At 37.8% G+C, this 72,089-nt stretch overlaps 1 protein-coding gene and 3 pseudogenes across 1 annotated transcript; all 4 read left to right on the forward strand.

Annotated features, from left to right (window-relative positions):
• Positions 1–11,289: 11,289 nt before the first annotated feature.
• On the forward strand, positions 11,290–12,311 carry LOC149223722 (21 kDa protein pseudogene; annotated as a pseudogene).
• A 1,028-nt stretch (positions 12,312–13,339) lies between these two features.
• Positions 13,340–14,212, forward strand: LOC149223723 (uncharacterized). The gene is made up of 2 exons (XM_089387979.1): positions 13,340–13,774; positions 13,868–14,212. Exons 1-2 carry the CDS (start codon positions 13,340–13,342, stop codon positions 13,997–13,999), a joined length of 567 nt encoding a protein of 188 aa, XP_089244105.1. The 3' UTR covers positions 14,000–14,212.
• A 21,985-nt stretch (positions 14,213–36,197) lies between these two features.
• LOC149223724 (21 kDa protein pseudogene) lies at positions 36,198–37,192 on the forward strand (annotated as a pseudogene).
• Positions 37,193–49,862: 12,670 nt separating this feature from the next.
• Positions 49,863–50,865, forward strand: LOC149223725 (21 kDa protein pseudogene; annotated as a pseudogene).
• The last annotated feature ends 21,224 nt before the right edge of the window (positions 50,866–72,089 follow it).

Consider the following 72,089-nt stretch of genomic DNA (forward strand, 5'->3'; position numbering starts at 1 on the left):
TGTTCCTTCTTCTGTTGTTCGTTCTACTTGTTGTTCCTTGCTATTGTTCCTTCAGCCTGTTGTTCCTTCAGCATGTTGTTTCTTTTGCTGTTGTTCCTTCTATTGTTGTTCCTTTTGCTTGTTGTTCCTTCTGGCGCTGTTCCTTCCATTGTTGTTCCTTCTGGTTGTTGTTCCTTCTACCGTTGTTCCTTCATCTTCTTGTTGTTCCATCTGTTGCTGTTCCTTCGGCCTGCTGTTCCTTCGGTTGTTGTTCCTTCTGCTATTGTTCCTTTTGCTTGATGTTCCTTCTGGCGTTGTTCCTTCTGGTTGTTGTTCCTTCTACTGTTGTTCCTTCGTCTTCTTGTTGTTCCTTCTTCTGTTGTTCCTTCGGTTTGTGGGTGGCTTTGCTTTTATAATTGTCCACTGCTTCCTCTAAATGCTTTCACTTTGATTTCAGAGCCATGATCTCTTCTTGATGGACTGGCAGGAGTCATTCCTTGCTATACTTATCTCCCTGGTTCTTATTTTTTCTGTTGTAGCTTTCCTTCTGTTGCTGCTTGCTGACCCTTGAGCTTGTGTTATTTTACAGCCCGTTCCGCCTTTGCTGAGCCTGCAATTGGAGGATTCTACTTGATGGCAATCGTTCTCCCTAAATTTTCTGCCTCGATTTTCCCTAGTGCCTCTACTTTTCTCATGAAACTTATGTTCCAAGCTGCCATCACTAACATCTTTCATGTGATGTTCCTCGCTGACATGATTTTTCCTTTGACTGTCCGAGTTTTTTTGGATTTCTCGATGACTGTGGATTCCTTGTTGCATTGTACATTCTCTTCCTTGATGTTTCTCTCTACTCCTTCTACGTTGTCCTGTTGTATACCAAAACTTCATTCTTGTCATTTTTCGATGGGAGTTATGGCACGCTGAGATAGTATTCCTCCTGATTCTCTCTAATGATTCCTTCTTCCTTCTCCACAGCCTGATTTTCATGATGATCCGCTTGCTTATTATGCATCCTCAAGACATGTTTGAAGGTTGCATTTCCGGATCATGCTAAATTCCTTCTGGTTCTTTGGATGATTCGGCTCATAAACTTGTTGTTGGGGTTCCTGTTTTAAGCCATTATCTCAACTATGATGGCTGAGTCTCCTATGATGATATGATTTTGAATTCCTTTTTTTTGAATCAGCCTTGTGCCCATCAGTAAATTGTATGCTTCAGCCTAATTATTTGACATTTGTCTCAATCCCCACTGGTAAGTGGTTATTTTTTCCCCATTTGGATCATAAATTATTCCACCAGCTCCTGCTTTTCCTGGATTATTCTTTGAGGCTCCATCAAAATACATACAGTGTCTATTTTGAGTTTTCTTCCAGCTTTCCAACTCCTCTTCCTTCATTCTTAATTTCCATTTTTTTTTTGTATTTTCTTTTCTTTGACCTTTCTGCCCATTGTTGTCTATTATGGCCTTGTGAGCCAATCCCTTTCCTCTTGTTGGAGAATGATATAATCCGTTGGTGCAGTTCCTTTTGCGTTGAGAATTTCAAAAGTCATTCCCCAAGTTTTGGATAGTGTTTTCCCAATTCTTGGGCTTTGATTTTTGAAAATGCTCTTGTTTCGAGCCAACCAGACTTGCCAACATAGCACTATTGGTATACATTTCCATCTTCTTATAATTGTGGCTTTATTCTTTGTTTCATAAGGGTAAGATTTCTCAAGGGTTCTGAGAAATTCCAGCAATGGTTTTTCGAAGCTTAAGTTAATTTCCAATGGTTGTATTAGTTGTTTCCAACATTCCTTTGAGAATTCACACTCTTGGAATAGATGTTGTATGTTTTCTTTCGCTTGTTGGCATAAAGGGCATCTTGATGGCCCTTGGATGCCCCTTTTTTTTAAATTTTCTGCAGTCAAAATCTTCCCTTTTAACAAGGTCCATATGAAAATTTTTATTTTTGGCAGGCTTTCTGATTTCCAGGCTAGTTTCCAGGAGTCCCATTCCCGGTGATCAATCTGCTCTTGGAGGATATTATATCCAGATTTAACTGTGTACTGCCCATTGTTTGGATCCCATAGGTAGTTGTCTTCCTCATCATAGTGGATAGGAGCTGCCCCTTTTAAATGTTGTTTGATTTTTGTCCATTGTCCTTCTAGGTTTACTGGAATGGCTAGAATTTTCCACTCTTGCCACTCCTTCTGGTTCCATAGTGAGATTGAATGGAGAGTGTTGAATCCATTTCCTTTTAGCCATTCTTGAATGCCTTCAACTTCCGGGAGATTTTTGATTTGATCTTTCCCCATGACCCTATCCTCCCATATCGAAATGGTTTTCCCGTTACCTAGAATTTTTGAGATGTCGCTTCTCATTAATGGAATTACTTTTTTGACTAGCTTCCATACTTGAGAGCTTTTTCTGATTGGGCTGATTCCTTTTAGCAACTTTGCCTTGGATCCATCCATGTATTTGTTAATTAGGATTTTTTTCCACCGGCTCTCTTTACCTATTATGAGTCTCCACACTATTTTCATACCAAGAGCTGCATTCATTAGTCCAGGAAGTCGAATAGATAGCCCTCCTTTTTCATATGGTAACACGACTTGATCCCACTTGACCAGGTTGAACTTCTTGTTTTCCTGCTTCCCACCTTGCCATAGAAAGCATCTTATAATTAACTCCATCTATTTGTGGGCACTTTCTGGTGCCATGATTATAGCATATTGATAAATCGGTAGTGCTTCAAGAAGAGCTTTAATTAGGGTCACCCTTCCAGCCATATTTAACCACATCGTTCCCCAATTCTTTCTCTTAGCTTGCATTTTTTAGATTTGTTTTGTCCATATTTCGGCTTTCATGCTCTATTTGGAGATTGGGAGTCCTAGGTAGAGGAAATGGCTCCATCTTTCTTATGCTGGGATTTCCATGATTTGGGATATCCTTTGCATAATTCGAGGCGGAACATTCCAGCCATAAATCCTTCATTCAGTGTTGTTTAATAGCCCACCCGACACCTGTAGGAATTTATCGAATGTTTTTTTAAATATTTTGGCTATTATTGTTGATGCTCCTCCCAGTAGCAGAGTATTGTCCGCAAACAAGGTATGATTTATGGTTTTTATTCCTTTTGCTATTCTTAGCCTTGTTATAGCTCTTTCTTTCCTTTGGACTTCCAGAGCTCTGGTTAAAGTCTCTGCTATTATTATGTAAAGAAAAGGGGAAAGAGGGCAACCTTTCCTAAGACCTCTTGCGCTTTGGAAGAAATCACTGGGTCTTCCATTTATGAGAGGGGCTATCCATGGAGTGGAGATGGATGCCTGAATCATACTTGTTATTTCTTCTGAGAATCCATGTTTCTGGAGGACAGCCATGAGATAAGGGTGGTTGACCCTATCAAAGGCATTTGCCATGTCTAGTTTGACTATCATGCCTTTCTCTTGCGTCTGGATACTAGAATGGACAGCTTCCTGGACAATTATGACATTATCAATGATTTCCCGGTTTGGCACAAACCCTCCTTGCTTTTCAGATATGATTTGAGGCAGCACTTTCTTGATTCTGTTTGCCACTAATTTGGTTATTATCTTATAAGAGGAATTACATAGAGAAATGGGCCTGAATCTATTGAAAGTAATGGGATTTACCTCTTTTGGGACAAGTGCCAGATAGGAGGATTTTGTATTGCCTCCCATCTTTTTTTTTGAAGATGTTTTTCACCATTCTTATGAAGTCCTTTCTAATTGTATATCAGTGATTTTTGAAGAAAGCTATGGTGAAACCGTCTGGCCTTGGTGCTTTGTCCAGATGTAGACTCCATATGGCCTCCACTATCTCTTCCTCTGTTGGATCATTGCACAAATCTGTGTTTTTTTCTCTCTTTATTTTCTTTTTTTGTGTGTTGCAAATTTCTTCATAGTTAGCCATTTCTTCTGTGGCTGTCAATAGATCTTTGAAATGCATGTGGGCTGCTTTTTTTATTTCTTCTACTCCTTTAATTTCTTGATTTTCCACTTGGATCTTTTCTATCTGGTTTTTGACTCTTCTAATCTTCATAGAATTATGGAAAAAGGATGTGTTCCTGTCACCTGCCTTGAGCCATAAACTCCTAGACTTCAATCTGGCCTCTTCTTCGTCTTTCATGTTTTCCCTATAGATTTCCCAAAAGATTTCTCTCTCTTTTAAATAGTCCTGCCTGCTTTCCTCTTTGCCCTCTTTCTCCATTTGCATGTTGTCCATTTTCTGTTGGAGCTCTTTTTTCTTTTCTTTTCTTTTTTGTTCCTCTGTTCTTGCCCATTCTTTTAACTTGGCTCTTAAATTTTTAATTTTTGTCTCCCATATGTAGTGAGGTGAACCTACTACTCTTGGTTCCCATACGATTTTTACTAACTTTCTAATTTCTATGTTGTTGTCACAGGTTGAGCTGTATCTGAAGGGGAGCGGGCCTTGGTTCTCCAGCGTACCCAAAGCTATTAAAACTGGTTTATGATCTGAAGCAGTGGGGTGGATGATTTTTGATTTTGTAGAGTTGTATTCTGCTACTATACTTTCTTGAATTAATATCCTGTCCGGCCTTTCTTTGATATTACTTTTACCTACTCTTTTGTTGTTCCAAGTGTATTTCCCGTTATTTGGGGGGATATCCAGAAGGCTATGTTGCTCCATAATTTCTTCTAGAGAGTTCCTAGAGGGGTCTATTTGATAATTTCCTCCAAATTTTTCCTCAATACTTCTTACCAGATTTAAATCTCCTCCTAAAATCACCTTCCCTGCTTGATTTTCCTGTAAAATTTCCTTCAAAGAAGCCCAACACTATTCTTTATCCTTATAGTGATTGGGGGCATAGATGTTTATGACCCTGTACCTCTCTCTTGTACTGATTTTCTTGAGGTCCGTTATTATCCAATGCTGATCTGTTTTCTTTTGAATCAATTCCCATATTCCTTTTTTCCATATTGTGCATATACCTCCGGATGCTCCTATTGCCTGCATGGCTTCCCCTTCATACTTTCTAAACTTTCTTTTTGAGATTTTTGGTGTCTTGATTGCCTGCCTTTGTCTCCTGGATCATTAGAATATCTAGGTTTTCATTTATTAATATATCTCTTGCTGCATTTTCCTTAATAGTTGACCCCATTCCTCTGCAATTCCAGGAGACTATTATCATTATTTACCTACTTGGTGGTATACGGTGTCCTTCCCCTTGGGTTAGCTTCTCTCATTGTTCCCTGTGCTCTTCCCTAGGAAAGTATCCATAGGTTGTTGCGTTCCTAGAGCCATTTCTTTTGTTGCTGCTTCGTCCCTTAGTTCCTTGTTTGTCTTCCTTCCCACTTTTTCTTTTATTTTCAGTATTTGGGAATGCTTCCTTTGCTTGCTTTCTGGTTAAGATTATGTCTTTTGAGGGGGGTGGAGAGAGGTGGGGGTTTGAGATTCTAGGGGAGTGGGGAGAAGGGTTAGGGGAATGAGGGGATCTAGATCTAGATTTGGGTCGCGGTGATGGGGGAGCAGAGAAATCCATTGGATCGAATGGGTTTGCAGTGGAAAGGTCTGCATTCGACGAGATAGGCTAGGCTTCGGTGGATGTTGAGGGCTGCGAAGAAGATTGTTTTGGTTGCTTGTTTGCAGTTTTTTTCCTCTTGACCTGTTCCCATTTATTTTCCAGATCCTTCGTTTTTTCACTTTCATTTTCTTTTTTTTTGTACATCTATTTGCAAAATGACCGTATTCATGACATACCTTGCATTTGAAGGGAATCTACTTGTAATCTAGTTGTTGTATGTGCGTCCACTGGTCCACTTTGATTTTGATAGCTTTCGGGAGTCCTCTCTCTAGATCCACTTCGACACATATTCGGGTGCATGCATGCATATTTTCCTTTGGCTCGCATCGATTGATGTACTTCCACATTGCATTTCCTATGGCTTTAACTGATTCGTCTCCCCAACAATGGAGAGGAAGGTGCGACAATCTAACCCAGACAGGTACAACACTTGGGACATCCATTTCTGGATCAAAGTCCGGGGTCCATCTATTTATATACAGCCCCCTTGTATCGATGAAATATGGACCATTCCTGAAAATCAAGTCTTGATCCTCCTTGGTCTTGAAATGAAAGGTATAATATCCTCTGCCGCAAAACCTAATCGAGATCTTCCCATTTATTGAAGTCAACCAATTTCTTTCTAACCATTTTCGGACAATCCCCGGTGATGGCCATAGCCCCGTGAATTGCCCTACTAATCCTCGTTCTACCAGGGAAAGAGCTGTTGTTCGTGGGAGGGTCAAAGGAAGAGATATCTCTGGTATTTCTTCCATTCTTTTAACAAACTTTGAGTCCGCTGGTCTGTTCTTAGCCGGTCCCATTACCGAAATGAGGGAGGCGAATGCTTTGGCTATTTCTTCTAATTCTTGATGGTGGACTGAATGATGATCTTCGTTTGTAGGTGGATTCATTTTTCTCGAGCCTCAGCAGCAGGAGGCCGCTGAGGGCAGCTGCGAATTGCTTGCTGGAGGGAGGTACGTGATCTCTCTAATCTGGAAGAAGTCGATCCTTAGCAGCTGGACGCCACTGAGGAGAAGCAGGCCTGTGTCTCTGAGAGCTGCAGCAGCAGCTAGGGCTACGCATGAGCGGCCTCAGGAGCTCTCATCATGTTCTCAAAATAACTTATTCGAAAGGATGTTAGTGCCTTAAATAATAGAGATTATGGGTTGAGGAAAGGAACAACTTGGAGAGAGTAATGCCTAGTGCACATTAATTAGTGCTTAACACTCGACGACAAAAATGTAACCAACAGAAAGAGAGCAGAGGTGTGTAAAGATCAACACAAGGTTCTAGAGGATGGAACATCATCTAGGAGTACAACAAAAGAGATGTTAATTTAATTGGTCGTCCCCAACAAGTGCAGAACACCCCTTCCTTGCTTACATCATAGGGGATTCCCTGCCACAAGCTGTTGATTTCCTACTTAAGTCTTCATCTTCAGTTAAGAGAGTGCAACGTCCACTCAGAACAAAGAGTTTAGATACACCATCCTCTTTCTACTAACGTCACAAGGGGAGAGCCCCACAATATAAATCCACCATTGGTTTGTTTTGGTTAATGATGGTTGTTAAATGTGAAGGCTTGCACTAGCAGAAGCACCAATTCCAAGCTCGTGGTCATGTGAGTCAAGTTTTTGTGAAGGGGGCTAGAGAAATCGAGTGATGGGGCCATAGTGGAAGTGAGTAGAAAATTCTAACGTGACAATTTTGCACAAAGGCTCCAACAAACCAAAGCCCTCAAGTTTGTAAATGTGAGGTGTGAGTAGAAGGGAGACAAGGGTTCACCTGAAGGTGTTGGTGCATATCAAGATTTAGTTTTACAAGGATAGAAGAGTGGTAAGATAGGGGACATTAATAGTTCCAATAAAGGGTAGAAAAGCCAAGTGGTATCAAAGACAATGATTATATTCATTGGGGAATGAGAGAAAATAAAATTGTTATAATATTTTCACTTAGTTAGGAAGATTAAAAGAGTGCTCATGAAGGAGAAGGGTGATTCAAGCATCGAGGATAGTTGGGGGCCAAGAACAACAAAGAGTTAGTGGCATAGAAGCCTGAGAAGAATTTCATGCAAGGAAACTTCAACAAGAAATCAAGGAGAGATGAAGACACTAAGTCTTAGAACAAAGCCAAAGGATTTGGTTCCAAAATGAAGAAATACCAACCATGAAGTAGAGTTGGAATACTTGAGGAATGCAATATATTTTAAACTCTCATTATTAATTGAGACTTGGTAGAGAACAAGTGATGTTCTTAAGGATCGTGGCAAAAAAATCATGTTGTAGAGAGGTTATAGAAAGAGAGAGAAGTTGTTCTAATTGAGGTTGGAGGAGACCAAAGGATAGAGGAAGTCCTCAAGAGAAGTGAAGAGAACAAATGAAGTTCTCAAGCGAGGAGTAGAGTGAAACAACCAGAGCAGAAAAGGAGGCTCGAGAGGTTCTAAAGGAGGTAAACCTGTGATATCAAAAGGCCAAGAACATAGGAGGTATGCTTGGTTAGGTGTTGGGTGGAGGTTTGTTTACAACTCAGAGTGAGAATGAAGCAACTTGGAGAGAAGGAGAAAGATATCGTCATTGATGGTCATGTTAATTGTTCAGGTGAAATCCACAAGAGAATGGAGAAATATGTCAATGTAGATGGCATTGGGAGAAGAAATACAAGTTAAGAGGATTTTGACAGAGGGATGGATAAGTTAAAATAGATATTGAGTGTCATAAACATGTTTCTACATGAGACGAAGAAGCAAGACTAGAGATATGGATGGGATCCAAAGAAAAGTTCCAATGGTATGTTAGACAAATATATTCTAGAAATTTGAGGCACCTATTGAGTTCTTAATTGAGAAATGGAGAACTCAAACGAGCTAAGTATGGAGAGGAGGAATTTCGCTATTGTGAAACTGAGAAAGGACCACTCCTTGGAGAAGAGGATGACGAAGATGTTGAAGGCAGATTGACTAAGAGTGCCATTGCCTACTTGAAGAGTCCAAACCAACACAAGTAATTGTTAATAAAAGGTGTGGTAGTGGAAGCACCAAATGGGGTTAGAGAGCCTCGCGATTTTAATACGAATGTTTTGTGTATGGTTTCAAGTCACAAGAATGATAAGGAAGGGAAATAATATATAGTTGTCATGAAGATAGAGGGGGATGAAGGAATGATTTTTCAAAGCATTGGAGAAAGAAAGAATTCAAATTGTATCATAAAAGAAGATGAGACAACATTGTCTCATTAAGAAAAAAAGAAGGACCATACACAATGGGAGGAATTGATGTTGAAGACAACAAAAGAGGCTAGAAAATCTCATGTTCTTAAAATTAATGAATTGCATGTGAATGTAGGTTTTGTATCTCAACAAATTCGACAGTTTGTTCAAAGAAAAGAAGAAGGTTCAGGAATTGCTCATCAGAAGTAGAGGCAAGTAGACATAAGTTTGAGCAATCAACCCTCCAAACAATGGACCAAGATTTTTGTCACAAAAATGAGACCAAGTTAGCTTGTAGCCATGGTAAAGACGAAGGGTGGCCATTAAACGTTGTTATAAGGAAAATAAGATAAGGAAGAATTGTCTCTAAGAGAAAAAGACAAGGATAATTCAGCAAATGATAGAAAGGGAAGTAAACCTGTGATGGAAAAAGGGAATACTATGGATCCTCATAAACATGCAAGGAAGGAAGATGCAAATGTAAAGGTAATGAATTTTCCTTTAAAAGATGAAATTTTGTTGAATGGCCGTGAAGATGTGTTGATAGGTCAGGAGCATGGACATATTGTCCAAAAAGGAAAGGAGAAGGCGGAATTTCACTAAGGAGATCAGGGGAAAAGGAATTTAGCAGAGGAGAGACCATTCTTATAGATTATATAGAAGGAAGGAGAAAGAATAAGAATTTCTTCTCAAAACAAGAAGCAAAGAGAAATAAGCTTGTTTCCTAAGAGAAATCAAAGGAAGCCCCAAAGATAATAAGGGAAGCCATGACAATAGACAAAAGAAGCCATGTTGAAGGTGGAGAGTAGCTCTAAAAATATGAAATAAAAGGGAGTGAATATGATGTGGAAAACCTCATAAAAGGCAAGGTACAACATTCTAATACAATGCTATTAAATTTATGAGAGATTGTTTAGACATTCCACAGTTTGAAGGAGCTTGCACGAGGAGTGAAAGAAAGAATCAAGAAGACGTCAAGATGCTTCAAGCATCTGATTATTTTGCTAGTAAACGACATGATGTAAATAGTATTGGGATTATGGAAGAAGGACAAAAATTGTTGTCATAAGAAGGAAAAAGGAGGTGCATGAGACAAGTTTGTCTAAAAAAAATGAAATTTTACTATATTTTCAGCCAAGAGATGTGGAACAGGCATCTTTCTTGACAAAATTTGTGATGGGCAGCAATGGAGGTAAACATGAAAATAATCTCTTGTTCGAGGGTAAAGAAACTTGTTGCTATAATAAATTCATTCCATGTGTAAAGGATGGAATCCCATCTTCCATAAACCAACTATGGGAGAGGTTGTCACATTTCCTTAATCAATAACTGGAAATTAAAGCACGTGAAACTTTTGAAAGCACTGCTACAAATAAATAGTTCGGTTGAAGAATGGGATGAGATGGGCATGAGATTAAGGAATTGAGGAAGCTGATGAAGAAGGTACCTAAGAAATGGCATAGTGGAGAAGACGAAGTAGTCAACTACAGAACATGGTTTATTCCAAGAGACCACATCAACAAAGCAATAAGGAGAGAAATAATATTGCAAACCTTTGAGTATGGCAGACACCAAGGAGAGAAAGAAAGCAATCAAATGTGGCTAGCTAAGAAGGACCACATCATCCAGGTAAAGCATCAACAATCTAAGACATGGGATCTTAGACAGACGAAGATAATTGTAGGACAAACAAGCAAGCAATCTAGTGACAAGCAACATCACAAAGTCTAGGATCCTTGAGGGCGCAACAAATCAAAATCACATGATTAAAAGGTCATGAAAATAATTTCAACCTAGGGAGTTTGATGCGAAATAATCAACACTAGGCAATCCATTTTGATTAGATGTGCAAGGGGGTCATGAAATTTCTAAAGGGAAACACAATGTTGAAAATATTTTCAACATTTTTTTGATTATTTAAAATTTTAAAGTTTAGAGATAATTGAAATTTCATAAATTTTTTATCAACAAAAATTATACAAAAATTTCTAATATTTTCGAATTGGCTAGCTTAGTTAGAAATTCATTTTGATAGTTATTTTTTCAGAATTGTTTTTCAAATATTTTTTGTTTAATTTTAATCGCTTGAAATTTAACCACTATAACTAAAATTTCCTAAAACTTTTATCAAATTTAAACAAAAATTTCCACGATTTTCAAATCAAATGTATGGCCTTCTTAAAAAATACTCTCCCAATAAATCCTTTATACTAACGACTAAATGATTATATAACGTTACTTTAAAGTAAATGAATATAGAAAATCAGAGTGATAATCATGTTATGACTTTTAACTAGTTCGTAATTGACAAGTGACTTAGGATATATTTTACCCCATTTCATCCAATAGTATATATTTTATACAAATAGAAAAATATTTTACCCATTCATCAACGAACAACAGACAAGATGTCGATAAGAGCACCGAAAATGTTGACATTTCGACAGCCGCCAGTCTTATCACTAAATAAAAAATGAGAGCACCGAAAATGTTGACATTTCGACAGCCGCCACGCTATCACTAAATAAAAAATGAGAGCACCGAAATACAGCGCCATCGGCGGAACCGATAACGTGGAGCAGTGGACGAATATTGAACAACTCCCAGCAGCGGTGCCGACTTCCTATTTATAAGATAGCAGAGCAGAGCAGAGCAGAAACCCTTCCAAGTATACGTCTCCGGGTCGAATCGCCATGGCTTTCTCAGCCACTATTTTATCTGTTCTTGTAATTGCCGCGTGCCTGGGCTCAGCGGCAGCAACGAAGGTCCTGAATCCTGTGCACAGCAACACACACATTGTGGAATTTATCAGAACTTCGTGCAATGTGACTCTGTATCCGCAGGTCTGCGTTTCGTCGCTCTCTTCCTACGCGGGGTCTCTGAAGGCCACGCCGAGCAATCTGGTGAATGCGGCCCTGCAGGTGAGCCTCGTTAATGCCCACAACGTGTCCCTCTGGGCCACGGGTTTGAAACGCAGAGGGGCTACGATGAGTAAAAGGGAAAGAGCGGCGCTCGGGGATTGTATTGAAAATTTCGGCGACACCACGGACCAGATTCGCCAATCTCTGGCGGAGCTAAAAAACCTGCGGCGGAACACGTTCAAGTTTCAGATGAGCAACGTGGAGACGTGGATGAGCGCCGCCCTCACCAACGACGACTCCTGCCTCGACGGCTTTCAAGTTGCCAGAGGGATGGTGAAGGCCATGGTCACGGGCCGCGTGCAGAATGTGTGCAAATTGATCAGCAATGCCCTCGCTCTCCTCAACAAATTCGCTGCCACCGAAGGAGGACATTAGATCGGTGTCTGTCACTAAAAGCCTGCAAGATATTTTGATATGTTTTGAATATTCAATGTATTCTGTATATGATAACTCCTGAATATTCAATATATTCTGTATATGATAACTCCTCTTTTGCTTTCTATGGCTCTGGCATTAAAGCCAAATCTAGGAATTTCTTGGGCTGTACACTTTGTAACACGGCGTGTAGAGTATTCAGGAGGTTTCTTTAAGGAAAAAGATGGGAGATTCAGAGTCCGCTGGAGTATTGAGGAAGGTTTGTAATTGTAAAACAATAATACTCGACTTTTCTAAAGTTCTAACCTTTGTCTGCCTATTGATTTTGATGGTCTAACCTCAAATTTTGTTATTTGCATTGTTATCCTCTGCAAAATTGGGGATCAATAGAGATGTTGTCTCGTTTGGGTTGAACTACTTATTGAATAAGATTGCTTGCTTAATATGTGGCCAATCAGCAATTGATATCAAAGTTCAGGGAATGAATAAATATCATGGAGTCTATAAAAACCAACCGTTTGAATAACTTATACGTCAAATATTTCTATTGTTATTAGTGGCAATAAAACCGTATATTAAAATTCAATTTGTTTAACGAGGCAATAGTCTTACTTCCTTACTTATATTTAAATTTTAATAATAATATTTTTTTTATTTATAGGATATTTAAAAAATATTTTTTTTTATTAATATGATATTTAAAAAATAATAAAATGGATAGAATTAATATATAATAAATTTTTAAAATCATTAAATATATAATTAAATTTGAAGATTTTATTGTCTTACTTTAACCAAATTGTATTTTTGTCTTGAAAATCATGGAAATTTCAGTAAGATTTTAATAAAATCCGGTATTGATTTTTATAAATCCAGAGGTTATAGTCCAACTTAAATATTTTGGATGCCCCAAAGGTAATAAAGGCAAGATTTTGATAAAATCTGGGAGGGATTTTTGTAAATCCGGGTTACAATTGTCAAACTTAAATATTTTGAATGACCCAAACGTTTTTGATGGTGCTGAATCCATTTCCACCACTAAAACATGACTCAAATTTTGATAAAATCTGGTAGGAATTTTTGTAAATCCAGTGTCACACCATCGCTCACATACATAAAAAATTTTTTTTACTGTACGCTATATTCTAACATTTCTTATATATAAATCATACGCTTTCCAAACTTTATGTCTGCATATACGGTAAATAAATCCTTGCTCATGCCACGTATGGAAAGTTAATAATATTGCACTGGTTACTATTGCAACTTGGAGTTTTATGAACTACGTGGCTTCCACGCCATGCCATGCTAGTTCATGTACTTACTGACTTTAATGTTAGCCAGCGCTCGTTCACCAGTTTTTTCTCAGGGAAAGTTAATGTGGCTCGGGCTTCGGCGGTCCTGCCGCAGCCCTTGCAGGTGCCAGCTCATGCCTGGCTTTAAGACCGCAGTCCTTTCCACGACAGGTGGCAAATCCTGGCTCCTTAGGCCATGTGACGCTTCGGTCACCGGGATCTTGATCTCTACGCCTGGGGTTCCCGCCCTGCACAGACGGCCAGGATCGAGCCATAGGATCAGACGGCTGAGGTTAGCACAAGGTTTTATGTCCTTACTTAACTTCATCCCAACGATTTCGGAGGTTGTTCATTTGCTCGGCCCCTCTGGCTCTTTCTCGGCGCTCCTCCTCTGGCTCAGCTCTAACAGTGTTAATCTCTCCACCGATGGTTGCTCTGCAAACTATAATGTGACTGAAACAATTCCGTCTCAGGTATTTAACCTTCAACCCTTCAGTTCATTGTAAACATTTACGAGATTGATTAGGTGTAACAACTTCTAATGGATGTTTTCCTCTTGTCTACAGGGTATGCCACCGAGCTATCGGTTCCCTTCGAGTGGTGCCAAGGCGTTCACCCAGGGAGAACCCACCTTCTCGGCGGCCACAGGTATGTGTTCGGTTCTTACCTATATTACTTCTGCTCACAAGCGCTCGTAGCCATCGATTGAGGGTTTGCATTACGTTTGTGCAGCCTGCTGCCCGAGGAAGGTCTCGACGTTTTGCTTGCCGAGGTATTCTTAATGAGGAACCTCGCCATCTGTGTTAAGTCTTCTTTCGTGTTTCTGGTTATATTCATGACCTGATTTAAAAGAATGTTATCCACAGTGGATTTCTCCCGGAGTTCGATTGTATATATATTATAGTCTTATTCTCAATGAGATACAGCCTATCGCGCCGTGCTCATTTGTTTTTGGTTTGCCCTGACTATTTCTGGACATGTATCTACAGATCCGGTCCTAACCCACAGACTTGGTTAGAAGGTTTCAGTTCATTATTGATGTTCTCCTTTGTAAATATATGTACAATATGGTGCTATCACAGTTTAGCCATTCGGCATTTGTCATTTGAGCGCTATATGTATATTGATAGTTTATACATAGATTATGATACAGTTTAAGCCCTTAGGGCCGTTTTCCATTTCTTCATCATGAATGGGTTTAGTCCGTATGTTTAACCATGCTAAGTTGGAACAGGGGGTTCATATTTTATTACTATTCTTTCTTTGTGTTTACAATGGCGGACTTACGTATCATCTCAGCTATAATGTTTGCTTGTTCCGTATTTCCTTGCTACTGTTGTTTTGTTAAGTCTACTCAGTATTTATATAGACATTTGAACAGCTGTCCGAGTTGATATGATAGTTTTCCTTTTGCTAGGGTAATATCGCACTGTATATATATATACATGCCTGAGTTTGATTGTAAACGAATACACAGATTTCTCATATCCATGCATATATGCTATTTTCGTAGCTGCATGAATCGGATTTTGTATACATGTATCTGTATAACTTCTTTCTATTCGCATGCACAGGATTATGTATATACCTATGTGTCTCCTTTCTGTTTACATGCATAGGGTTTGTATACCCGAATACATTTTTCATTTCAATTTCCATGTACAGGGTTTGGAGGCGTAAATATATTTCTCTCTCTATTTGTATGCACAGGGTTTCATAAACATGGATATATTCTCTTCCAGTTCATCGCTCCACGGAGCGGTTTTTCGTGTTACCGTGTTTGCTAACACTGTATTTTGGAAACACGGGTTGATAAAATGTTATGATAAGCTCATCTCCTGTTTGCACAGTTATCAAATCAACGCTATTTGTATAAGTATTCTTTCTGTGCATTTTCGTTTTCGTTAGTCATTTGTATTAAACGACTGATAGTTTATAATTATCCCTCCGTCGGCATGGTAGCATCTGACTACCGTCAGTGCTCGCCTACTTCGACTCGGAGCTTCTAACCTCATTCCGTCGACACACTCGGGTATATATACTTGATCATTTATCAAGATTTTCAATGCTATTCTGTCAATGTTAGTCCACTCACTGTTATACAGTGACTCGGTCTTCTGCAGAGGTTATATTCTAACAGTCATTCGATAACCAGTTCTTGGTTACCTTTCCTAGTTCCTATCACCAGTTTTTAACTACACCTTTCTATGTAGTTTATCCACAGTCAGTCCAGGTTTATGACAGTCTGTCCTTAAACCCTAATCATATCTATACAGTTTCTTATCATTATGACAGTAACTAGGAAAAGAAACTTGCTTCCTGTTTGACTACTGTACATTCACCGTATATTCATATTCAAACAGAGTCTCTGCAGTTGAAACCGTACCTGGTTCGCCAGTAACAAGAATGGTTTCTCAAGCAGGTCACCTGTGCTTGTTTATGCTCTTCCACCCAGCCATGAGACCCATCTTTCAGACGGAATTCTCCCCCCGAGCCATCCTGCAGGCCTCCAGCCCTCAACAGGATTTGTGCACTCTCTGTGCCTGGTTATCTGGTCCTAACCAGACTTAACCAATTTTATATCTGTTCTTTTCTTTTTCCTGTTCTTGGAAAAGAATTTCTTCTGTCTGTCCTCACAGCACAGAACCTCCTCCCTCAGTCAGGACTTTTCCTGTTTTGGAGGGTAGTTTCCATCAGTTATCACAACTGATCTCTTTCTTTAAGATTCACCTCTTAGAGGCTGCCAGCATTTCAAGAAATATTTAAATTACTTTAATTAAAAGAAATAGTTTGTCACAGTTTTGTTTAAAACATAACAACAACTGTATTACTGTCTTTTACCACAGTAAACTTTCACAATTACATATCCTGGGGTCATTACATCTCCCCCTCCTGTGATTGGACATCGTCCCGATGTCTGTCACCCTTAAACAAATTCGGGTAAGCTTCTCTAAGGAGTTCTTCATCCTCCCAAGTGGCCTCTTCAAGCCCATAATGTTGCCACTGCACCTTAGCCTGGAAAATAACCCGTTTCCGCAGCTGCACTTCTCTCCTGGTCGAGAATGGTCAGTGGTTCGACCAGAACCTCACCTTCCGGCTCGACCTGCAAACAACAATAGATTAAGTTATTTTCTGGTGCAGGAACAAAGCTTATCTAAAGTTACCAGATTAATTCTTACCCGAACATTCTGCCATTGAATTACATGTTTAGGATCGTATACGTATTGTTTCAATACGGAAACGTGAAAGACATTATGGATCCTAATATGGCCTGGTAGAGCGAGTTGATAAGCTACCGGCCCCACCCTTGCCAGGATTTGAAAAGGTCCAAAATAGCGGGGTGCAAGTTTGGCACATCCGCTCCACTGCAAGGTACTTCTTCTGGGTTGGATTCTAACAAACACATGATCCCCAACTTGGAATTCTTTGAACCTTCTTTTTCGATCAGCAAAACTTTTCTGTCTATCCTGAGCGGCTTTTAAGTTGGTACGCACCCTTTTTACCGTTTCTTCCATTTCCTTGAGCATTTCAGGACCAATTCGTAACCTGTCCTCAGGTCCACCCCAACTTGAGGGTGTGCGGCACTTCCGCCCATACATGACCTCAAAAGGACTCAACTGTGTTGAGGAGTGATACCCATTGTTATATGCAAATTCGACCAGGTGGAGATATTCTTCCCATTGGGTTGGCTTCATCATAACGCATGCTCTCAGCATGTCCTCCACAACCTGATTCACTCGCTCCGTTTGGCCATCTGTTTGGGGATGATAGGCTGTGCTAAAGTTCAGCTGTGTTCCCAGTTCAGCAAATAGTGTCCGCCAAAAGGCTGATGTAAACTTAACATCACGATCGGAGATGATTACCTTCGGAAGTCCATGCAATTTGAATATATTTTGCATGAAAATATGAGCAATTTGCACAGCCTTATATGTTGATTGCACAGGTATGAAGTGTGCTGCCTTACTCAATTTATCCACTACCACCATAATGGAATCATTATTCTTCTTCGTCCGAGGCAATCCAGTTATAAAATCCATGGAGATAGTCTCCCATTTCCATTCTGGAATGGGTAAGGGTTGTAGCAGCCCTGCTGGATGCAAATGCTCCGCCTTGATCTGCTGACATTCTAGACATCGTGCTAGATACTCAGCTACCTCCTTCTTCATTTTTGGCCAGTAATATTCTTTTCGAAGAGCGGTAACCATTTTCTGGTATCCTGGATGCCCGGTGTAATGGCTGATGTGGAATTCGTCCAGAATCAACTTCTTAAGACTGTCCTCATTGGGTATGTACAGCTTTTTATTAAAGCACAACATTCCGGCATCATCTAGTTCATACCCTTGTTGTATTTCCTTACCAGGTAGTTGCTGTAGTTGCTGTTTTATTTGCTGATAAACAACATCTTGTTCAGCCGCTGATTTTATCTTTTCAAACAGAGTACTTTGCCATTTACTGACCGAAATCTTGCACATGCACTGTACCTTCCGACTTAATGCATCCGCTACTCGGTTCTCCTTCCCTTTTAGATGCTTAATTTCAAAGTCGAACCCGCTTAAGAAGTCGGCCCAACGAGCTTGTCTCGTATTTAAGGTGGGTTGGCTGAAATAGTTTGTTAGGCTGTGGTGGTCTGTTAGCAACAGAAATTTTCTGCCCAAGAGATAGTGTCGCCACATTTTCAGGGCATGGATGACAGCTGCCAGCTCCAAGTCGTAAGCAGAGTATTTCTGCTCATGCTCTTTCAGCTTCCTAGATTCATAAGCAATGACTCTTCCTTCTTGCATCAGCACTCCTCCCACACCTTCTTTACTTGCGTCCGTGCAGACCACGTAATCCTTATTAGGATCAGCTATACTCAATACAAGTGCGGTGGTGAGTAAGTGCTTGAGCTGTTCAAAGCTCTTCTGGCATTCTGAGGTCCACTTAAATACTTTTCCCTTCTTCTGTAGGGAGGTGATAGGGTATGCTACCCTCGAAAAGCCCTCAACAAATCTTCTATAATAACCCGCTAGCCCCATAAAGGATCTAATATCTGCCATGTCCTTTGGTATGGGCCACTCCATTATAGTTCTGACTTTCTCAGGATCTACTGCGATTCCTTCCTTTGTGATTACATGACCCAAGTATTGTATCTCCTCCTTGAAGAAATCACACTTACTAAACTTTGCATACAATTGATGTTCTCGCAAAGTTTGCAACACCAATCTAAGGTGTTCCTCATGCTCCTTTCTTGATCTGCTGTAAATCAGAATGTCATCTATGAATATTAGCACGAACTTGTCTAAGAACCGGTGAAACACACTTTTCATCAAACACATGAAGGTAGCAGGTGCATTGGTCAGACCAAAAGGTAGCACCACGAATTCATAATGCCCATACCGCGTTCTGAAAGCGGTCTTAGCGATATCCTCCTCTTTAATTCTGATCTGATGGTAACCAGATCGCAGATCGATTTTAGAGAATACCGTCGCTCCCTTCACCTGATCAAAAAGTTCGTCAATCCTAGGCAAAGGATATTTATTTTTGATCGTGAGCTTATTCAGCTGACGATAATCAATGCACATCCGAAAGGTTCCATCTTTCTTTTTGACGAACAGCACTGGGGCTCCCCAGGGTGATACACTGGGACGGATGTAATTTTTATCTAACAGTTCTTGCAGTTGCATTTTTAATTCTGTTAGTTCTGGTACACTCATACGGTAGGGTGCCCGTGATACAGGTGTTGCCCCCGGAATCAGTTCAATGGTGAAATCCATGTCTCTTTTAGGTGGTAATCCCGGTACCTCCTCGGGAAAAACATCTACAAATTCCTGCACCACCGGAATGTTACCCAACATGGCGGTTTTATCCTTCTGATTAGCGTAACCCACCTGAATAGCATAGATTTGACATTTCTTTCTGATGCATTTAGCTAACTGAGTTGCTGTAATGGGTCGAATTTGTACAGGACGTTTGATTCCTTGTAACTCCTGCTGCTCCCCACACTCGTCCTTATAGTAAATAGTTTTTGTCTTGCAATTCACTAAGGACCAGTGTTTCTCCAGCCAATCGATCCCAATCAGGATATCATAGGAACCCAACGGTAGTACATTCAAATCTGCCACTATTGGCTGTCCTGCTATGGTTAAGGAGCAATTATTTACTTTGGCCAAGACTCATCTCTTGGCTCCTGTAGCTAGTTGGACCAGCCACGGATTCCTGAACTTTTCAGCTTGCAGTTTACACTGTTCTACTATTTTTGGGCTAACATAACTTAAAGTAGCCCCTGGGTCAATAAGAACAGCTATGGAAAGGTTTGAAATTTTACCTTCAAATTCAACCATAGATGGCTGGTACTCCGCTTGGCGGTCCTCCAACGCTGCTTTGATTCTGGGTACACTACGTGCCACGTCCCCAACGGTCGATGCTTCATGAATTTGGGATATCTGGTCTGTCCCCTTTCGCTGTGGGCAGTTTTTAACATAGTGAGGCCCTCCACAGCCCCATCATTGAACTGGAGGTCTGGTCATTCCCTCACCTTCTGGTCTAGCAGGCTGCTCACTCACTCTGTTTTCACTTCCTGGCCTAGTTCGGGGCGCACTTCTTGTTACAGATCTGTTGTTTAATCCTTTACCAGCTCCCTTATTTCCATTGCTGCGACCTCCCTTGCCGCTTCCAACCATCCGACTGCTCCTTTTTTCATTCCATCTTTTGTTCGAAGTATCCCCCTTCTGCTTACTCTGCTGATAGCAGATCCTTGCTTTACGAATAGCCTCATCCATGGTCCTAGGATTGTCAAACTCAATCCTCTCCCTTATATACGCAGGTAAGCTGCTCACAAATCTTTGGACCCTAGCTTTCTCCTCCTTGATGTAAGGTACATAACGTAGTAGGGAGGTAAAACGATTAATGAACTCGTCCATGGTCTGTTGGCCTAGTCTTAAGTCATGAAATTCCCTTGCCTTCTCATCATAGAAGCGCTCAGTCAGGTACCTTTCTTTGAAGTATTTCTGGAACTTTTCCCATGTAATGGTTCGTTCGCTAACCCCCTTGACAATCTTGATTTCCTCCCACCACAAGGTTGCCTTACCTTGTAACTAGAAGATTGCTAGTCTCGCTTTCAAGTTATGGTCATACTCATACAACTGAAAATATTTATTCATATTTATTAACCAGGCTTCAGCAGCTTCCTCCTGTTCGCCATCGAAATGTGGGGGTTTAATCTTCCAGAATTCTCCCTGCAGTTCCATCCTCTGACGTTTTGAAGTTTGCTGCTCTGGTACATTGTCTGAATGATCCTCTTTGCTCTCTGAAATTTCAGGTTCAACCTGATAATTTTGTTCTTCTGTCATCCTCTGCTGCTCCGCGCTGGGGTTAGACAGAGGTGGATTCTGCCTGTCCGACAAGCTCTTCAGAATCCTTTCTTGTTCAACTGTTAAACGCGCGTTGTCTTCTCGCAACCGTGCCATCTCATTCTTCAATTCTTGAACCGTTTCCAGTATTGCCAAATTGGTGCTTCGTGTTGCCTCACCCAACTGTACCCACAGCTCCGGGTTCTCCTGAGGGTTACTGCCGGGTCCTTGCATTTTGTCTCCTTACTGCTTTAACTGTTAACTGTTGTAATTCTGTATTTTATCCCTTCACAAACAGAACAGCAGTTAGATGAATTATTAACTCACTTACATATGCATGGTGTAGGCTTTCACAGTGAAACATGTTTGCCTGAGGCCACAGTGTTGAAACTGGGCTCTGATACCAATTTGTCACACCATCGCTCACATACATAAAAAAAATTTTTACTGTACGCTATATTCTAACATTTCTTATATATAAATCATACGCTTTCCAAACTTTATGTCTGCATATACGGTAAATAAATCCTTGCTCATGCCACGTATGGAAAGTTAATAATATTGCACTGGTTACTATTGCAACTTGGAGTTTTATGAACTACGTGGCTTCCACGCCATGCCATGCTGGTTCATGTACTTACTGACTTTAATGTTAGCCAGCTCTCGTTCACCAGTTTTTTCTCAGGGAAAGTTAATGTGGCTCGGGCTTCGGCGGTCCTGCTGCAGCCCTTACAGGTGCCAGCTCATGCCTGGCTTTAAGACCGCAGTCCTTTCCACGACAGGTGGCAAATCCTGGCTCCTTATGCCATGTGACGCTTCGGTCACCGGGATCTTGATCTCTACGCCTGGGGTTCCCGCCCTGCACAGACGGCCAGGATCGAGCCATAGGATCAGACGGCTGAGGTTAGCACAAGGTTTTATGTCCTTACTTAACTTCATCCCAACGATTTCGGAGGCTGTTCATTTGCTCGGCCCCTCTGGCTCTTTCTCGGCGCTCCTCCTCTGGCTCAGCTCTAACAGTGTTAATCTCTCCACCGATGGTTGCTCTGCAAACTATAATGTGACTGAAACAATTCCGTCTCAGGTATTTAACCTTCAACCCTTCAGTTCATTGTAAACATTTACGGGATTGATTATGTGTAACAACTTCTAATGGATGTTTTCCTCTTGTCTACAGGGTATGCCACCGAGCTATCGGTTCCCTTCGAGTGGTGCCAAGGCGTTCACCCAGGGAGAACCCACCTTCTCGGCGGCCACAGGTATGTGTTCGGTTCTTACCTATATTACTTCTGCTCACAAGCGCTCGCAGCCATCGATTGAGGGTTTGCATTACGTTTGTGCAGCCTGCTGCCCAAGGAAGGTCTCGGCGTTTTGCTTGCCGAGGTATTCTTAATGAGGAACCTCGCCATCTGTGTTAAGTCTTCTTTCGTGTTTCTGGTTATATTCATGACCTGATTTAAAAGAATGTTATCCACAGTGGATTTCTCCCGGAGTTCGATTGTATATATATTATAGTCTTATTCTCAATGAGATACAGCCTATCGCGCCGTGCTCATTTGTTTTTGGTTTGCCCTGACTATTTCTGGACATGTATCTACAGATCCGGTCCTAACCCACAGACTTGGTTAGAAGGTTTCAGTTCATTATTGATGTTCTCCTTTGTAAATATATGTACAATATTGTGCTATCACAGTTTAGCCATTCGGCATTTGTCATTTGAGCGCTATATGTATATTGATAGTTTATACATGGATTATGATACAGTTTAAGCCCTTAGGGCCGTTTTCCATTTCTTCATCATGAATGGGTTTAGTCCGTATGTTTAACCATGCTAAGTTGGAACAGGGGGTTCATATTTTATTACTATTCTTTCTTCGTGTTTACAATGGCGGACTTACGTATCATCTCAGCTATAATGTTTGCTTGTTCCGTATTTCCTTGCTACTGTTGTTTTGTTAAGTCTACTCAGTATTTATATAGACATTTGAACAGTGGTCCGAGTTGATATGATAGTTTTCCTTTTGCTAGGGTAATGTCGCACTGTATATATACATGCCTGAGGTTTGAATGCAACGAATACACAGATTTCTCGTATCTATGCATATATGCCACTTTCGAAGTTGCGTGAACCAGATTTTGTATACATATAACTATATAACTTCTTTCGATTGCATGCACAGGATTATATATATACCTATGTGTCTCCTTTCGGTTTACATGCATAGGGTTTGTATACCTGAATATATTTTCCATTTCAATTTTCATGTACAGGGTTTTGGATGCGTAAATATATTTCTCTATCGATTTACATGCACAGGGTTTCATATACATGAATATATTCTCTTCCAGTTCATCGCTCCACGGAGCGGTTTTCGTGTTACCGTGTTCGCTAACACTGTATTTTGGAAACACGGGTTGATAAAATGTTATGATAAGCTCATCTCCTGTTTGCACAGTTATCAAATCAACGCTATTTGTATAAGTATTCTTTCTGTGCATTTTCGTTTTCGTTAGTCATTTGTATTAAACGACTGATAGTTTATAATTATCCCTCCGTCGGCATGGTAGCATCTGACTACCGTCAGTGCTCGCCTACTTCGACTCGGAGCTTCTAACCTCATTCCATCGACACACTCGGGTATATATACTTGATCATTTATCAAGATTTTCAATGCTATTCATTCAATGTTAGTCCACTCACTATTATACAGTGACTCGGTCTTCTGCAGAGGTTATATTCTAACAGTCATTCGATAACCAGTTCTTGGTTACCTTTCCTAGTTCCTATAACCAGTTTTTAACTACACCTTTCTGTGTAGTTTATCCACAGTCAGTCTAGGTTTATGACAGTCTGTCCTTAAACCCTAATCATATCTATACAGTTTCTTATCATTATGACAGTAACTAGGAAAAGAAACTTGCTTCCTGTTTGACTACTGTACATTCACCGTATATTCATATTCAAACAGAGACTCTGCAGTTGAAACCATACCTGGTTCGCCAGTAACAAGAATGGTTTCTCAAGCAGGTCACCTGTGCTTGTTTATGCTCTTCCACCCAGCCATGAGACCCATCTTTCAGACGGAATTCTCCCCCCGAGCCATCCTGTAGGCCTCCAGCCCTCAATAGGATTTGTGCACTCTCTGTGCCTGGTTATCTGGTCCTAACCAGACTTAACCAATTTTATATCTGTTCTTTTCTTTTTCCTGTTCTTGGAAAAAAATTTCTTTTGTCTGTCCTCACAGCACAGAACCTCCTCCCTCAGTCAGGACCTTTCCTGTTTTGGAGGGTAGTTTCCATCAGTTATCACAACTGATCTCTTTCTTTAAGATTCACCTCTTAGAGGCTGCTAGCATTTCAAGAAATATTTAAATTACTTTAATTAAAAGAAATAGTTTATCACAGTTTTGTTTAAAACATAACAACAACTGTATTACTGTCTTTACCACAGTAAAATTTCACAATTACATATCCTGGGGTCATTACATCCAGATTATAGTTGTCAAACTTAAATATTTTAGATGCCCCAAATTTTTTTTATGGTGTTGAATCCATTTCCAACGCCAAAAATATGATTCAAATACTGTTATTGCAAAAAAAATTAAAATTATTTTACCAAAATTCAATCACTTTTAAAAATTTAAAAAATTATTCCACATCAATAAACACACAGTTCTTATTATTTTGTAAAATTAATACAACTCAAATCAATCTAAACACGTTTAGACTATTTGGGCTTCCTCGTTTCCTAATGGCCTCGTAAATGACGGGCATGAAATGGTCAAAAAAGTAGGCCAACCTTTATCCGACAAAAGGTGCGAAAAGCAACCCAATGTATTTTCTTTCTAAAGTTTCGCTTTTCTAATATATTTGTTTAAGTGCAATGGAGACTCAATGGTTCCCTCACATATAGCTAGCTTTAGGATTTTACACCACTTTATAGGATTTTACTTTGTAGTGGGTTTAGTGTTTTTTTGACAGCTTTGATATATTCGGATTTTACTTTATCTATTTAAATAATATCACTTAATGTCGGAATATATGCTTTTTAATTAGGGTTAGGAATTTGGCTTGTTATATAATTTGTTTTTGAAGTTTTAGATTTTTATGTTTCTCGTCAAGAAATGTTATGTTTAAAATTTTGCCCTTCAACAATGACATTTTCATAGTAAATTAACCTTTCATCAAATAAAAAATTAAAAAATTACTCTTCAATAATATTATTACGTTAAATATTTTCACATATTTATTATAGGGAAAAGAACAAAATAACCAATAATTTTTTTCTTCATCATTATAATTAATTAGTACTGATCAACCACATTTTTCACACAAGGATACGACCTTGTAAAATTACAATAATAATTTAAAAAATAAATTTAAATGTCATAATGGATTAGATTTAATAAACATAGTCTAAATGTTATATGTTATGACATTTTTCTAGGTATATTTTAATTAAAATTTTACAAAATATAGCTAAAATTTACTACAATCACAAAAATAATTTATAAATTTATAAAATTCAAATACTCCAAATTTTTTTCAAAACATTAAATTCATTTCATATTAAAAAATACAATTTTATTAGTAAAAAATTAAAATATTAAAAAATATATATATTATTAAATTTCAAATAGAATTTATAAACGATAAAATGACAACCTAAACAATAAAATAACAAAAAACTCTTATTTAATTTGGTATTTGTTTGTCTAATTAGTTTTCTTCTTGTTAACTAGTATGTGACTCTTTCTATTTAGTGTTCATACTTTATTGTGAGAAATTGCCTTGAAAATCTTTTACATGTTGCATAATTTTCCAAATGTTTTTGCCCTATCAAAAAATGATTCTCTTCATATTTTCTTTAAAAATGTGTGCTATTTTTAAATCTTATTTGCAATATGTAAAAGAAAAGAGAATATCTAGAACACTTAAAGGCAACTATGGGTCTTCCTGAGCTTGTGCAAAGACACTCGCATACACATTCACACTGAAGTTATTTTCCTGATATCTTAAGCCTTTGAGAATTCATGCTTAGGAATTATGTTGGTTTGAAAATTCCTTTGCATCCCTCTTTCATGCAACTTCAATTTAGCTCAAGGAATTTGTTTGCACTCACCAGGTATGCATAGTTCTAGTTGGGTTGTAAACCACTCTATGTTTTTGAATTGTCTTACATACAATGTCTTATGTTTTTCTTGCCTTTTAAAGATCAATTACTATTAAATATCAAATGGAATTTGTAAAAGGATAAAATGACAACAACATCAAATTAAAACAAAATGGCCTTGCAATAAAAGGGAAAACTTGCTCCACCAACCCTCAACACATTAAAATAAAGTTCATTACTACAACAATGTCAGCTTCATAATCATTAAGCCAACTTCATAACCAATAAAGGGGCTAGAAAAATATCATTCTAATCAGCAACTTCTCCCCAAGTGTGGCCATTGAAAAAAAGAAAAATCTAATGAATGCAATGCTAGGTGCATAAATTAGTGGAGATTGTGGGTCTCTTAAAAGGGTTAATAAGCAACAAGAAACAAGTAACAACAAAAACCTATTGAATCACACCACCTACAATTTTTGTTTAAGGAGAGGTAAATAATGAAACTCAATAATAAAAATATCAAAATTTCTAGGTAATAAATTTATCAAAATAAACTCAATAACAAAAACAAATTTCAGAGAATTTAAATTCATTTAAAGAATTCAAACTAACTCAATGAAGACAAAAATTACTCTCCTTTTGAATGTTCACTTCTCTTTTATATATATATATATATAACTCACCACCGACCTCCAATCTTCCTCAAATATTATAATTTGTGTTTTATTAATGAATTTGAGAGTCTCGTTTTGAGAAACAGATATTCAAATTCAATTAATGAAGTTGAAGGGGAAAGCTAACCTGAGGTGCTCGTAAGCCTTAAGTAATGTTGTGCATCCAAGCGAACAAAAAATTGATGGCTGGAGGGAGGCGAATCAATCTTGACTATCTAAGTCTCTACTATCCAGAAAGCCCTAAAACCCCTCTCTGAGTCTCTACTATCCAGAGGGCCCTAAAACCCCATATTCATCGTACATTCGCAACCTATAGGTGGATTCCAAAGTCCAATCATCCTCTTTGTAGTTATGTATGTGTGCCTTCAACTTAACTACTCCAGCCTCCACGCTTCATTCAGATTATTTGTTTTTTATTTCTTGTTGCATACACTACAATGTGTAGTGTATATATAATATTTCAAACCTACATGTTGTAACCTATTGTCCTTGGGTGGCGTGTCATTCAATGGTGAGAAGTATGCCATAATGTCATTAAAGGAACACCATCTACACATTTAATGATACTACAAGCTGAATTTAAAGCGAGTGAATATATAATGATACTACAAGCTGAATTTAAAGCGAGTGAATATATACTTTAGATCAACTATGCTATGAGAAGTATGCCATAATGTGATTAAACGAGCACCATCTACAGAATTAATGGTACCACAAGCTGAATTTAAAGCGAGTGAATATATACTTTAGAATTGGACAGTTACGAGTTTCATTGGGTAATCATCAATAATAAATAGAAAATAAAGTGAAAAGAAATAAGAATTAATAACATTTTGAAATGATTTTTTTTCGGTAAAAAATAAATTTCTCCAAAGAAAAATACCTCGTAACAAATAAAATACCCATCAAATTCCATCCTTAACTCCACTCACTTCATTCCCAAAGAATCACTGCCATTAAAAACAAATATAAGAAAAATATAATAAAAAAACCAAACTTCATAAAAACACTTCAACTTTTTAAAATATAATACCAAAAAAAATCAAACTTCCGACAAACACTTTACTTTCACAGTGGGAAAAAGAAAAAACATATATTTCTATTAGGTTTCGTAACCTAAAACATCTAAGTTCTACAACAATGTTCATCCCCGCTCATCCCCATAAAAGTAATTAAACTACATAAAAAGGTTTAGGTTAAATTAATTTTACATTGTTCACATGCTATACTATCTCTTACTTAACTTAGTGGTCAATGTAAAATTACCTTTACCCTAATTTTATGTAATTATTTTCAATACTATATATTATTGTTTTTATTTATATATTTTTATTTATTTATTTTCTCTTATATTATTATTTTTTATGTTATAAAATTTATATGTATAACGTTATTTTTTAATAGTGATATATGAAAAGCTTTTATTCAATGTTCTCCATATTTATCACTCACTACTTTTCATTGTAGGTTATAGTTTTCATTATATATGGATGCAAGAGCATTTGACTAGGGAGGTGACAAGGGAGGTGATAGTTGGGCAAGCTGTTTTGATTAAGTTTACTTTTAGTTAGTTTTATTTTATTTTTAAATGAAGGTTATTACAACAAATGCTTTTATTTATAAACTGAACAGTAGTTAGAATAGGATTTGTTTAAAATAAGTTAGAAATGAAACTGAAAGAAACTGGAAAATAACTATAATGTAACTAAGGGTGGTTCCTCAACGCTATGACGCTGCCAGCAAGCATAAATAGGCAACCAAAAGTGGGGTTGCTGCCATCTAGATGAAAAAAAAAAGGAAGTAAATCATAACTCTAAATAGTGATTTTTTTTAATGAATTTGAAGACAGCTTACAGGTATTCACTGTTTCAGAAGCAACATGTATAAATTACTGTGCATAGTAATTAAACAAAAAATTGTGTGACTAACATTCAAACTGTGCACTGAGACTGAAAGGATCAAATACCACAGAGCCAAACCATAAGTACATTACCAAATACATATTATTTGATTTAAATTAGAAATTTAGAGTAGATATATATATATATATATATATATATATATATATATATATCATCAGGTCCACGAAAGTACAGGACAAAAGTTCCAGATTCCACACAAGCCTCGAGACACAGAGCCCTCAAAAAATAACCAACAGACCTTCATACAAACGAGATAAGCCAAGGAGGATTTCCACAACCTAGATAGACCAAAGCAGTACACAAACGAAACAACAGACATGGAAACCAACAGCAGAAGGCCGAAACACATTCCGAGAACAGAAAGCAAAATTGATAGGATGGGCTCGTTGCATAGGAGGCAACCAAGTATCGACAAACCAACAAACTGAAACCCCAAGGGTTAAACAACTATTGCCCGAAACCAAAATGCAACTGTAGAGCACAGTGAAGGAAGGACCCTTCCCGATTTAAGCACATCGGACCCAAATCTTCAAGGAAGAGACCACCGAGTTTCATCCTCGAGAGCCAGCCCCTTGCAGCCACAGAAGAGAGGAGAGGGATACCTGCACAGTGACAAGAAGATTGTCAGAGAGGAAGCATAGCTATGTAGCACACAACAACACCAAAGAACAAACAAGGAACTTGACCCACGATAAATACCTGAAGGGGAGGCGAGACTCCATAACCGAGCCACAAGTTGAAACCCCAAAGCTGAGTGCAACCAATGGCTGAAGTGCCATGATACCACAACCTTCTCACCAGGAGCAAGGCCATGAATAAAAACTATAGGAAGGCGAAATAGTGGAACCAGAATAGGGTTTTTACCTGTCAAATAAGCGGCCAAGCCATCGACGAGAGTAACAGGTGGAGGGCCTGTGAAATGCAACCAAAACCTAGTTAGAAAACACCACCTACAATTTGTAAAAGAATAGTTCACAGACAGTCGAAATAAGGGATACCTAGAATGACAAACCAAACCTAAGACCTCCACAGAAAACCAAGTGTACATCAGCCACCAGGTCCAATGAAAAACATTCATATAACTAGCAAACAATAGACGACCAGAACCAGAGAAGACCGAAGAGGATAGTGGGCAATAGAGACCCATCTTCTTCCATAGCCGAAGCAAACGAGCCACAGAGGAACGGAAGCATAACTCAGACGATCAACAACACAAATGAGCCCATGTTGAGACATACCATAGATGCCATGCTCACACAAAACGAGACCAACCTCGTGCCGAATGCACATTGAAGGTGCCATAAACCCTCAACAAACCTCGGTGTGTGCCAGCCCAAGAAGGATCAAGGATAAGGAAGCTGCCATGTAAGTCTTGCCACGCAACCATCTCGGGATTGCCATCAAATCTTGGTATCAGAGCAAGTTCTTTTCTAAAAAAAAATGTGGAAGTATGAAGAAGAGGTCCAGGTAGAGCTATCAGGAGAGTAGCCGATGAAGGGATGTGAGAAGAAATCAGGATCCTAAGTGCCCGATTGGCAGCAGTGGAAGCAAGGAGGTGTAGGGATCTAGAAGGTGGTGATGACAGTGAGGAATAAGTTGCAGCCACGATGGATGGGTCAGATGAAGAGGGACCAGAGATAAAATTATTGAGATCGGTTTTGTTGGCAAGTAGCAAGTTGAAGCCAGAGCTTTCGAATTATGATGGCAGTTTATCTACGGAGGTATTGTTGGACTGGATTAGTGATCTGGATAAATATTTCGAGTGTGAAGAAATCAGTGAAGATAAGAAGGTCATGCTTGCAGCCACCAAATTGAAGGGACATGTAGCATTGTGGTGGGACAGTGTGCATGTAGAAAGGAGGAGGTCAAATAAATCGTTGATTTAAAAGTGGAACATGATGATTGCCAAGATGAAGAGTAAGTTTCTACCCAAATATTATCAGATTGCTCTGTATAGGCAGGTGCAGAACTTGAAGCAAAGATAAATGACTGTGAAGGACTATACGGAAGAATTCTACAGAGTGAACCTGCGAGCGGGTTATGTTGAAGATACCCCGAAAAAGACAACAAGGTTTGTGAATGGCTTACGGATGGAGATACTAGATGAGATTAGTGTTCTTTCCCCTAAGTCCATAGAGGAAGCCTATCAAAGTGCTTTGAAGGCAGAAGAAAAGATCGCCAAAAAGCAGAATTCCAAAAGAGGACGTGGATCTCATAGAGGAAGAGGACAGTCTTTTGGTAGAGGCAGAACTGTCAACAACAATGAAGAGGGTAGAAGTTCAAAAACTACAAGACCAATTGAAAAGGAACGTAACACTAGAGGAGGAAGGCCTTACCAACGAGGAAGAGGTAATGGAAGAGGCAGAGGAAATTCCTATCAGTGTTACAAGTGTCACAAGCGGGGACACAAGTCTTTTGAATGTCCTGAAAGTGATCAAGCAGAGCAAAGAGGAGCATATGTTGCTCAACCAAAAGAAGCAGAGGCACCGCCATAAGAAATGGAGAACATCCCTGAAACGGGAGAAGCCTTAGTGTTAAACAAGGTATTGTTGAAACTAGCTAAAGAGTTAGTTGACTAGAGACAACGGAAATCACATGTGAAATGCTGCAAATTGATTATTGACAACGGGAGCACTAACAACCTATTAGCCACTGAAATGGTAGAAAAACTGGGTTTAAAAATATTGAATCACCCAACACCATATAGGGTGTCTTGGTTACAAAAAGGACACCAAATACTGGTTGATGAGCAGTGCGAAGTGGAGTTTCACATTGGTAGGTATAAGGATAAAGTAACTTGTGATATCATGCCGATGGATGTGTGCCATATACTGTTGGGCAGACCATGGCAGTATGACAGGAAAGTTGTCCACAATGGGAAGACAAACTGTTACAAGTTTTCTAAGGATGGGATAAAGCATACGCTAGTACCCATGAAAGAGGAGGATACGACAGAAAACGGTGGAACAAAAGCATTACTGTTAGGAGGAAAAGAGTTTCTACAACAGATTGGAGATGATGAGGTAAAATATGAAATTGTGCAAAGGCCAAGAGCTGTGTTAACTCATACTGAGATTACTAACTTACTTGAGGAGATACAGGATATGCTGCAATAGTTTAGTGACATTGTGGTGGATGATCTACCAGAAAAATTGCCACCAAAAAGGAGTATCAGTCACCATATTGATTTCATTCCAGGGGCTAGTTTACCAAACAAAGATGCTTACCAGATGAGTCCAAAGGAAAATGAAGAGATTAGGAAGCAGGTACAAGAGTTGTTGGATAAAGGGTTGATTCAGGAGAGTTTAAGTCCTTGTGTGGTCCCAACTGTTTTAGCTCCCAAGAAAGGAGGTGAATGGCAGATGTGTATTGATTCTCTAGCAATTAACAAGATCACTATTAGGTACAAGTTTCCTTTGCCATGGATGGACGACATGATGGACTGTTTGAGTGGAGCAACATATTTTTCGAAGATTGATTTGAAAATTGGATATCACCAGATTCAAATTCGTGAGGGGGACGAATGGAAGACAACTTTCAAGACCAATGAAGGCCTATATGAATGGTTGTTCATGCCATTTGGACTGAGAAACGCACCCAACACATTCATGCGCTTGATGAACAAGATGCTGAAGTAATACATTGGAAAGTTAGTGATTGTATACCTAGATGATATCCTTATTTTCAGTAAGACGGAGGAAGAACATTTCCGACATGTCAGGTATGTCCTGGAAAAGTTGTAGCAAAAAAAAATGTTGTTAAATTTGAAGAAGTGTACTTTTTTAAAGAAATAATTGAATTATTTAGGATTTGTGATTTCGGAAAATGAATTAAAGATGGATCTAGAAAAGTTTGCAGCCATAGTTAGCTGGCCATCCCCCAGGAGTTTGTTTGAAGTGCAGAGTTTCCATGGGTTTGCGATTTTTATCGAAAATTTATAAAATATTTCAGTGGGATTTGTGCACCCATGGTGGATACCGTTAAAAAGGAAAATCAACCTTTTCATTGGACGGAATCAGTGGAAAAGAGTTTTCAGCTGCTAAAAATGAAGATCATCGAAAGACCAATTTTGAGGTTGCCATATTTCAACAAACTTTTTCAAGTTCGTTGCGATGCCTGTGGGACAACCATTGGAGTAGTACTCAACCAAGAGGACAAGCTAGTGGCCTATTTCAGCGAGAAGTTGAATGAGAGTAGGCAGAAGTATATGTATTATGACAAGGAATTTTATGTAGTGGTCCAATTACTAAAACATTGGAGAAATTACTTGATGGCGAATGAATTTGTTTTGTTTTCAGACAATTCTGCATTACAGTATGTTATGCAACAGCACAAGCTGAACCATAAACATGCGAAGTGGGTGGAGTACCTCCAGAGTTTTACATTTGTATTGAAACACATTAGCGTCAAGCCAACAAAGTGGCAGATGCGTTAAGCAAGAGAAATTTTATTTTACAAGAAAGCAGAGTGCAGGTGTTAGGATTTGAGCATCTTAAGGATCTGTATGAAACAGATGCAGACTTTAAGGAAGCATACGAAGCTTGCCAGAATCCGCTGTTGAGAGACAACAGTTCATGGCTAGACTATAACATATAGGAAGGATTGTTGTTCGGGGGAGGATTGTTGTCCATGGAAGTACGGACAGAACTTCCAGATTCCACACAGGCCTCGAGACACAGAGCCCTCAAAAAAATAACCAATAGTCCTTCATACAAATGAGATAGGCCGAGGAGGGTTTCCACAACCCAGATAGACCAAAGCAGTACATAGACAAAACATCATACACAACAACCAACAACAGAAGGCCAAAACACATTCCCAGAATAGAAAAAAAAATCGACAGGATGGGCTCGTTGCACAGGAGGCAACCAAGTATCGACAAACCAACAAACTGAAACCCCAAGGGTTAAACAACTATAGTCTAAAACCAAAATGCCACCACAGAGCGTAGTCAAGGAAGGACCCTACCTGATTTAAGCACATCGGAAAAAAATCTTCAAGGATGAGACCACGACGTTTCATCCCCGAGAGCTAGCCCCTTGCAGCCATAGCAAAGAGGAGAGGGATACCTACACAACGACAAGAAGATTGTCAGAGAGGAAGCATAGCTATGTAGCATACAACAACACCAGAGGAAAAACAGGGAAATTGACCCACGACGAATACCTAAAGGGGAGGCCGACTCCACAACTGAGCCACGAGTTGAAACCCCAACCTGAACGCAACCAATGGCCGAAGTGCCATGATACACATCCTGTTCATCAGGAGCAAGGCCGTTAATAAAAACTACAGGAAGGTGAAACAGTGGAATCGGAACAGGGTTTTTACCTGTCAAATAAGCAGTCAAGCCATCGATGAGAGTAATAGGCGGAGGGCCTGTGAAATGGTACCAAAACCTAGCTAGAAAACATCACCTGCAAGTTGTAAAAGAATCGTTCACAGACATTCGAAATAAGGCATACCCAGAATGACAAACCAAACCTGAGACCTCCACGGAAAACCAGGTGTACAACATCCACCAAGTCCAACGAAAAACATTCATATAACTAGCAAATGATAGAGGACCAGAACCAGAGAAGAACCAAGAGGATAGCGGGCAACAGAGACCCATCTTCTTCCAGAGCCGAACCAGACGAGCCAGAGAGGAATGAAAGCATAACTTAGACGAGCCACAGAGGAACGAAAGCATAACTCAGACGAGCAATAATGCAAATGAGCCTAGGTCGAGCCATACCATAGACACCGTGCTCAGACAAAATGAGACCAACCTTGGGCCGGATGCACATTGAAGGCACCATAAACCCTCACCAAACCTCGATGTTTGCCAGCATGGGAAGGACCAAGGGTGAGCCAGCTGCCACGTAAGTCTTGCCACGCAACTGTCTCGGGATCACCATCATATATATTTAATAAATAGTTTTTAATCAAAAATTTTAGATGGTGTGATTTTTTGTTTTATTAAATTATATTTATAAGAGTGAGTGGTTTGTTAATTTTATTATTTTGAAAATAGATTTTAGAAAAAAATAAATTTGTAAAATTTGATATTTTTGCTTTTTTGAGCCAGCGAAAGATAATGATTTGATTAAATATTTTTGGATGGAGAGAAAATAGTCCATGAAAAAAATTAAAATTTTAAAATTAAGAAAAAATTATGTTTTTATTTGGTTTTGATTAAATCATTTCATTTATGAATAAATTTGATAGTGATGGAGTTAAAAAATAGGTAATTTTATGACTTTATAGATAATAATTCTAACAAAAACCACAACGAACATTCTTATCTCGGGAAAACTAGTTAAATTAAAACACTCTTTTGATCCACGTAAACCTGAAAATTCTAACAAAAGCCACAAGGAACACTCTTTTGATCCACGTAAAACCTAAAATTAATTTTAATGGTTTAAAAAATCATCTTCTTTTAACAATGTGAGGGGATAAATCAAACGACACGCCATATCCCTTCCCAATTACCAATAAAAATTTGAGGTTACAAATCATACTTATGAAAGGACAAAAAGAAAAGAAGAACGACACGCCATATCCCTTCCCAATTTCCAATACAGTCGTTGTCTATCTGGGTTAGAAATTCATTTTGATAGTTTTTTTTTAAGAATTTGTGGATATTTTTTTAATAATTTTTGTTTATATTGTTTTTATGCTAAAAATAGATTTAGCATTTTCAACATTTTCTTGATTACTTAAAATTAAAATTTTGAAATTTATAGATAACTGAAATTTCCTAAAATTTCTATCAAATTTAAACAAAAATCATACAAAAATTTCTACTATTTTTCGAATTGTCTATCTTAGTTAGAAATTCATTTTGATAAAAATCATACAAAATTTCTACTATTTTCGAATTGTCTATCTTAATTAGAAATTCATTTTGATAGTTGTTTTTTTGAATTTTTATTTTCAAATTTTTTTTGTTTATATTGTTTTTCGATAGTAGAAGTAGATTTAGTACTATTAAAATTTTTTAGTCGCCTAAAATTTTGAAATTTAATCACTATAACTAAAATTTCCTAAATTTATTTATCAAATTTAAACAAAAAAATCATACAAAAATTTCCACTTTTCAAATCAAATGTATGGCTTTCTAAAAAAATACTCTCCGAATACATCCTTTAAACTAACGACTAAATGATTATATAACGTTACTTTAAAGTAAATGAATATATAAAATCATAGTGATAATCATGTTATGACTTTTAACTAATAAGTGACTTAGAGTATATTTTACGGTGACTCTTATTTTAGACCCTATAACATTTTAAATACGCCTGACATAGCTACTCGATACCCAAAAAATATTGATCTCTATTTCTTTTTCAATGGCAATGACACGAGGCATGGCGACGTGTTATATCAAAAATTTCGAACGACCATGTCAGGCCGCATCCGCATTTAAAATGCTATAAGTTCTGGAGTAGGAGTCGCCATTTTTTACCCCATTTCATCCAAGTTGTCTATAATGCGACCCGCATCCGTCATTGAGATGAAATCATGATTTGTTGCAGTTAAAATGGTTTTTTAACTGCATATTCGGATTCAGTGAAAAACCCCTGGGACGCTTTCATTGTGCAGAAACTAGTTATCAAACTTCGATTTCAATAAATTACTGCCGGATTTTCATTTTCATCGCAAAGACTACGGCTTTCATCCAATAGGATATATTTTACCCCATTCATCAACGAACAACAGACAAGATGTCGATAAGAGCACCGAAAATGTTGACATTTCGACAGCCGCCAGGCTATCACTAAATAAAAAATGATATTATAAAATACACCGCCATCGGCGGAACCGATCACGTGGAGCAGTGGACGAAAATTGAACAACTCCCAGCAGCGGTGCCGACTTCCTATTTATAAGATAGCAGAGCTGAGCAGAGGAGAGCAGAAACCCTTCCAAGTATACGTCTCAGGGTCGAATCGCCATGGCTTTCTCAGCCACTATTTTATCTGTTCTTGTAATTGCTGCGTGCCTGGGCTCAGCGGCAGCAACGAAGGTCCTGAATCCTGTGCACAGCAACACACACATTGTGGAATTTATCAGAACTTCGTGCAATGTGACTCTGTATCCGCAGGTCTGCGTTTCGTCGCTCTCTTCCTACGCGGGGTCTCTGAAGGCCACGCAGAGCAATCTGGTGAATGCGGCCCTGCAGGTGAGCCTCGTTAATGCCCACAACGTGTCCCTCTGGGCCACGGGTTTGAAACGCAGAGGGGCTACCATGAGTAAAAGGGAAAGAGCGGCGCTCGGGGATTGTATTGAAAATTTCGGCGACACCACGGACCAGATTCGCCAATCTCTGGCGGAGCTAAAAAACCTGCGGCGGAACACGTTCAAGTTTCAGATGAGCAACGTGGAGACGTGGATGAGCGCAGCCCTCACCAACGAGGACTCCTGCCTCGACGGCTTTCAAGTTGCCAGAGGGATGGTTAAGGCCATGGTCACGGGCCGCGTGCAGAATGTGTGCAAATTGATCAGCAATGCCCTCGCTCTCCTCAACAAATTCGCTGCCACGGAAGGAGGATATTAGATTGGTCTCTGTCACTAAAAGCCTGCAAGATATTTTGATATGTTTTGAATATTCAATGTATTCTGTATATGATAACTCCTGAATTTTCAATGTATTCTGTATATGATAACTCCTCTTTTGCTTTCTATGGCTCTGGCATTAAAGCCAAATCTAGGGTTTTCTTGGGCTGTACACTTTGTAACACGGCGTGTAGAGTATTCAGGAGGTTTCTGTAAGGAAAAAGATTGGAGATTCAGAGTCCGCTGGAGTATTGAGGAAGGTTTGTAATTGTAAAACAATAATATTCGACTTTTCTAAAGTTCTAACCTTTGTCTGCCTATTGATTTTGATGGTATAACCTCAAATTTTCTTATTTGCATTGTTATCCTCCGCAAAATTGGGGATCAATAGAGATGTTGTCTCGTTTGGGTTTAACTACTTATTGAATAAGATTGCTTGCTTAATATGTGGCCAATCAGCAATTGATATCAAAGTTCAGGGAATGAATAAATATCATGGATGCTTTAAAAACCAACCGTTTGAATAACTTACACATCAAATATTTCTATGGTTATTAGTGGCAATATAACCGTATATTAAAATTCAATTTGTTTAACGAGGCACTTGTCTTACTTCCTTCCTTATATTTAAATTTTAATAATAATAATTTTTTTATTAACAGGATATTTAAAAAATAATTTTTTTATTAATATGATATTTAAAAAATAATAAAATGGCTAGAATTAATATATAATAAATTTTTAAAATCATTAAATATATAATTAAATTTGAAGATTTTATTGCCTTACTTTAACCAGATTGTATTTTTGCCTTGAAAATCATGGAAATTTCGGTAAGATTTTGATAAAATCCGGTATTGATTTTTGTAAATCCAGGTTATAGTTCAACTTAAATATTTTGGATGGCCCAAAGGTAATAAAGGCAAGATTTTGATAAAATCTGAGAGGGATTTTTGTAAATCCAGGTTACAATTGTCAAACTTAAATATTTTGGATGACCCAAAGGTTTTTGATGGTGCTGAATCCATTTCCACCACCAAAAACATGATTCAAATTTTGATAAAATCTGGTAGGGATTTTTGTAAATCCAGATTATAATTCTCAAACTTAAATATTTTAGATGCCCCAAAATTTTTTTATGGTGCTGAATTTATACACCAAAAATATAATTCAAACTGTTACTGCAAAAAAATTTAAAATTATTTTACCCAAATTCCACCTATTAAAAATTTATAAAATTACTCGACATCAATAAACACAGTTCTTATTATTTTGTAAAATTAATACAACTCAAATCAATCGACATCAATAAACACAGTTCTTATTATTTTGTAAAATTAATACAACTCAAATCAATCTAAACATGCTTAGACTATTTGGGCTTCCTCGTTTCCCAATGGCCTCGTAAATGACGGGCATGAAATGGTCAAAAAAGTAGGCCAACCTTTATCCGCCAAAAGGTGCGAAAAGCAACCCAATGTATTTTCTTTCTAAAGTTTCGCTTTTCTAATATATTTGTTTAAGTGCAATGGGGACTCAATGGTTCACTCACATATAGCTAGCTTTAGGCAAAAACTGTGCACAAAAAGAGTGTCTAACGGACCACATGATGTTTTATTATGGAACCTGCAACACCACTTTATAGGATTTTACTTTGTAGTAACTTTATTCATTATAGTTATGATGTTACATCATCTCAAATAGTGAAGGTATTGGAAACAAATCATTAAAAGTGGGTTTAGTGTTTTTTGATCAGCGTTGATATATTCGGATTTCACTTTATCTATTTAAATAACATTTCAATTTTATTTTATATATTTAAATAATATCACTTAATGTTGGAATATTTTTCATATTTTTTAATTAGGGTTAGGAATTTGGCTATAATTTGTTTTTGAAATTTTAGATTTTTATGTTTCTCGTCAAGAAATGTTATGTTTAAAATGTTGCCCTTCAACAATGATGTTTTTATAGTAAATTAGCTTTTCATCAAATAAAAAATTCAAAAATTACCCTTCAATGATATTATTATGTTAAATATTTTCACATATTTATTATAGGGAAAAAACAAAATAACCAATAATTTCTTTTTCATCATTATAATTAGTTAGTATTGATCAACTACATTTTTTTCACACAACGATACGGCCTTGTAAAATTACGATAATAATTTAAAAAATAAATTTAAATGTCATAATGGATTAGATTTAATAAACATAGTCTAAATGTTATATGTTATGACATTTTTCTAGGTATATTTTAATTAAAATTTTCCAAAATATAGCTAAAATTTACTACAATCACAAAAATAATTTATAAATTTATAAAATTCAAATACTCCAAATTTTTTTCAAAACATCAAATTCATTTCATATTAAAAAATACAATTTTATTAGTAGAAAATTAAAAATATTAATAAAAAAATATATTATTAAATTTCAAATAGAATTTATAAATGATAAAATGACAACCTAAACAATAAAATAACAACAAACACTCTTATTTAATTTTGTATTTCTTTGTCTAATTAGTTTTCTTCTTGTTAACTAGTATGTGACTCTTTCTATTTAGTGTTCATACTTTATTGTGAGAAATTGCCTTGAAAATCTTTTACATGTTGCATAATTTTCCAAATGTTTTCCCCTATCAAAAAATGATTCTCTTCATATTTTCTTTAAAAATGTGTGCTATTTTTAAATCTTATTTGCAATATGTAAAAGCAAAGAGAATATCTAGAACACTTAAAGACAACTATGGGTCTTCCTGAGCTTGTGCAAAGACACTCGCATACACATTCACACCGAAGTTATTTTCCTAATATCTTAAGCCTTTGAGAATTCATGCTTAGGAATTGTGTTGGTTTGAAAATTACTTTGCATCCCTCTTTCATGCAACTTCAATTTAGCTCAAGGAATTTGTTTGCACTCACCAGGTATGCACACTTCTAGTTGGGTTGTAAATCACTCTATGTTTTTGAATTGTCTTACATACAATGTCTTATGTTTTTCTTGCCTTTTAAAGATCAATTACTATTAAATATCAAATGGAATTTGTAAAAGGATAAAATGACAACAACACCAAATTAAAACAAAATGGCCTCGCAATAAAAGGGAAAACTTGCTCCACCAACCCTCAACACATTAAAATAAAGTTCATTACTACAACAATGTCAGCTTCATAATCATTAAGACAACTTCATAACCACTAAAGGGGCTAGACAAATATCATTCTAATCAGCAGCTTCTCCCCAAGTGTGGCCATTGAAAAAAAGAAAAATCTAATGAATGCAATGCTAGGTGCATAAATTAGTGGAGATTGTGGGTCTCTTAAAAGGGTTAATAAGCAACAAGAAACAAGTAACAACAAAAACCTATTGAATCACACCACCTACAATTGTTGTTTAAGGAGAGGTAAATAATGAAACTCATAATAAAAATATCAAAATTTCTAGGTAATAAATCTATCAAAATAAACTCAATAACAAAAACAAATTTGAGAGAATTTAAATTCATTTAAAGAATTCAAACTAACTCAATGAAAACAAAAATTACTCTCCTTTAGAATGTTCACTTATGTGTTATATATATATATATATATATATATATATATATATATATATATACCATCGACTTCCAATCTTCCTCAAATGTTATAAGTTGTGTTTTATTAATGAATTTGATAGTCTCGTTTTGAGAAACAGATATTCAAATTCAATTAATGAAGTTGAAGGGGAAAGCTAACTTGAGGTGCTCATAAGCATTAAGTAATGTTGTGCATGCAAGCGAACAAAAAATTGATGGCTGGAGGGAGCAATCTTGACTATCTGAGTCTCTACTATCCAGAGGGTCCTAAAACCCCTCTCTGAGTCTCTACTATCCAGAGGGCCCTAAAACCCCATATTCAGCCTAGTTATGTATGTGTGCCTTCAACTTAACTACTCCAGCCTCCATGCTTCATTCAGATTATTTGTTTTTTATTTCTTGTTGCATACACGACGTGTAGTGTATATATAATATTTCAAACCTACATGTTGTAACCTATTGTCCTTGGGTGGCGTGTCATTCAATGAAAAGAAGTATGCCATAATGTCATTAAAGGAACACCATCTACACATTTAATGATACCACAAGCTGAATTTAAAGCGAGTGAATATATACTTTAGATCAACTATGCTATGAGAAGTATGCCATAATGTGATTAAAGGAGCACCATCTACAGAATTAATGGTACCACAAGCTGCATTTAAAGCGAGTGAATATATATTTTAGAATTAGATAGTTACTAGTTTCATTGGGTAATCATCAAGAATAAATAGAAAATAAAGTGAAAAGAAATAAGAATTAATAACATTTTCAAATAATTTTTTTCCTTAAAAAAAAAATTCTCCAAAGAAAAATACCTCGTAACAAATAAAATACCCATCAAATTCCATCCTTAACTCCAATCACTTCATTCCTAAAGAATCACTACCATTAAAAACAAATATAAGAAAAATATAATAAAAAAACCAAACTTCATAAAAACACTTCAACTTTTTTAAATATAATACCAAAAGAAAATCAAACTTCCGACAAACACTTTACTTTCACAGTGGGAAAAAGAAAAAACATATATTTCTCTTAGGTTTCGTAACCTAAAACATCTAAGTTCTACAACAATGTTCATCCCTCATCCCCATAAAAGTAATTAAACTACATAAAAAGGTTTAGGTTAAATTAATTTTACATTGTTCACATGCTATACTATCTCTTACTTAACTTAGTGGTCAATGTAAAATTACCTTTACCCTAATTTTATGTAATTATTTTCAATACTATATATTATTGTTTTTATTTATATATATTTTTATTTATTTATTTTCTTTTATATTATTATTTTTTATGTTATAAAATTTATATGTATAACACTATTTTTTAATAGTGATATATGAAAAACTTTTATTCAATGCTCTCCATATTTATCACTCACTACTTTGCATTGTAAGTTATAGTTTTCATTATATATGGATGCATTGTAAGTTATAGTTTTCATTATATATGGATGCAGGAGCATTTGACTAAGGAGGTGACAAGGGAGGTGATAGTTGGGCAAGCTGTTTTGATTAAGTTTACTTTTAGTTAGTTTTATTTTATTTTTAAATGAAGGTTATTACAACCAATGCTTTTATTTATAAACTGAACAGTAGTTAGAATAGGATTTGTTTAAAATAAGTTAGAAATGAAACTAAAAGATAAACTGAACAGTAGTTAGAATAGGATTTGTTTAAAATAAGTTAGAAATGAAACTGAAAGAAGCTGGAAAATAACTATAATGTAACTAAGGGTGGTTCCTCAACGCTATGAGGCTGCCAACAAGCATAAATAGGCAACCCAGAATCAAAAGTGGGGTTGCTGCCATCTAGTTGAAAAAAAAAGGAAGTAAATCATAACTCTAAATAGTGATTTTTTTTAATGAATTTGAAGACAGCTTATAGGTATTCACTGTTTCAGACGCAACATGTATAAATTACTATGCATAGCAATTAAACAACAAATTGTGTGACTAACATTCAAACTGTGCACTGAGACTGAAAGGATCAAATACGACAGAGTCAAACCATTCAAGTACATTACCAAATGCATACTATTTGATTTAAATTAGAAATTTAGAGTATATATATATATATATATATCATCAGGTCCACGAAAGTACAGCACAAAAGTTCCAAATTATATATATATATATATATCATCAGGTCCACGAAAGTACAGGACAAAAGTTCCAGATTCCACACAAGCCTCGAGACACAGAGCCCTCAAAAAAATAACCAACACACCTTCATACAAACGAGATAAGCCAAGGAGGATTTCCACAACCCAGATAGACCAAAGCAGTACACAAACGAAACAACAGACATGAAAACGAACAGCAGAAGGCCGAAACACATTCCGAGAATAGAAAACAAAATTGGTAGGATGGGCTCGTTGCATAGGAGGCAACCAAGTATCGACAAACCAACAAACTGAAACCCCAAGGGTTAAACAACTATTGCCCGAAACCAAAATGCAACTGTAGAGCACAGTCAAGGAAGGACCCTTCCCGATTAAAGCACATCGGACCCAAATCTTCAAGGAAGAGACCAGAGAGTTTCATCCTCGAGAGCCAGCCCCTTGCAGCCACAGCAAAGAGGAGAGGGATACCTGCACAGTGACAAGAAGATTGTTAGAGAGGAAGCATAGCTATGTAGCACACAACAACACCAGAGAACAAACAAGGAACTTGACCCACGAAAAATACCTGAAGGGGAGGCGAGACTCCATAACCGAGCCACAAGTTGAAACCCCAAAGCTGAGCGCAACCAATGGCTGAAGTGCCATGATACCACAACCTTCTCACCAGGAGAAAGGCCGTGAATAAAGACTATAGGAAGGCGAAATAGTGGAACCAGAATAGGGTTTTTACCTGTCAAATAAGCGACCAAGCCTTCGACGAGAGTAATAGGTGGAGGGCCTGTGAAATGCGACCAAAACCTAGTTAGAAAACATCACCTACAATTTGTAAAAGAATAGTTCACAGACAGTCGAAATAAGGGATACCTAGAATGACAAACCAAACCTAAGACCTCCACGGAAAACCAAGTGTACAGCAACCACCAGGTCCAATGAAAAACATTCATATAACTAGCAAACAATAGATGACCAGAACCAGAGAAGACCGAAGAGGATAGCGGGCAATAGAGACCCATCTTCTTCTAAAGCCTAAGCAAACGAGCCACAGAGGAACGGAAGCATAACTCAGACGAACAACAACACAAATGATCCCATGTCGAGCCATACCATAGATGCCATGCTCACACAAAACGAGACCAACCTCGTGCCGAATGCACATTGAAGGTGCCATAAACCCTCAACAAACCCCGGTGTGTGCCAGCCCAAGAAGGATCAAGGATAAGGTAGCTGCCATGTAAGTCTTGCCACGCAACCGTCTCGGGATCGCCATCAAATCTTGGTATCAGAGCAAGTTCTTTTCTAAAAAAAAGTGTGGAAGTATGAAGAAGAGGTCCAGGTAGAGCTATCAGGAGAGTAGCCGATGAAGGGATGCGAGAAGAAATCAGGATCCTAAGTGTGCCCGATTGGCAGCAGTGGAAGCAAGGAGGTGTAGGGATCTAGAAGGTGGTGATGAGAGTGAGGAAGAAGTTGCAACCACGATGGATGGGTCAGATGAAGAGGGACCAGAGATAAAAATTATTGAGATCGGTTTTGTTGGCAAGTAGCAAGCTGAAGCCAGAGCTTTCGAATTATGATGGCAATTTATCTACGAAGGTATTGTTGGACTGGATTAGTGATCTGGATAAATATTTCGAGTGTGAAGAAATCAGTGAAGATAAGAAGGTCATGTTTGCAGCCACCAAATTGAAGGGACATGTAGCATTGTGGTGGGACAGCGTGCAGGTAGAAAGGAGGAGGTCAAATAAATCGTTGATCAAAAAGTGGAACATGATGATTGCCAAGATGAAGAGTAAGTTTCTACCCAAATATTATCATATTGCTCTGTATAGGCAGTTGTAGAACTTGAAGCAAAGATAAATGACTATGAAGGAGTATACGGAAGAATTCTACAGAGTTAACCTGCGAGCAGGTTATGTTGAAGATACCTCGAAAAAGACAGCAAGGTTTGTGAATGGCTTACAGATGGAGATACTAGATGAGATTAGTGTTCTTTCCCCTAAGTCCATAGAGGAAGCTTATCAAAGTGCTTTGAAGGCAGAAGAAAAGATCACCAAAATGCAGAATTCCAGAAGAGGACGTGGATCTCATAGAGGAAGAGGACAGTCTTTTGGTAGAGGAAAAATTGTCAACAACAATGAAGAGGGTAGAAGTTCAAAAACTACAAGACCAACTGAAAAGGAACGTAACACTAGAGGAGGAAGGCCTTAGCAACGAGGAAGAGGTAATGGAAGAGGCAGAGGAAATGCCTATCAGTGTTACAAGTGTCACAAGCGGGGACACAAGTCTTTTGAATGTCCTGAAAGTGATCAAGCAGAGCAAAGAGGAGCATATGTTGCTCAACCAAAAGAAGCAGAGGAACTGCCATAAGAAGTGGAGAACATCCCTGAAACGGGAGAAGCCTTAGTGTTAAACAAGGTATTGTTGAAACTAGCTAAAGAGTTAGTTGACCAGAGACAACAAAAATCACATGTGAAATGCTACAAATTGATTATTGACAACGGGAGCACTAACAACCTATTAGCCACTAAAATGGTAGAAAAACTGGGTTTAAAAATATTGAATCACCCAACACCATATAGGGTGTCTTGCTTACAAAAAGGACACCAAATACTGGTTGATGAGCAGTGTGAAATGGAGTTTCACATTGGTAGGTATAAGGATAAAGTAACTTGTGATATCATGCCGATGGATGTGTGCCATATACTGTTGGGCAGACCATGACAGTATGACAGGAAACTTGTCCATGACGGGAAGACAAACTGTTACATGTTTTCTAAGGATGGGATAAAACATACGCTAGTACCCATGAAAGAGGAGGATACGACAGAAAACGGTGGAACAAAAGCATTACTGTTAGGAGGAAAAGAGTTTCTACAATGGATTGGAGATGATGAGGTAAAATATGAAATTGTGCAAAGGCCAAGAGCTGTGTTAACGCATACTGAGATTACTAACTTACTTGAGGAGATACAGGATATGCTGCAATAGTTTAGTGACATTGTGGTGGATGATCTACCAGAAAAATTGCCACCAAAAAGGAGTATCAGTCACCATATTGATTTCATTCCAGGGGCTAGTTTACCAAACAAAGATGCTTACCAGATGAGTCCAAAGGAAAATGAAGAGATTAGGAAGCAGGTACAGGAGTTGTTGGATAAAGGGTTGATTCAGGAGAGTTTAAGTCCTTGTGTGGTCCCAACTGTTTTAGCTCCCAAGAAAGGAGGTGAATGGCAGATGTGTACTGATTCTCGAGCAATTAACAAGATCACTATTAGGTACAAGTTTCCTTTGCCATGGATGGACGACATGATGGACTGTTTGAGTGGAGAAACATATTTTTCGAAGATTGATTTGAAAATTGGATATCACCAGATTCAAATTCGTGAGGGGGACGAATGGAAGACAACTTTCAAGGCCAATGAAGGCCTATATGAATGGCTGTTCATGCCATTTGGACTGAGAAACGCACCCAACACATTCATGCGCTTGATGAACAAGATGCTGAAGTAATACATTGGAAAGTTAGTGATTGTATACCTAGATGATATCCTTATTTTCAGTAAGACTGAGGAAGAACATTTCCGACATGTTAGGTATGTCGTGGAAAAGTTGTAGCCAAAAAAAATGTTGTTAAATTTGAAGAAGTGTACTTTTTTAAAGAAATAATTGAATTATTTAGGATTTGTGATTTCGAAAAATGAATTAAAGATGGATCTAGAAAAGGTTGCAGCCATAGTTAGCTGGCCATCCCCCAGGAGTTTCTTTGAAGTGCAGAGTTTTCATGGGTTTGCGATTTTTATCGAAAATTTATAAAATATTTCAGTGGGATTTGTGCACCCATGGTGGATACCGTTAAAAAGGAAAATCAACCTTTTCATTGGATGGAATCAGCGAAAAAGAGTTTTCAGCTGCTAAAAATGAAGATCATCGAAAGACCAATTTTGAGGTTTCCATATTTCAACAAACCTTTTCAAGTTCGTTGCGATGCCAGTGGGACAACCATTGGAGTAGTACTCAACCAAGAGGACAAGCTGGTGGCCTATTTCAGTGAGAAGTTGAATGAGAGTAGGCAAAAGTATATGTATTATGACAAGGAATTTTATGTACTGGTCCAATTACTGAAACATTGGAGAAATTACTTGATGGCGAATGAATTTGTTTTGTTTTCAGACAATTCTGCATTACAGTATGTTATGCAACAGCACAAGCTGAACCATAAACATGCGAAGTGGGTGGAGTACCTCCAGAGTTTTACATTTGTATTGAAACACATTAGTGTCAAGCCAACAAAGTGGCAGATGCGTTAAGCAAGAGAAATTTTATTTTACAGGAAAGCAGAGTGCAGGTGTTAGGATTTGAGCATCTTAAGGATCTGTATGAAACAGATGCAGACTTTAAGGAAGCATACGAAGCTTTCCAGAATCCGTTGAGAGACAACAGTTCATGGCTAGACTATAACATACAGGAAGGATTGTTGTTCGGGGGAGGATTGTTGTCCATGGAAGTACAGACAGAACTTCCAGATTCCACACAGGCCTCGAGACACAGAGCCCTCAAAAAAATAACCAACAGTCCTTCATACAAATGAGATAGGCCGAGGAGGGTTTCCACAACCTAGATAGAACAAAGCAGTACATAGACGAAACAACATACATGACAACCAACAACAGAAGGCCAAAACACATTCCCAGAATAGAAAAAAAAATCGACAGGATGGGCTCGTTGCACAAGAGGCAACCAAGTATCGACAAACCAACAAACTGAAACCCCAAGGGTTAAACAACTATAGTCTAAGACCAAAATGCCACCACAGAGCGTAGTCAAGGAAGGACCCTACCTGATTTAAGCACATCGGAAAAAAATCTTCAAGGATGAGACCACGACGTTTCATCCCCGAGAGCTAGCCCCTTGCAGCCATAGCAAAGAGGAGAGGGATACCTACACAGCGACAAGAAGATTGTCAGAGAGGAAGCATAGCTATGTAGCATACAACAACACCAAAGTAAAAACACGGAAATTGACCCACGACGAATACCTAAAGGGGAGGCCGACTCCACAACTGAGCCACGAGTTGAAACCCCAACCTGAACGCAACCAATGGCCGAAGTGCCATGATACCACATCCTGTTCACGAGGAGCAAGGTCGTTAATAAAAACTACAGGAAGGCGAAACAATGGAATCGGAACAGGGTTTTTACCTGTCAAATAAGCAGTCAAGCCGTCGATGAGAGTAATAGGCGGAGGGCCTGTGAAATGGGACCAAAATCCAGCTAGAAAACATCACCTGCAAGTTGTAAAAGAATCGTTCACAGACATTTGAAATAAGGCATACCCAGAATGACAAACCAAACCTGAGACCTTCACGGAAAACCAGGTGTACAACATCCACCAAGTCCAACGAAAAACATTCATATAACTAGCAAATGACAAAGGACCAGAACCAGAGAAGAACCAAGAGGATAGCGGGCAACAGAGACCCATCTTCTTCCAGAGCCGAACCAGACGAGCCAGAGAGGAATGAAAGCATAACTTAGACGAGCCACAGAGGAACGAAAACATAACTCAGACGAGCAATAATGCAAATGAGCCTAGGTCGAGCCATACCATAGACACCGTGCTCACACAAAATGAGACCAACCTCGGGCCGGATGCACATTGAAGGCGCCATAAACCCTCACCAAACCTCGATGTTTGCCAGCATGGGAAGGACCAAGGGTGAGCCAGCGGCCACGTAAGTCTTGCCACGCAACTGCCTCGGGATCACCATCATATATATTTAATAAATAGTTTTTAATCAAAAAGTTTAGATGGTGTGATTTTTTGTTTTATTAAATTATATTTATAAGAGTGAGTAGTTTGTTAATTTTAGTATTTTGAAAATAGATTTTAGAAAAAAATAGATTTGTAAAATTTGATATTTTTGCTTTTTTGAGCAAGCGAATGATTTGATTAAATATTTTTGGATGGAGAGAAAATAGTCCATGAAAAAATAATTAAAATTTTAAAATTAAGAAAAAATTATGTTTTTATTTGGTTTTGATTAAATCATTTCATTTATGATAATAAATTTGATAGTGATGGAGTTAAAAAATAGGTAATTTTATAACTTTATAGATAATAATTCTAACAAAAACCACAACGAACATTCTTATCTCGGGAAAACTAGTTAAATTAAAACACTCTTTTGATCCACGTAAACCTGAAAATTCTAACAAAAGCCACAAGGAACACTCTTTTGATCCACGTAAAACCTAAAATTAGTTTTAATGGTTTAAAAAATCATCTTCTTTTAACAATGTGAGGGGATAAATCAAACGACACGCCATATCCCTTCCCAATTACCAATAAAAATTTGAGGTTACAAATCAAACTTATGAAAGTACAAAAAGAAAAGAAGAACGACACGCCATATCCCTTCCCAATTTCCAATACAGTCGTTGTCTATCTGGGTTAGAAATTCATTTTGATAGTTATTTTTTTTTAAGAATTTGTGGATATTTTTTTAATAATTTTTGTTTATATTGTTTTTATGGTAAAAATAGATTTAGCATTATCAACATTTTCAATATGATTACTTAAAATTTTGAAGTTTTAGAGATAATTGAAATTTCCTAAAATTTCTATCAAATTTAAACAAAAATCATACAAATTTTTTTACTATTTTTGGATTGTGTATCTTAGTTAGAAATTCATTTTGATAATTGTTTTTTTGGATTTTTTTTTTTTTTTTCAATTTGTTTATATTGTTTTTCGATTAGAAGTAGATTTAGTAATATTAAAATTTGTTTGTCGCGTACAATCTTGAAATTTAATCACTATAACTAAAATTTCCTAATTTTTTTATCAAATTTAAACCAAAAAATCATACAAAAATTTCCACTTTTCAAATCAAATGTATGGCCTTAAAAAATACTCTCCCAATAAATCCTTTAAACTAACGACTAAATGATTATATAACGTTACTTTAAAGTAAATGAATATACAAAATCAGAGTGATAATCATGTTATGACTTTTAACTAGTTCGTAATTGACAAGTGACTTAGGATATATTTTGCCCCATTTCATCCAATAGGATATATTTTTTTACCCCATTCATCAACGAAGAACAGACAAGATTCGATAAAAGCACCGAAAATGTTGACATTTCGACAGCCGCCGGGCTATCACTAAATCAAAAATGATATTATAAAATACAGCGCCATCGGCGGAACCGATCACGTGGAGCAGTGGACGAATATTGAACAACTCCCAGCAGCGGTGCCGACTTCCTATTTATAAGGTAGCAGAGCAGAGCAGAGCAGAGGAGAGCAGAAACCCTTCCAAGTATACGTCTCAGGGTCGAATCGCCATGGCTTTCTCAGCCACTATTTTATCTGTTCTTGTAATTGCTGCGTGCCTGGGCTCAGCGGCAGCAACGAAGGTCCTGAATCCTGTGCACAGCAACACACACATTGTGGAATTTATCAGAACTTCGTGCAATGTGACTCTGTATCCGCAGGTCTGCGTTTCGTCGCTCTCTTCCTACGCGGGGTCTCTGAAGGCCACGCAGAGCAATCTGGTGAATGCGGCCCTGCAGGTGAGCCTCGTTAATGCCCACAACGTGTCCCTCTGGGCCACGGGTTTGAAACGCAGAGGGGCTACCATGAGTAAAAGGGAAAGAGCGGCGCTCGGGGATTGTATTGAAAATTTCGGCGACACCACGGACCAGATTCGCCAATCTCTGGCGGAGCTAAAAAACCTGCGGCGGAACACGTTCAAGTTTCAGATGAGCAACATGGAGACGTGGATGAGCGCCGCCCTCACCAACGAGGACTCCTGCCTCGACGGCTTTCAAGTTGCCAGAGGGAGGGTTAAGGCCATGGTCACGGGCCGCGTGCAGAATGTGTGCAAATTGATCAGCAATGCCCTCGCTCTCCTCAACAAATTCGCTGCCACCGAAGGAGGATATTAGATCGGTGTCTGTCACTAAAAGCCTGCAAGATATTTTGATATGTTTTGAATATTCAATGTATTCTGTATATGATAACTCCTGAATATTCAATGTATTCTGTATATGATAACTCCTCTTTTGCTTTCTATGGCTCTGGCGTTAAAGCCAAATCTAGGGTTTTCTTGGGCTGTACACTTTGTAACACGGCGTGTAGAGTATTCAGGAGGTTTCTGTAAGGAAAAAGATTGGAGATTCAGAGTCCGCTGGAGTATTGAGGAAGGTTTGTAATTGTAAAACAATAATATTCGACTTTTCTAAAGTTCTAACCTTTGTCTGCCTATTGATTTTGATGGTCTAACCTCAAATTTTGTTATTTGCATTGTTATCCTCTGCAAAATTGGGGATCAATAGAGATGTTGTCTCGTTTGGGTTGAACTACTTATTGAATAAGATTGCTTGCTTAATATGTGGCCAATCAGCAATTGATATCAAAGTTCAGGGAATTAATAAATATCATGGAGTCTTTAAAAACCAACCGTTTGAATAACTTATACGTCAAATATTTCGATTGTTATTAGTGGCAATATAACCGTATATTAAAATTCAATTTGTTTAACGAGGCAATAGTCTTACTTCCTTACTTATATTTAAATTTTAATAATAATAATTTTTTTTATTAAAATGATATTTAAAAAATAATAAAATGGATAGAATTAATATATAATAAATTTTTAAAATCATTAAATATATAATTAAATTTCAAGATTTTATTGCCTTACTTTAACCAGATTGTATTTTTGTCTTGAAAATTATGGAAATTTCGGTAAGATTTTGATAAAATCAGATATTGATTTTTGTAAATCCAGGTTATAGTCCAACTTAAATATTTTGGATGTCCCAAAGGTAATAAAAACAAGATTTTGATAAAATCTGGGAGGGATTTTTGTAAATCCAGGTTACAATTGTCAAACTTAAATATTTTGGATGAACTAAAAGTTTTTGATGGTGCTGAATCTATTTCCACCGCCAAAAACATGATTCAAATTTTGATAAAATCCGGTAAGGATTTTTGTAAATCCATGTTATAGTTCTCAAACTTAAATATTTTACATGCCCCAAAATTTTTTTATGGTGCTAAATCGATTTCCAACACCAAAAATATGATTCAAACACTATTACTGCAAAAAAAAAATAAAAAATTATTTTACCCAAATTCCAACTAATTCTAAAAATTTTAAAAATTACTCCACATCAATAAACACAATTCTTATTATTTTGTAAAATTAATACAACTCAAATCAATCTAAACAATTCTTATTATTTTGTAAAATTAATACAACTCAAATCAATCTAAACATGTTTAGACTATTTGGGCTTCCTCGTTTCCTAATGGCCTCGTAAATGACGGGCATGAAATGGTCAAAAAAGTAGGCCAACCTTTATCCGACAAAAGGTGCGAAAAGCAACCCAATGTATTTTATTTCTAAAGTTTCGCTTTTCTAATATATTTGTTTAAGTGCAATGGAGACTCAATGGTTCACTCACATATAGCTAGCTTTAGACAAAAACTGTGCACAAAGAGAGTGTCTAACGGACCACATGATGTTTTATTATGGAACCTGCAACACCACTTTATAGGATTTTACACCACTTTATAGGATTTTACTTTGTAATAACTTTATTCATTATAGTTATGATGTTACATCATCTCAAATAGTGAAGGTATTGGAAACAAATCATTAAAAGTGGGTTTAGTGTTTTTTTATCAGCTTTGATATATTCGGATTTCACTTTATCTATTTAAATAACATTCCAATTTTATTTTACATATTTAAATAATATCGCTTAATGTTGGAATATTTTTTATGTTTTTAAATTAGGGTTAGGAATTTGGCTTGTTATATAATTTGTTTTTGAGGTTTTAGATTATTATGTTTCTCGTTAAGAAATGTTATGTTTAAAATTTTGCTTTTGAAAAATGATATTTTCATAGTAAATTAACCTTTCATCAAATAAAAATTAAAAAATTACCTTTCAATAATATTATTATGTTAAATATTTTCACATATTTATTATAGGGAAAAAAACAAAATAACCAATATTTTTTTTTTTCATCATTATAATTAGTTAGTATTGATCAACCACATTGTTTTTCACACAAGGATACGACCTTGTAAAATTACAATAATAATTCAAAAAATAAATTTAAATGTCATAATAGATTAGATTTAATAAACATAGTCTAAATGTTATATGTTATGACATTTTTCTAGGTATATTTTAATTAAAATTTTCCAAAATATAGTTAAAATTTACTACAATTACAAAAATAATTTATAAATTTATAAAATTCAAATACTCCAAAAAAATTTCAAAACATTAAATTCATTTCATATTAAAAAATACAATTTTAATAATAAAAAATTAAAAATATTAAAAAATATATATATTATTAAATTTCAAATAGAATTTATAAACGATAAAATGACAACCTAAACAATAAAATAACAACAAACACTCTTATTTAATTTGGTATTTCTTTGTCTAATTAGTTTTCTTCTTGTTAACTAGTATGTGACTCTTTCTATTTAGTGTTCATACTTTATTGTGAGAAATTGCCCTGAAAATCTTTTACATGTTGCATAATTTTCCAAATGTTTTTGCCCTATCAAAAAATGATTCTCTTCATATTTTCTTTAAAAATGTGTGCTATTTTTAAATCTTATTTGCAATATGTAAAAGCAAAGAGAATATCTAGAACACTTAAAGGCAACTATGGGTCTTCCTGAGCTTGTGCAAAGACACTCGCATACACATTCACACCAAAGTTATTTTCCTGATATCTTAAGCCTTTGAGAATTCATGCTTAGGAATTATGCTGGTTTGAAAAATCCTTTGCATCCCTCTTTCATGCAACTTCAATTTAGCTCAAGGAAGTTGTTTGCACTCACTAGGTATGCACACTTCTAGTTGGGTTGTAAACCACTCTATGTTTTTGAATTGTCTTACATACAATGCCTTATGTTCTTCTTGCCTTTTAAAGATCAATTATTATTAAATATCAAATGGAATTTTTAAAAGGATAAAATGACAACAACACCAAATTAAAACAAAACGGTCTCGCAATAAAAGGGAAAACTTGCTCCACCAACCCTCAACACATTAAAATAAAGTTCATTACTACAACAATGTCAGCTTCATAATCATTAAGCCAACTTCATAACCATTAAAGGGGCTAGACAAATATTTTTCTAATCAGCAACTTCTCCCCAAGTGTGGCCATTGAAAAAAAGAAAAATCTAATGAATGCAATGCTAGGGTGCATAAATTAGTGGAGATTGTGGGTCTCTTAAAAGGGTTAATAAGCAACAAGAAACAAGTAACAACAAAAACCTATTAAATCACACCACCTACAATTGTTGTTTAAGGAGATGTAAATAATGAAACTCAATAATAAAAATATCAAAATTTCTAGGTAATAAATTTATCAAAATAAACTTAATAACAAAAACAAATTTCAGAGAATTTAAATTCATTTAAAGAATTCAAACTAACTCAATGAAAACAAAAATTACTCTCCTTTAGAATGTTCACTTTTATATATATATATATATATATATATATATATATATATATATATATATAACTCACCATCGACCTCCAATCTTCCTCAAATATTATAAGTTGTGTTTTATTAATGAATTTGATAGTCTGGTTTTGAGAAACAGATATTCAAATTCAATTAATGAAGTTGAAGGGGAAAGCTAACCTGAAGTGCTCGTAAGCGTTAAATAATGTTGTGCATGCAAATTGATAGTTTGCTAGCAAACGAAAAATTGATGGCTGGAGGGAGGCGAATCAGTCTTTACTATCTGAGTCTCTACTATCCAAAGGGCCCTAAAACCGCATATTCATGGTACATTCACAGCCTATAGGTGGATTCCAAAGTCCAATCATCCTCTTTGTAGTTATGTATGTGTGCCTTCAACTTAACTACTCCAGCCTCCACGCTTCATTTCAAATTATTTGTTTTTTATTTCTTGTTGCGTACACGACAATGTGTAGTGTAATATTTCAAACCTACATGTTGTAACCTAGTGTCCTTGGGTGGCATGTCATTCAATGATGAAAAATATGCCATAATATCATTAAAGGAACACCATGCAACCTATTGTCCTTGGGTGGCATGTCATTCAATGATGAGAAGTATTCCATAATGTCATTAAAGGAACACCATCTACACATTTAATGATACCACAAGCTCAATTTAAAGCCAGTGAATATACACTTTAGATCAATTATGCTACGAGAAGTATGCCATAATGTGATTAAAGCAGCACCATCAACACATTTAATGGTACCACAAGCTGAATTTAAAGCGAGTGAATATATACTTTAGAATTGGACAGTGACGAGTTTCATTGGGTAATCATCAATGATAAATAGAAAATAAAGTGAAAAGAAATAAGAATTAATAACATTTTCAAATAATTTTTTCCCGTAAAACAATAGATTTCTTCCAGAAAAAATACGTCGTAACAAATAAAATACCCGTCAAATTTCATCCCTAACTCCAACCACTTCATTCATCAATAATAAAAACAAATATAAGGAAAATATAATAAAAAAACCAAACTTCATAAAAACACTTCAACTTTTTAAATATAATAAAAAAAAAATCAAACTTCCGACAAACACTTTACTTTCACAGTGGGAAAAAGAAAAAACATATATTTCTCTTAGGGTTTCGTAACCTAAAACATCTAAGTTCTACAACAATGTTCATCCCCGCTCATCCCCATAAAAGTGATTAAACTACATAAAAGGGTTTAGGTTAAAGTAATTTTACATTGTTCACATGCTATACTATCTCTTACTTAACTTAGTGGTCAATGTAAAATTACCTTTACCCTAATTCTATGTAATTATTTTCAATACTATATATTATTGTTTTTATTTATATAAATTTATATTTATTTATTTTCTTTTATATTACTATTTTTTATGTTATAAAATTTATATGTATAACACTATTTTTAATAGTGATATATGAAAAATTTTATTCAATGCTCTCTATATTTATCACTTACTACTTTGCATATTGATGCAGGAGTATTTAACTAGGGAGGTGACAGCTGGACAAGCTGTTTTGATTAAGTTTACTTTTATTTAGTTTTATTTTTATTTTTAAATGAAGGCTATTACAACCAATGCTTTTATTTATAAACTGAACAATAGTTAGAATAGGATTTGTTTAAAATAAATTAGAAATGAAACTGAACGAAACTGGAAAATAACTATAATGTAATTGAGGGTGGTTCCTCAATGCTATGAGGCTGCCAGCAAGCATAAATAGGCAATCCAGAATCAAAAGTGGGGTTGCTGCCATCTAGATGAAAAAAAAGGAAATAAATCATAACTCTGAATAGTGATTTTTTTTTATGAATTTGAAGACAGCTTACAGGTATTCGCTGTTTTAGAAGCAACATGTATAAATTACTGTGCATAGCAATTAAACAAAAAATTGTGTGACTAACATTCAAACTGTGCACTGAGACTGAAAGGATCAAATACGACAGAGCCGAACCATCCAAGTACATTAACAAATACATACTATTTGATTTAAATTAGAAATTTACAGTATATATATATATATATATATATATATATATATATATTCATCAGGTCCATGGAAGTACAGGACAAAACTTCCATATTTCACACAAGCCTCAAGACACAAAGCCCTCAAAAAAATAACCAACAGTCCTTCATACAAACAAGATAGGCTAAGGAGGATTTCCACAACCCAGATAGACCAAAGCAGTACACAGACGAAACAACAGAGATGAAAACCAATAGCAGAAGGCCGAAACACATTCCCCGAACAGAAAACAAAATTGATAGGATGGGCTTGTTGCATAGGAGGCAACCAAGTATCGACAAACCAACAAACTGAAACCCCAAGGGTTAAACAATTATAGCCCGAAACCAAAATGCAACTGTAGAGCGTAGTCAAGGAAGCACCCTACCTGATTTAAGCACATCGGACCCAAATATTCAAGGAAGAGACCACAGAGTTTCATCCCCGAGAGCCAACCCATTGCAGCCAGAACAAAGAGGAGAGGGATACCTGCACAGTGACAAGAAGGTTGTCAGAGAGGAAGCATAGCTATGTAGCACACAACAACACCAGAGAAAAAATAAGGAACTTGACCCACGACAAATACCTGAAGGGGAGGTCGGACTCCATAACCGAGCCACGAGTTGAAACCCCAACCTGAGCGCAACCAACGGCTGAAGTGCCATGATATCACAACCTTCTCACCAGGAGCAAGGCCTTGAATAAAAACTATAGGAAGGCAAAATAGTGGAACCAGAATAGGGTTTTTACCTGTCAAATAAGCAGCCAAGCCATCGACGAGAGTAACAGGTGGAGGGCCTGTGAAATGCGACCAAAACCTAGTTAGAAAACATCACCTGCAATTTGTAAAAGAATCGTTCACAAATAGTCGAAATAAGGCATACCTAGAATGACAAACCAAACCTAAGACCTCCACAGAAAAATAGGTGTACAACAGCCACCAGGTCCAATGAAAAACATTCATATAACTAGCAAACAGCAGAGGACCAGAACCAGAGAAGACCCAAGAAGATAGCGGGCAATAGAGACCCATCTTCTTCCAGAGCCGAACCAGACGAGCCATAGAGGAACGGAAGCATAACTCAGACGAACAACAACACAAATGAGCCCAGGTTGAGCCATACCATAGATGCCATGCTCACACAAAACGAGACCAACCTCGTGTCGGATGCGCATTGAAGGTGCCATAAACCCACAACAAACCTCGGTGTGTGCCAGCACGGGAAGGATCAAGGATAGGCCAGCTGCCACGTAAGTCTTGCCACACAACCGTCTTGGTATCACCATCAAAGTTTGGTATCAAAGCAAGTTCTTTTCTCAAAAAAAATGTGGAAGTAGGAAGAAGAGGTCCAGGTAGAGCTATCAAGAGAGTAGCCGATAAAGGGATGCGAGAAGAAATTAGGATCCTAAGTGCCCGATTGGCAGTAGTGGAAGCATGGAGTTGTAGGGATCTAGAAGGTGGTGATGACAGTGAAGAAGAATTTGCAGCCACGACGGATGGGTCAAACGAAGAGGGACCAGAGATAAAATTATTGAGATCAGTTTTGTTGGCAAGTAGCAAGCTGAAGCCAGATCTTTCGAATTATGATGGCAGTTTATCTACAGAGGTATTGTTGGACTGGATTAGTGATCTGGATAAATATTTCGAGTGTGAAGAAATCAGTGAAGATAAGAAGGTCAGGTTTGCAACCACCAAACTGAAGGGACATGCAGCATTGTGGTGGGATAGGGTGCAGGCAGAAAGGAGGAGGTCAAATAAATTGTTGATCAAAAAGTGGAACATGATGATTGCCAAGATGAAGAGTAAGTTTCTACCCAAATATTATCAGATTGCTCTATATAGGCAGGTGTAGAACTTGAAGCAAAGAGAAATGACTATGAAGGAGTATATGGAAGAATTCTACAAAGTGAGCCTGCGAGCGGGTTATGTTGAAGATACCCCGAAAAGGACATCAAGGTTTGTGAATGGCTTACGAATAGAGATACTAGATGAGATTAGTATTCTTTCCCCTATATCTATAGAGGAAGCCTATCAAAGTGCTTTGAAGGTAGAAGAAAAGATCGCCAGAAAGCAGAATTCCAGAAGAGGACGTGGATCTCATAGAGGAAGAGGACAGTCTTTTGGTAGAGGCATAACTGTCAAACACAATGAAGAGGGCAGAAGTTCAACAACTGCAAGACCAACTGAAAAGGAACGTAACACTAGAGGAGTAAGGCCTTACCAACAAGGAAGAGGTAATGGAAGAGGCATAGGAAATGCCTATCAATGTTACAAGTGTCACAAGTGGGGACACAAGTCTTTTGAATGTCCTGAAAGTGATCAAGTAGAGCAAAGAGGAGCATATGTTGCTCAACCAGAAGAAGTAGAGGCACCGCCACAAGAAGTGGAGAACATCCCTGAAATGGGAGAAGCCTTAGTGTTAAACAAGGTATTGTTGAAACCAGCTAAAGAGTTAGTTGACCAGAGACAACGGAAAGCACTGCTCCGAACTGTGTGTAAATCACATGTGAAATGCTACAAATTGATTATTGACAATGGGAGCACTAACAACCTATTAGCCACTGAAATGGTAGAAAAACTGGGTTTAAAAAGATTGAAGCACCCAACACCATACAGGGTGTCTTGGTTACAAAAAGGACACCAACTGCTGGTTGATGAGCAGTGCGAAGTGGAGTTTCACATTGGTAGGTATAAGGATAAAGTAACTTGTGATATCATGCCGATGGATGTGTGCCATATACTGTTGGGCAGACCATGACAGTATGACAAGAAAGTTGTCCATGATGGGAAGACAAACTGTTACAAGTTTTCTAAGGATGGGATAAAGCATACGCTAGTACCCATGAAAGAGGAGGATACGACAGAAAACGATGGAACAAAAGCATTACTGTTAGGAGGAAAAGAGTTTCTACAACGGATTGGAGATGATGAGGTAAAATATGAAATTGTGCAAAGGCCAAGAGCTGTGTTAACTCATACTGAGATTACTAACTTACTTGAGGAGATATAGGATATGCTGCAGTAGTTGAGTGACATTGTGGTGGATGATCTACCAGAAAAATTGCCACCAAAAAGGAGTATCAGTCACCATATTGATTTCATTCCAGGGGTTAGTTTACCAAACAAAGCTGCTTATCGGATGAGTCCAAAGGACAATGAAGAGATTAGGAAGCAAGTACAAGAGATGTTGGATAAAGGGTTGATTTAGGAGAGTTTAAGTCCGTGTGCGGTCCCAACTGTTTTAGCTCCCAAGAAAGGAGGTGAATGGCAGATGTGTACTGATTCTTGAGCAATTAACAAGATCACTATTAGGTACAAGTTTCCTTTACCATGAATGGACAACATGATGGACTGTTTGAGTGGAGCAACATATTTTTCGAAGATTGATTTGAAAATCGGATATCACCAGATTCAAATTCGTGAGGGGGACGAATGGAAGACAACTTTCAAGACCAATGAAGGCCTGTATGAATGGCTGGTCATGCCATTTGAACTGAGCAACACACCCAACACATTCATGTGCTTGATGAACAAGATGCTGAAGTAATACATTGGAAAGTTAGTTATTGTATACCTAGATGATATCCTTATTTTCAGTAAGACGGAGGAAGAACATTTCCGACATGTCAGGTATGTCCTGGAAAAGTTGCAGCAAAAAAAATGTTGTTAAATTTGAAGAAGTGCACTTTTTTAAAGAAAGAATTGAATTATTTAGGATTTGTGATTTCGGAAACGAATTAAAGATGGATCTGGAAAAGGTTGCAGCCATAGTTAGCTGGCCATCCCCCAGGAGTTTTTTTGCAGTGCAGAGTTTTCATGGGTTTGGAGTTTTATCGAAAATTTATAAAAGATTTCAGTGGGATTTGTGCACCCATGGTGGACACCGTTAAAAAGGAAAATCAACCTTTTCATTGGACGGAGTCAGCGGAAAAGAGTTTTCAGCTGCTAAAAAAGAAGATCATCGAAAGACCAATTTTGAGGTTGCGATATTTCAACAAACTTTTTCAAGTTCGTTGCGATGCCAGTGGGACAACCATTGGAGCAGTACTCAGCCAAGAGGACAAGCTAGTGGCTTATTTCAGCGAGAATTTGAATGAGAGTAGGGAGAAGTATACGTATTATGACAAGGAATTTTATGCAGTGGTCCAATTACTGAAACATTGGAGACATTACTTGATGGTGAATGAATTTGTTTTTTTTTCAGACAATTCTGCATTATAGTATGTTATGCAATAGCACAAGCTAAACCATAAACATGCGAAGTGGGTGGAGTACCTCCAAAGTTTTACATTTGTATTAAAACACATTAGCGGTCAAGCCAACAAAGTGGTAGATGCGTTAAGCAGGAGAAATTTTATTTTACAGGAAAGTAGAGTGCAGGTGTTAGGATTTGAGCATCTTAAGGATCTGTATGAAACAGATGTAGACTTTAAGGAAGCGTACGAAGCTTTCCAGAATCCGCTGTTGAGAGACAACAGTTCATGGCTAGACTATAACATACAGGAAGATTGTTGTTCAAGGGAAGACAGTTGTGTACTCCGGAATGTTCGATGAGGGAAAACTTAATCCAGGAAAAACATAGTGGGGGTTTAGCCGGACATTTTGGCATTGATAAGACTTTGGATCAAGTGAGCCACTTCTATTATTGGCCAAAAATGCATAGAGACATACAAATATTTGTGGCTAGGTGTAAGATGTGTCATCTTGCGAAGGGACACAGTCAAAATACAAGATTATATACACCCCTGCCTATTTTGGACAGACCATGGGACTCAGTCAGTTTAGACTTTGTCTTAGGTTTGCCAAGAACACAAAAGGGGTTTGATTTAATCATGGTGGTGGTGGATCACTTCACGAAGATGGCGCATTTCATTCCCTGTAGGAAGACCAGTGATACCATACATGTAGCACACTTGTTCTTCACAGAGATTGTCAGATTACATGGCTTGCCAAAGTCTATTGTTTCAGATCGGGACGTGAATTTCATAGGTCATTTTTGGTGGACTTTGTGGAAAAAGTTAGATACCAAACTAAACTTCAACTTAGCTTATCACCCACAGACTGATAGGTGGACTGAGGTGGTGAACCAAAGTCTGGGGAATCTGTTACATAGTTTGGTTAGTGAAAATTCACGACAATGGGATCGCGTACTCGCACAAGCAGAGTTCACTTATAATGATTCACCCAACATGAGTACGGGTAGAAGTCCCTTCCAGATCCTATACGGGATGCACCCCCATGGTGTGCACGAGTTACGGGATTTGGGTCGGTTGGAACGAAGGAGTGCTGATGGTGAAGACTTCACGAAGGTGATCAACGAACTTCATGAACAAGTGAAATCCAAATTACAGGATAACAGCCCAAGGTATAAACAGAATTCATATTTAAAACGACGGGAAGTGAAATTCAATGTAGGGGACCTGGTACTGGCACATCTACGTAAAGAAAGGTTTCCTAAAGGTGAATATAACAAACTGAAATTGAAAAAAAAAAAAAAGACATTGTAGGATACTGCGAAAGTTCTCTGCAAATGCATATGAACTGCAACTACCCCTAGGTATAGGGATCTCACCCATATTCAATGTGGAAGACCTGTACCCTTACATTACTGCTAATGTGGAGGATAGTTCGACAGAACACACATGGGACACCTAGGGAGAGACTGAGTCATGGGTCAAACAAATGCCTCCAGCCAAGCCTCTAGAGATTGAAAAAATCTTGGATACTCAGGTGGCCAGGTGGACTCAACGGGAAGAGTACTTACAGTACCTGGTCAAATGGAAGGACCATCCAATTGATGACAGTTCTTGGTTGGATGCAGGCCAGATTCAAAGCACCAGGTACTCGATTGAAGAGCTCATGGACATGAGCAATGAAATTCATTAGCCCTAGGAGCCTGATGCAGGAGCATCTGACTAGAGAGGAGATAGCTGGACAAGTTGTTTTGATTAAGTTCAATTTTAGTTAGTTTTATTTTTACTTTTAAATGAAGTCTGTTACAGCCAATGTTTTTATTTATAAACTGAACAGTAGTTAGAATAGGATTTGTTTAAAATAAGTTAGAAATGAAACTGAATGGAACTAGAAAATAACTATAATGTAACTGAGGGTGGTTCCTCAATAGTACGAGGCTACCAGCAAGCATAAATAGGCAACCTAGAATCAAAAGAGGTGTTGCTGCCATCTAGATGAAAGAAAAAGGAAAGAAAGAATAACTCTGAACATTTTTTTTTTAATGAATTTAAAGAAAGCTTACAGGTATTCACTATTTCAGAAGCAACAAGTATAAATTACTGTGCATAGAAATTAAACAACAAATTGTGTGATTAACATTAAAACTACACACCGAGACTGAAAGGATCAAATACGACAGAGCCAAACTATCCAGGTACATTACCAAATACATACTATTTGATTTAAATTAGAAATTTACAGTATATATATATATATATATATATATATATATATATATATATATATATATATATATATATATATATATATATGTATACATATATAGTCATCAGGTCCACGGAAGTACAGACAAAACTTCCAGATTCCACACAGACCTCGAGACACAGAGCCCTCAAAAAAATAACCAACAGTCCTTCATACAAATGAGATAGGCCGAGGAGGGTCTCCACAACCCAGATATACCAAAGCAGTACATAGAAGAAACAACATACACGACAACCAACAACAGAAGGCCGAAACACATTCCCAAAATAGAAAACAAAATGGACAGGATGGGCTCATTGCACAGGAGGCAACCAAGTATCGACAAACCAACAAACTGAAACCCCAAGGGTTAAACAGCTATAGTCTCTAACCAAAATGCCACCACAGAGCGTAGTAAAGGAAGGACCCTACTTGATTTAATCACATCGGAAAAAATCTTCAAGGATGAGACCACGACGTTTCATCCCCAAGAGCCAGCCCCTTGCAGCCACAGCAAAGAGGAGAGGGATACCTGCACAACGACAAGAAGATTGTCAAAGAGGAAGCATAGCTATGTAGCATACAACAACACCAGAGAAAAAACAAGGAAATTGACCCACGACGAATACCTAAAGGGGAGGTCGACTCCACAACCGAGCCACAAGTTGAAACCCCAACCTGAACGAAACCAACGGCTGAAGTGCCATGATACCACATCCTGCTCACCAGGTGTTATAGACATTTTTGGGCACTGCAACCCCAATCATAAATGTCCATAAACTAATGGGTCCTAAGTCCCTAAAGGTGTTGTTCTAACCCCTAAAAGAACAAGGTCAACTGATTACAGAATCTACCAGAAGTTCTCCATGAAAAACTACTTAGAACTGGTCAAAACTGGACCATTTCACCTGCCCCATGGTCAGAGCGCGTTGCATCCCACCTGAATACACACAGTCGGTGCGATGCATGTTGAAAAACCCTTCTATGGGGTGCGATGGGCGAGAGTGGACAAATGGCAGGGTCGATCCGCAAGGTGGAGAAGCATGGAATCTTCCAGAAACTTCTCCTGTGACACTTGCCTCTCTGCATTCGACCATGAATGAGTAAGAGATCATCAATCTCCAAGTGGAATCAAGAACTATCAGAGAGAGGACACTAATCAAATCTCAAAAGCTGACTCATTCCCCTTGCAAACATCTATATATGGATCCCTCATCCCACAGATCCAGAAGGCTGGAATTTTGTATCTTGTAAGGAAGTGTTGTTGGTTTCTAGGTGTAATATCATAGTGTTGGGTGATCTAAGCTTTTCATGAGGTGAAGAAGGGTTTTCTTGTTGAGAGGATGATGCTGGATCAGAACAATTGGTTGTAATCCTCTTTGCTCTTTCTTAATTATCAATAAAGCTATTCAATTTTTCCTCCACATTCCTATATGATTGATGATTTATGCATTTGTGTGGTCAATATACATCTGGTCCTATATTGTTTATGATAATAGATCTATGTTCTTGGATAGTGTTATGCTGCTTTGATTCTACAGGTACTCTTTGAAGCTGGGTAGACAAGGAAGCGAGTGGCAAAGACCTACCAGAAGAGAGAGGAATCGAGCAAGGAACCAAGCGCAAGACAGAGGTTGGTCTCCTTATTCTTCTCTTATCTATTTCTCATAAAGGAAAACAAAAGTAGTTTTTAGTTTGTTTATTTCTAAGGTAGCTACCAGCCTTAGTGGGACTAGCAGCTCTGCATAGACACTAGTTTTCCTGATAACAAAATGGCGACTCCACTGGGGAGCGAATAGATTGTTTGTTTATGTACATTTTTATTATTTTATAAACTTACATATGGAGCCTGAAGTCAAGCCAGCTAGCCTTCGAACTGCATTTTCTATGCAAGTGAAAATTAGATCAATGCTGCTTCAGTCTATCTCTGGGTTTTGTTTATGAATTAAATGATTGATTTACAAGCTCTCTAATTGCCCTCGTGGTGGCTCTAGTAACCTCTTTAGATCTACCCCTGTGATTGATTTACTGATTACCACTTACTCGGCCTAAATTCCTGAACTGAACTGCAAACTGTGACCCGGAGCCCAGTCAAAGTCTCGTCCCTGGTCCAGCGCACTGTCTGTTCTGTGAAATCCAAATGCATCGCACTTCCCGAGTGTAGTAGGTGCGTTGCATTTCAGTTTCACTGTGTTACAGGTGCGCTGATCAGACAAGGCCTTGTTCCTAAATTTTGGTTTTTGTGTTCATGCTTTTAAGCTCTATTTAAGAGTTTTGCTACCTGTAGTAAGTACACCTCTGTTTGAAACCCCTTTCCTTGCTGTTATTCTGCCTCCATTGTGCAAAGAACTGTAAATGTTTTATGTATTTTTGAGTCATTTTCAGTTCTCCTTTACAAAGAAGTAACGTAATTGTACTGTCGTTTCTTGATTTGAAATTGTCGCAAGTTTCGTTTTTAGTCATAGAAGAGAATCTGATTGTTCTTGATAGTCGATTACACTGTTACTCTTGTATTTGATTTGAATTAGTAGTTTTTCAAGTGTCGAAAGCAAGTTTTCAATTCCAAATGACAAAGTGTCGTCATTGTCCTCATTTTGTTTTGAAAAGAAACTTGTTAGTAATTGTCGCTTTGGAAAATAATTCAAATTTGCGCTTAGCTTTCTTTTTATCATTCACACATTAAGAAAGCTGAAAACAAATACATGCATGTGCATTTGCATTTAGATTGTTTGTTGGTTTGATTTAGGATAGTGCATATAGTGTGTGCTCTCTGCTCTTTGTTGAAAGAAAATCATCTCTCTTTCCTTAGTAGGTAGGATTTTCATTGCAAAAAGAAGATTAAACGATTGTTTATCATCTTAGATTTCATTTTAGGAATTGTACATCTACATCACGCGGTGAACCTGAAAGGGAAATTTCTTAAGCAAGATCAACTATAAAATAAATTTAATGAATCTAAAAACTCTTTGGAACCTAACACACAACATCTAGAAGTCTAGGCTAGAGATGTATTCCGGTGTCGTAAAGCCTGACAACTGTTGTTTTCACTATTGGTTGGGTGATTCCTCCACTTTGAGACGACAAGTGCCAGTACGGACTTGTGCTCCCACGTACCGTCGAGTATATTTTGGGAGACCACAATAGGCTTTATCCTTTATCCATATGAAGCCGTGTCTGCCGCCATATCGATCGCAATGCACTGAACACAACATTCGGGAAGATTGATTGCCGTATCGTAAAAAGTATTCTGCAGTTTTGCGATTGGTTTGGTAATCCCTCTGTCTAGATTTCCAGAGCAGTCCCTTTCGTTCCTTTTCAGACTCCTTAACGGAAAAGGTCGATTTGAGCACTTGTCACTTCAAGCTCATTAAAAATCGAAGGCGACTAGAGTCATCTTTTGTTTTTTCTAGACTCTTAAAAATTGAAAAAACAAGTTGTGTCAAAGCGTCTAAAATTCATCTAATTCAGAAACATACTTCCCCTTGATTTTTAATTGATCAAGTAATCCGCAATCGTGGAAGAAAGTCAATTGAAACCCCGTCGTTCGCGGAGTCTTACTAGTCAACCGTCTTTGTCTCTAAAGTCGAAACTGTTAAGGACAAAGCGAAATCGTTTAACCAGTTCCAAATCCCCTAGTAAAGTTAGAACAAGTGTTCCAACACCATCGGAGACTCTGATTACTCCAAACATTTCTGGTATCCCTGCCTTTACAGAAGAAGTTCAGCAACCACCAAAGGAGAGTAGAACTGATCCTAGCGTGAAGGTAAACACTTGTGTTACTGAGCCAGATCCATCTACAGCTGGTTCAGAAGGTGTTATTCCCCAAACATCTGTTGTTGCAGATTCTATACCTTCTTCGGCACCAGAAATATTTTACGGACCTGACGGTCTACCTCTTCCACCTGGACTGATTGCTATAGAAAAGATTGTGGAGGATCCTCCATCTAGTACTCCATCGCAATTTGGAGTCAGGATCACTCTATACCCTTCTTCGTTAGAAATTAGTCTACCACCATCGGAAGCTCCTGTAGAATCGCTAGGCAATCTTTTGGATAGACTAGAAATGTCCGAATAACCGTCGACATCTAGGACTGTGTCATCCGACACAACAACGACACAATTCCCTGCTGTCACTCTAAAAATGTTCGCCGGCATACCATCTGTCCCAACTAGCTCTCAATCACTAGACGAGGCCCACTCAGGGGCTATTTCGATAGTATGGTCCGTTCCTGTTTTTTCATTCGGAATAGTATCCGAGAACTCTTATGTTGAGTCTCAGTAAATTGATCCTTCAGGGTGTCAATTTGGGAAGTCCGGTCCTCAAGTAAAAACAATTCCTTTAATTACTGGATTACCGCCGTATGGGGGGCAGTATACCCTTTCATTGTCTCCTCCGGGAGGACAACCATATGGGAGTTCACAACAAAATTCAGGTTATGTTGGAATTACATCTAGCGGTTGGGTGCCGATACTGCCTCAACAACCAAGAGTTGGATAGTCGATGCAACAATGCTTACCTATGTCAAATATACCAACTACGCCGGCTATTGTGATGGTGTCACAAGTACAAGCGATGCCTGTTGTATGCCAACCTCAGGTTTCTCAGGTTGTAATACAACAGCCTCTTGTCCCTGCGACTCAACCACAATTGCCAACTAGTGGAATGACACAGGCCCAAACAGGTACAATTACCCCTCATCTTGGTCAAATGGTCAGTATTGGACAACAACACATGGCTTCGCAACCATGGCTGGTGCAATACCAACAAACGCAATTCCAACAAGTATACCAAGGATCTGAACAACAAATCTTTGTAAATAGTGGGCAGCCGTATATTCAAAACGGTCAAAATCAACCATTCTACAATGGTTATGCCCATCAACCTTACCAAAGTTACCAACATCAAATGCATTATGCTGGTATGCAAAGACCAAGTGCTCAGGCAATCCCATCTTATCCTGGGTATGCTTCGCCAAACTTGAATCAACAGTTACCCTTCGTGGCAACTTTGGAGTTACCGGATCTAAATAGGTTAACAAACGATCCAATTGCTTATGCCCCTTGGTGGCCAACGATTCCACATAAACTTTTGTCAGATATTCCTAAATTTAATTCAAATCTAGGTGAAGACCCTTCGAATCATGTGATGACTTTTCATCTGTGGTGTTCATCAAACACCTTAAACGATGATTCGATTAGGCTTCGCCTTTTCCAAAGGATGTTAACTGGTCCGACAGCAAAATGGTATATCTACCCAGAACTTCGTTTGACAACTTCAGTACCCTAGCCACAACCTTTTTAAGCCATTTTCAGTTACCGATAAGGTATGAAACGGGAATAGAACTTCTTACCAATTTCAAGCAAACAACGGCCACTCACATATCCGATCATATTCATGAGTGGCGACATCGTCGTAGAATGGTAAAAACGTATGTTCCTAATCAGCTTTTAGTTGAATGGTTTATTAAGTCATTATTACCTTCCATTACAGAAGATGTGGCAAAAGGAGGGGTCGTCACTGAAGAGCAAGTTATTGCTCGTGCACAATATTTAGACTTGATTTATACTCAGTCTGGCACGCTCTATGATAAAATCCTTTACGCTCCCAGACCAGAATTTTCCGTCCCTCCTCCTCCTAAATCGAACAATGACTCTCATGCCGGCGATGGTGTGATTGGTACGACAGACACGAGAGCAACAAAGGCTACATCTAAAAAGGCCCGTAAGATTTCCAGTCAAAATGGAAAAGAATAACTTCTCACCTCGGAAGTAAATGTCGTCTCGACTAATAAAGGCAAAGAAACCAAGAAACGAGGAGGCAAGAAGAAAAACAAAGGGAAGAAGAAGAAGAAACAAGAAGAATCATCACCTGAAAATTCTTCTGCAAACCCTCCTGAAGATAGGAAACAAAAAAATCCATGCTTAATATGTGATGAGGATCATTGGACAAAAAATTGTCCACATAAGGCTGAGCTTAAAAGATTCTTCAAGAATTCAAAAACCTCGGCAGTATTGACTGACCCGTTTCCAAATCCAGGAACAAATCTGGTTGCTAGTGAAAATGCTTCCCCGTCCCAAATACTGATGTTGTCGGTTTCGAAACAGCAAAATGATGCTTTGATATCGACAAGGAACAAAGATTACAGGAATCCACATCTGTCGAACAACAGGGATAAAGATCAACCTAGTAGTTCGACAACAACTTCAACAGAAGTTGCGCCGCCCATCATTCCAGAGCTAACAATAAAACCGCCAAAGGGAGTAGTACACAAGTCGACATTTAATCCTCATGCCAGAGCAGCACAGCATTATAATATAGTGGAAGATCTGGCCCAATCGCCATCCGCTATGTCGACACTTGAGGTACTGCAAAATTGTCCATCCCAAAAGCAGGCTTTATTATCAGCAATAGGTGGGATAGACCCAAAGGATTCTAATCTTGTATCCTTTAACCATAAAGGATACGATCCTCAGTTACCAGCTCAACTAGCTTTCCTCATTCAAGTGAAAGCCCTCAACAAAACTGTTCATCGAACAATTATTGATGAGGGGGCATCTACATGTATTATGTCGATGAGTTGCTGGAAAACTTTAGGATCTCCAACCTTGTCGCGATCATCGACAACATTAAAAGCATTTGACGGATGAACGTATACCCCATATGGTATTCTAAGTAACTTGCAAGTTGAACTAGGGGGGAAAACAGTAGAAATAGATGTCGAAGTAATCGACAGAAACCTCGATTACAACATCCTACTGGGAAGACCATGGATATATGTTATGGCCGCAGTTGTGTCGACCTACTTTAGGAAGATTGCATTTCCTTTTCAAGGAGGAATTACAATCGTCGACCAACAAACATTTCTCCCCAATAGTTCCCAAGTTACAGGAAGCATTCTGATGATCCATGGAATCCCCCATATGCTTCAAAATATCGGAGTAGGCCTACTAAAAGACCCTATATTAATGGGGACTTTTGCCCTTCCGCCTCCAATCAATCTGGCGGAAGTGGCGATGGTAGGAACCTACAATATGATATCTTCGATTCAAAAGATCTCAGAAAACAATATAAACATGGATCATTCGCAGGTATTGCCTCCAAGCCCAATAGAAATATTGTAGCAATCAATGTTTTCGGCATGGGAGGCAGACTCGAATAAATGCTCATTAAGCGTTTGGATAGATAGGTCTAAGGAATATGGCACCCCTTCAGATCCTTGGTTGCAAGTGCATTACACTGACGAAGGAATTGTTCAATCAATGGTAATTGAAGGGGCGCCATGGGAAGATTACCACCATTGTTCCCATCTTCTGGATTTTAAAGAAGATACTCTTGATGACCTTCATCATCCTTCAGTTTTTTATTTCCTATCAAATACTGTAAACACGGTGGATTCCGAGCGAAACTTGTCCAATATTGAAGAGACTATCGCCATAAATATCTCGACCAAAACAGATGTTGTAGAGAATATTTATGTTGGCAAATGTTGTTCTCCTTCAGAAATGGAAATATATAACGCTCTTTTTTGCGAATTCAAAGATGTCTTTGCTTGTTCATATGATGAAATGCTAGGCATTGACTCGAGTATAGTGGAACATGAAATCAAGATGTATCCAGATGTCAAACCAGTACGACAACGGCTACGGCAGGTGCACCCCAAGAAAGCCGCTGCCATTAAGGCAGAAGTTGAAAAGCTTCTCCATGCTGGTTTCATTTACCCAGTTCCTCTAACCGATTGGGTATCGAACATTGTTCCTGTGATGAAAAAACAAGGAACGATTAGAGTGTGCGTCGATTATAGGGATGTAAATCAAGCTTGTCCAAAAGACAACTACCCTACACCCTTTATTGACCAGATAATTGATGAATGCGCCGGATGCGAAATATTTTCATTCATGGATGGATTCTCCGGGTATAATCAAATAAATATCCGCCCACAGGACCAGTCAAAGACTGCATTTATTTGTCCATGGGGCACATTCGCATATCGCAAATTACCCTTTGGTTTAAATAACGCAGGGGAAACGTTTCAGAGGGCAATGAACTATGCCTTCCATGACATCAAAAACATCGTTCAACCACATCTCGACGATCTTCCGACTCATTCGTGAAAGCGGACCGATCATCCACAGCATTTGAGAGCGATATTTCTACGTTGCCGACACTACAAGATATGACTCAATCCACACAAATGTGTGTTCTGTGTCAGTTCTGGTCATTTACTTGGCTTTGTAGTCTCAAAGGACGGGATTCGTCTCGACCCATGTAAGGTTCAGGCAATCATAAATTTGCCTCCACCTTCAAATTTGCTTCAGATTCAGAAACTCCAAGGGAAAGCAAACTTTCTAAGGAGGTTTATTCCAAATTATGCCGAACTTGATAAAGGTTATACACGTCTATTGAAAAAGGAAGTGCCCTTCGACTGGGATCAGGTCGCACAAGCTTCCTTTGATGCTTTAAGAGAATCCTTAATGAAAGCATCATTAATGTACGCTCCTGATTATCAAAAAGACTTTAACCTGTATCTGGCTACAGCGGATACAACCATCACAATGGTTTTAGTTTAGGAAGACAATGGAATTGAACATCCTATATATTATTTAAGTAGGAACTGAAATGATACAGAAAGCAAATATTCCTATGTTGAAAAGCTAGCGCTAGCAGTTGTTCAAGCGATACAGAGATTTCGACACTATGTCCTCTTTCGAAAAACTACCATTCTGTCAGATTGCAACCCCATGAATTATATATTGTTGCGACAGTTGCTGGGGGGCAAATATTCAAAATGGATAGCAATTCTACAAGAGTTTGATCTAGAATTTGTAAAATCCAAGTCAAAGAAAGCCCTGGTTTTCGCAGAATTACTATGCGATCTCCCATCATCGTCCAACAATGAAACATCAGATGAAACAATCGTGGATGAATCTTTGTTTGTGATATCTTCAAGCAATTCATGGTATGGAGATATAATCATCTATCTCCATACCCAAAAATATAGCCCTAATACCTCCCGCCCCGAACAAAAACATATTCTATACCAATCAAAAGACTACATGATCATCGGTGATACGCTTTACCGTCGTGGTGTCGATACAATTCTGAGGAGGTGCCTCACCCATGAGGAAGCCGAAAAAGTCCTGAATGATTGCCATTCAGGCTCATGTAGGGGGCATCAATCTAGTTACGCTATGGCGCAAATTTTTTTACTAGCAGGATACTTCTGGCCAACAATGTTCAAATATTGCATAATCGCAGTTAGAAGTTGCCATGCCTGTCAAATTTTCGATAGCAAAACTAGAAGACCACCCGCACCTCTGCAGCCAATAGTTGTTGTTGGGCCATTCGCCAAATGGGGCATTGATTTCATGACATGTAACCCCACCTTGACCAGGGGGCATGGGTATATCATAGTCGCAGTGGACTATTTTACCAAATGGGCCAAGGCAATGCCTACATTAGATAACACTGGTGAAATAGATGCCCTTTT

This window comes from Pinus tabuliformis, chromosome Q, assembly GCF_031772625.1.
Source record: "Pinus tabuliformis cultivar Carrire ecotype Pingquan chromosome Q, CPIR1, whole genome shotgun sequence".
Classification (NCBI taxonomy): domain Eukaryota; kingdom Viridiplantae; phylum Streptophyta; class Pinopsida; order Pinales; family Pinaceae; genus Pinus; species Pinus tabuliformis.

Excerpts from the sequence above, each read along its gene's own strand:
- LOC149223723 (XM_089387979.1), top strand. The coding sequence starts at position 13,340 with ATGTTAGCCAGCGCTCGTTCACCAGTTTTTTCTCAGGGAAAGTTAATG. Across the intron at positions 13,775-13,867 it reads CTGAAACAATTCCGTCTCAG|GGTATGCCACCGAGCTATCG; the intron begins GTATTTAACCTT and ends TCTTGTCTACAG.